General features: G+C 33.8%; 8 protein-coding genes and 1 pseudogene across 9 annotated transcripts in view; 6 read left to right on the top strand and 3 right to left on the bottom strand.

Annotated features, from left to right (window-relative positions):
- LOC122582627 (serine/threonine-protein phosphatase PP1 isozyme 3-like) overlaps window positions 1–4,478 on the bottom strand; it is a 4,539-nt gene extending 61 nt beyond the window's left edge. The window contains exons 1-4 of one of the 2 annotated variants that reach the window (XM_043755056.1): window positions 4,118–4,478; window positions 2,057–2,616; window positions 652–888; window positions 1–179 (exon numbers count right to left, since the gene is read on the bottom strand). The exon at window positions 1–179 is cut by the window's left edge and continues 61 nt beyond it. In XM_043755056.1, the coding sequence (XP_043610991.1) occupies window positions 159–179; window positions 652–888; window positions 2,057–2,616; window positions 4,118–4,292 (993 nt within the window). In that variant the 5' untranslated portion in view covers window positions 4,293–4,478 and the 3' untranslated portion in view covers window positions 1–158. Of the gene's footprint in view, window positions 183–651; window positions 889–2,056; window positions 2,617–4,117 lie in introns of both variants that reach the window. The other variant, XM_043755048.1, reaches the window with a different exon arrangement.
- Window positions 4,479–19,156: 14,678 nt separating this feature from the next.
- On the top strand, window positions 19,157–20,317 carry LOC122587338 (probable receptor-like protein kinase At5g59700). Its single transcript, XM_043759476.1, has one exon. It carries the CDS (start codon window positions 19,157–19,159, stop codon window positions 20,315–20,317), a length of 1,161 nt encoding a protein of 386 aa, XP_043615411.1.
- A 615-nt stretch (window positions 20,318–20,932) lies between these two features.
- Window positions 20,933–21,698, top strand: LOC122587326 (23 kDa jasmonate-induced protein-like). The gene is made up of 2 exons (XM_043759464.1): window positions 20,933–21,331; window positions 21,501–21,698. Exons 1-2 carry the CDS (start codon window positions 20,933–20,935, stop codon window positions 21,696–21,698), a joined length of 597 nt encoding a protein of 198 aa, XP_043615399.1.
- An 8,242-nt stretch (window positions 21,699–29,940) lies between these two features.
- Window positions 29,941–31,177, top strand: LOC122585744 (annotated as a pseudogene).
- A 369-nt stretch (window positions 31,178–31,546) lies between these two features.
- LOC122585745 (23 kDa jasmonate-induced protein-like) lies at window positions 31,547–32,458 on the top strand. The gene is made up of 2 exons (XM_043757874.1): window positions 31,547–32,032; window positions 32,152–32,458. Exons 1-2 carry the CDS (start codon window positions 31,562–31,564, stop codon window positions 32,347–32,349), a joined length of 669 nt encoding a protein of 222 aa, XP_043613809.1. The 5' UTR covers window positions 31,547–31,561; the 3' UTR covers window positions 32,350–32,458.
- A 4,352-nt stretch (window positions 32,459–36,810) lies between these two features.
- Window positions 36,811–44,100, top strand: LOC122580950. Its single transcript, XM_043753101.1, has 5 exons — window positions 36,811–37,057; window positions 37,321–37,610; window positions 37,709–37,798; window positions 42,085–42,464; window positions 43,695–44,100. Exons 1-5 carry the CDS (start codon window positions 36,883–36,885, stop codon window positions 43,954–43,956), a joined length of 1,197 nt encoding a protein of 398 aa, XP_043609036.1. The 5' UTR covers window positions 36,811–36,882; the 3' UTR covers window positions 43,957–44,100.
- Window positions 44,101–50,745: 6,645 nt separating this feature from the next.
- LOC122585540 (AT-hook motif nuclear-localized protein 20-like) lies at window positions 50,746–51,636 on the top strand. Its single transcript, XM_043757669.1, has one exon. It carries the CDS (start codon window positions 50,746–50,748, stop codon window positions 51,610–51,612), a length of 867 nt encoding a protein of 288 aa, XP_043613604.1. The 3' UTR covers window positions 51,613–51,636.
- Window positions 51,637–59,123: 7,487 nt separating this feature from the next.
- LOC122587299 (AT-hook motif nuclear-localized protein 14-like) lies at window positions 59,124–62,778 on the bottom strand. The gene is made up of 6 exons (XM_043759430.1): window positions 62,550–62,778; window positions 61,905–61,957; window positions 61,626–61,757; window positions 61,033–61,185; window positions 59,680–60,114; window positions 59,124–59,503 (listed from the first exon to the last, which is right to left on the bottom strand). The coding sequence occupies exons 1-5, from the start codon at window positions 62,776–62,778 to the stop codon at window positions 59,869–59,871; spliced, it is 813 nt and encodes a 270-aa protein (XP_043615365.1). The 3' UTR covers window positions 59,124–59,503; window positions 59,680–59,868.
- Window positions 62,779–66,847: 4,069 nt separating this feature from the next.
- LOC122586360 (leucine-rich repeat receptor-like protein kinase PXL1) lies at window positions 66,848–70,665 on the bottom strand. The gene is made up of 2 exons (XM_043758385.1): window positions 67,864–70,665; window positions 66,848–67,572 (listed from the first exon to the last, which is right to left on the bottom strand). Exons 1-2 carry the CDS (start codon window positions 70,517–70,519, stop codon window positions 67,175–67,177), a joined length of 3,054 nt encoding a protein of 1,017 aa, XP_043614320.1. The 5' UTR covers window positions 70,520–70,665; the 3' UTR covers window positions 66,848–67,174.
- Window positions 70,666–72,089: the final 1,424 nt, after the last annotated feature.

Genomic DNA, 72,089 nt, shown 5'->3' with positions numbered 1-72,089 from the left:
TGCACATTGTAGAGTGGTTACTCATTACAATTTATCCCGTCTCATTTATAGTACAACGACCAACATTAGAAATTTATACATTCTCCAACAACATCTAATGGTGCACCAAAAACCAATGTCAAGGTTCATTTGTTCATGCCTCAACGTTGCACCATATCTCATGTTCTCCCACCTAGGAACTGCTGCAAAAAAGCAAAAAAATAAACACCTTCAGGGTCATGAAAATATCAAAAATCAATTTCGTTGCGATGTTAAAACCCACTTGAAATCAAATTCGCAGGTCCACAAATACCTAATCAACATAGGTGACAAGAGGAGCAGGCGGGTTAGGAAATTGGTTAAAACGGGTTCAGGTTGAAAGATGTCATTACGAACGCTAATCACCCACTTTTAAGACTAACACTTAGCTTATCAATGATGATAATCGCAAAATGGTTAACTATGAGCAGAAAAAGCAATCTAGTTACAATAAAATCTCGATCTTTAAATATAAATCGGGATAAAATGGGCAAACGGATGAGGTTTTGACTCGGGTGTATACGGTTTAACCGGGTTATGTCATCTTTAAATAAGATTTAGGACATTAGAAAATGTTCGTAAATTAGTTTGATTTGCTGTAGCGAGAGAAATCACATATTTTTGCAACAATACCTTGAATCCACTTGGGGTGTTCCCTGGTTTAGCTGTAGTGGTGCTTCCAAAAAGACTGATACCTGAGTTGAACTTTGACTTCTTTTCTGCAGGTTTTAGTATTTGGAAAGAGCACATTAGAGAGTCATCAACACTCATCATAGCACCCGCATTGTCAAACTCCCCACAATAATTTGGTGCCGAAAACACAGTTACAAGTTGTCTGTCAGCAAAGAACTCATACCCATCTTCCACTACCTGTACCACATTTTGTGAACTATCAATAACCTCATAAACCTTTTGAAAGGTACAGACAAACCATACAATAATTTGGGCTTACTCATTCCCCCAAAACCCACATATATAACACTAAAGTGGTGAGCAGGTAACCAAGGGTTTCCAGATATGTGTTTTCGGACTGGACGTGAAATAATCACAATCAGATAATCTGTTGTACACAATGTATTGCAGGAGAATGCGTTAGAACGTTCTTTTACTGTTTAATATTGTAATAATCAGATGTATTGTTGTTTGAATGTTTAATAGATATAATCTTATAAACCATGAGAAATTTTTAATCAACTAGTTCTTTTATAACTTATTTGTGAGCAATTTTTTAGTTATCATATATATTCCAACAATTTTACATGAATTTAACAATAATGAAGAGGGTAAGAATATGGGAAAACAAATAATGTAATTTTTCTTAAATAAACATTTCTGCTGCAGTAGGTGTTGGTGGAAACCTAGACCAACTTATACATTAATTAGTCGACACAGGTTACATGTTATCTCTAACAGATCAATTAGGGAAAATCAAAACAGTTAGCTAGAAGTAAACTGGCTGAACAGGTCTAATGCTTACAAAGTGCTAAGTTTGGGAAGCCGAACAATCTTAACCATCCATAATATGACCATGTCTCAATTGATCCCAGAACCCAATAACCCACAATCTCTTGGTTGATGGGTTACTTAGATATGGAAAGGCCCTTCAGGTTCACAAAGTGATTATAGTGAACCCAACAAATGGTCCAAAATCATATTACGAAGTAATTAAAAAAATTAAATAATCGCTAATAACAATGGTTATCATATTTAACACGCTAACTATATACAAAAATGGTAACTTTTGGCCAAAAAGTGATTAGGGTGTCCCCAAAACAGGGCCCAACCTGCCCATTTGCCAGCTGCCACCTCTTGCAGCAGTCAGGGGATATAAACTGGTTACCTTAACTAGATAACATACATATAACCACTTATATCCAACCACCAAAAATTAACTATTGCAATTCCAAACCAAAATGATCAAATATGAGTTGACAATCCCCAAATAAAAGTGTTTATCTATTTCTATGTTAGTTGAAATACGTACAGCATTTCACTATTACCCAAACACAATAATAAACGAGAGCATATCGACTCGTACCTGGTGTGCACGGCAAATAAGATCCAGATCATGCTTCTCCAGAAACTGTGACACAATATCAGCGCCAAACGTATACGAAACTCCACGATCATTCATGCCCCAACCCTTAACATCTACAGCGGGATCTGACCAGAGAAGATCACATAACAAACCACTATCAGGTACATCAGTGGGCCTCCGTAAGTTTCGTATCTGATCCAAATTATCAAGGTCAGGTGACAATCCTCCATGCATGCACAGAATCTTTTCATCAATAAGAGCTGCAACAGGCAAGCAATTGAAGCAATCCGAGAAGGTCTTCCATAACTTCACATTAAATCTTCTTTTGCACTCATCATAGAAACCATATATACGGTTTATAGAAGCACATTCGTGGTTACCGCGCAATATAAAGAATTTATTGGGGTATTTTATTTTGTAAGCAAGGAGAAGACATATTGTCTCTAGGCTTTGTTTGCCTCGGTCAACATAATCGCCAAGAAACAAGTAATTGGCTTCAGGGGGTAATCCACCATATTCAAAAAGACGTAACAAATCAGAATATTGACCATGCACGTCACCTGGTAACCATTAAATATGTGGAATATCAGAAATCTAAAAAAACCTCGTGTGATTCTGAAGTATTAAAATCAGATAATCAACTTTAACAATGCGAGACAAATGAGGTATATGCTTATGTTGTTTAAGTGTTTAAGAAAATCTAACTACTCATCATTTATCAATACAGAAACCATCACCTTTTTGTGAAAAACAGAACTCATGAGATAGAAGTCTAGAACAATGAGTAATAAGGTAATATACCATTGAAAACATCAGTTTCTTGGAAGCAGTATGAAACTAGTAATCCAAAACTACCTGTGTGGCCCCTAAATAATATGATACACAATTATTAAAACAGATGATGCGAGCTAACATCAAAATGGAAGACACCATCCTAATCAAAAATATAAACCCTTTATTCTTCCTTTAACCCCTCCTTTTCCCTGCTAATCATAGTAAAGAGAGCTCTAAAAATCTAACTTAATATGTTTGATTCAAACCCACCAATATAGTGTATGCCAAAAATCCCATTAACGATTAAAAATTGACTGGAACACAATTTATAATACAAAACCATCATTCGCCACAGCTGTGAGTGTCTCACAAAATTTATTTACTTCAGCAATCAATACCAAAAGCAACACTCTTGTGAAGAAAAAAAAGGACAGATATACCTCATTAGATGGAAGTAAAGTCACTCAAATTAGACATGACTAACAGATATTAAGGTAAGTTACCTATTGTGATAATCAGTTTTGTTGCAGCTTATGACACTTATCAAAAACTAATAACATCACCACTTACAATGATGATATCCAAACAAATAAATATACGGCGTTAATTTCAAATTGTAAATCCAAATATCACCGTAATCATTATCAAAACTCTTGATTCTAGTTTCCTTTCTAAAAGGTAGATATTACTTATACCATACAATTATTCACATATAAGTCCGCAATGGTACTCAAAACCACAACCTGTTAGCTGTTCGATCACATCCACTACCTACAACCAAAAGTCCTATGGTCATTTTTAACCCTCTTTCTCCCTGCCCTGCTCATCATACTCAAAGTAGCTCTTAAAATCTAATAGGCTCCATTTAATCAACAGCTACCAAAGTAGTGCATCCCTAAAATCATTACTCCTCTTAACCATAGACAAAGGCTATAACATAATTATGGCAAAAGAAAACCATCATTTCCATAGTTTACAACAATTTCGCCTTTCTTTACTTCTTTTCGCTTTCATTTTTAGCATCTTCTAATCACATATCACAATCTCAAAACTACTTACTAACCCAAATACTACACTCATAGTTGACTTACAATAGTTGACCATTTCAACTTAAACCCCTACACTAAATACAAATATCAATATCCAACTATATCTACACAAAAACTCATAAAGTTTAATCATTTCCATATGGATATTTAAAATAAACAAAAACCCAATTCCAAGATTTCAATATATTGTTACATACATGTATATATATAGATACAATAAAAAGAAAAGAAAAGATACCACAAATCTTGATGGGTGCTTCAATTTCAAGCAAATTGGGCTGTTGCAAGAAAATATCTTTGGAAACAACACAAAGTTGTTTGATTTCTTGTTCAGTGAGGTGCACTTGTTTACCAGGTTTGCCTTTAACTGCAACTAACCTCTGAATTATATCATCAAGAACTGTTTGCTCCATGTGTGTGTGTGTGTTTGAGTGTGTGTGTGTGTAAAATTGAGATGGGGTTTAGATATAATGAGAAGCAATCTTGGATACCTAATAAAAGAGGAAGATGGGGGGATTCAATTAATAGTTCCTAAAAATGGTCAATGGGCGGGTGCGCTTTGAGTGATATATTATGGAAAGATATGTATATAATTGTATGTATATGTGAGTGACTGTGTGTATTGGGTTAATATATTGCGTGGCAATATGGGTGTGCAATATGTGGCTCTTATTATAACATTTTCTCTTAATTCTTTTGTTAGATTAAAGACTTTGTTGACGTGGGATTTGTCATTTAACTCCTGTATTAGAGTATAAAACACTATAATTGTTTGTTGTGAAGTTTAGTTGGGACAGTTTTGAAGTTTAATTAATTGGGGCATGGGTTAATTTTATTCCATAATTTCAGGTTATGCCTCTTTTAGCACGAAAGCCGAAACGGTCATCATAAAAGCCTCGATATCTGAGTCATAATCGGTACGTTTGGATCCATTTTAGCTTTAGCGAAAGTATTGTTTGTTTTTGTTGATAGATCAATACCTATGATGATGGTAAATATATTCAATACATTGTCACATCAATTAGTATAATCATCCTATAATATATTTTTTTTCACAATTTACACTCAATACTCAATACATCTAATATACTCCAACATATTTGTTCTAATATTTCTAATCAAATAAAACCACAAATATATTTTATAAAATAAACAAATAATGTTATATTAAATCATGAAAATGAGATTTTATTATAAAAAAAATTACTATCGTTGGAAATTGAAAGACATTACATAATTAAAAAAGAAATACATCATAAAATACTTAGAAATTACAAACTAATTAAAACATCTGATAACGTCGTTGGACTCATTTGTCCAAGTTGTTTTGCATGAAAATCGCACTGCCAAGTTGTTTAATTGCAAGTTCCGTCCTCTTAATCTTTTTTTGCAAATAAGTAATATTATTGACACTCAAGATTAGAATAATTCCTTGTTGGCGCCTGTAAAATAAAAATTTGTTCTAGACACCATTTCATTTTTGCAATTAGTTTTTGCATAACTGTCATAAGTTTTTCCTGAAACAACTAGTGGTCTAGGATATCGGCCATGATACTGTCCTTAACCTCATGGACAGTCATTGTTGGTCTTTGGGATAGTGATATTTGATGAAGAAGCTATTTCGATTGTAAAAATGTTTGTTTTTGAGTCAAGAATATTTGATGAAGAAGTCATTATTTATAGGTAAACTAGAAAACGTTCCTCCAACGTTCAAAATTTAAATTAATTACACAAACATACTGTAACATCCGCAAATTCTGACCCTTTGATTTTTATGTAAAATGCTTAGTAAATTTAAATAAAGAATGATTTAGCTCCTTTGAGATTAAATGATGGGCAAAACGTTTAATAGGTCACTTGACTACTCGTTGGATGGTATGATTTTAGACGACAAAAGGGCAACATTTTATTTGAGCTAGTAATGTGTGAAGCGGGTCAACCCATGACCCATGACCGAACCCCACCCCCTTATCCTCCCTCCCATCCATTCATTCTTCATTTCCTCCCTCTCTCTTGAATTCTTACAAGAACACACACACACACACTTCTCTCTCTCTCTAGATTTCTATCACCTTTAATGAAGCTTAAGCAAGATTAAAAACAAGAATAATAATCCTCATCATCTCTTTATCATCACATCAAAAGTCGGGTTTCGAAGTGTAGGAAATCGCGCACTTTCGGGTCAAATTCGGGTTTGAGCACTTGGTGAAGGTTTAGGTAAGTTAAATTCATCCGATAATTATCATTTCATGTTTATTTACATGTTTCTAGTTGATTTCAAACGAATTTGGGTCACAATTCGAGTTAAAAATCGTTTTTGAGTTTTCTAGGGTTTTAAGGAATTAAATCCAAAAATCAAGCTTGGATAGAGTGTTTGGATTGGATTTGTGAAGTGGGTTATGTTGGTTTATGTTTAGATATGTGTATTTATGCTTAAAAACGAGTTGGAAAGTTCCTTGGGTCGATCACTAAGTCAAAAATGGAGATTTGGGATGTTATAGCTCGAAACCTGATGCTGTTTAGCTGCAGATAAGGCTCACTGTGCCGTAGTGGGGTCTGGCACCTCCCACTGCGCCGCAGTGAAAAACTACTGAACCGAAAATCTTTGTCAACTTCAAACGCTTATAACTTTTGATCCGTAAGTCCAATCGAGTCATATGACCTATCGTTGGAATCGTATAAGAGTCTACTTTCTTGTAGTAACATTCATTTTTCATGAATCTTTCTCCATTTCTAAAAATGTCGAGTTGAATGTGTGTTGTTCTTACGCGGGAAAGCGGTTAGACGTCTAAGAGTTGTGACTCGACCTTAATCTTACTAAACCAAATTGTTTAGGACTATAGAGTTGACTTTGATGATAATATGATATTTATTGCTAGGTTGCGGACTCGTAGCGGTTGTTGAGCGTTTGTAACTTTTCATTAAATCGTTATCGTAGCTTGGAAGCCAAGGTGAGTTTCGTAGTTCCCTACTCGATTGAGATTCGGGCTGGAAAGTGCACCTATACTTGTTTGATTGTTTGATTGACTTATTGATGTGTTGTTGGTTTCTTTGATTCATGATGCATACGTTTATGATTGTATATTGTGTGATTGGATGATGCTTCGAGTTGTGGTTTGATTGATGGTTAGCTTGTAACTGTTGATGGATTGCGCTTTTGATTGTGATATGATGAATATTTAGGATAGATGTACCTACATGGAAGTCGGTTATACCTTCAAGGAGTTTGAGATGTGGAGGGTTAGCCGTTGGTACACCCTGTATACAAACATCGAGAACTCGTTGAAAGTAGAATCCTCTTAAGTGTATGTACGTATAGTTTTGGTTTGTTTGATGATTGACGGATTGTTTGATGAATTGTTTGATGGATTATGCATATGTTTGGAATATTGTGGTTATTTAGGATAGATGTACATACATGGAAGTCGACTTTGCTTTCAAAAGGTTTGAGATGTGGTGGGAAGGCTGCGGGTGACCCTATATACAAGCATCAAGGACTCTTTGAAAGAAAGCCCTCTTAAGTGTATGTATGTATAGTTCGGTTAGATGGTTGGATTGATGGTTGACTATTGATGGAACTGTAATAGAGGCAACACGCTTAGGCAATGATATGGATATTGTTGGTTTAATGGTTGTTGGATTGATGGATTCCTGGGCTTGCATTATGATGGTTGCATTGAGATGATTTAGTTGGCTGTTGAGACAAATGTGTTTATCCAGGTATAGACGTATACACTGGTGTTGGTCATCCGGGTTTATAGACGTATATTCGCCGACGTTTTTGAGATGCCACATTGGTCATGGTGATGACATGTGAGTATCGTTGCATAGATGGCATGATGGCCATACATATCATACGCATCATGACATTGGCTTGCATAGCATACGCATTATGACATTGACATGCATATGATTCCTATTTGGCATTGGCATTATATGTGTTTACCATTACACACTTGTTTATCTTTTTTTTGAAATCTTGATGTTTTGATAGAGTGGCACGTGAAGGCTACTGGTATGCTTGATCTTCCTTAGATGTATTGTGATTATTGACGATGGCTTCATGTGATCCTTCACTACGAACTCACCAACCTAGTTTTGACCTTGTTTAGTGCACTTTTCAAGTATTTATGTGAAGTTGGAGTATTGATTGGCTACTTGGCGTTTCCGCTAGAGCTTGACTTGGGACTCCCATGGATCCGTGATCCGTTGTCCATTTAGGGTTCTTGTTTAGTTACTTATGATCTTAGTTGTAATGTCTTGTTTTTAGACTCATTCATGGTTTCTTGTTTACTTAGTATCTTGTACCTTAAATGTTGGTTTGGATTCTCCGAATCCTTTATTTTCATGTAGTATATATTCTACGATAATTCCACTGTGTGCTATATAATTTCAGTGATATTTCGGGTTCTAGCCCGGGGTGTTACACATACCTTCCAACGTTCAAATTTCAAATTATTTACACATCTAATCCCCCAAACGGCCTAAATAAATTACAACTTAAGCCCGAGAACGGCTAACCTTGATTTTACTATATGGATACGATTCCAGTGACATCCCATTTCACAATTCAATTTCAATTTCCATTTCATTACAACTTCACTCTTCACATCCAAATGGCATCGTCATCAAACATTGTTCACTGACCTCGCATGACCGTGGATGAAAGGAGGACACTAATCATGACTGATATCAAATAAGACACCCTCTTTCAAACAAAAATGGGGTTATGGAATGTCTGTGGGAGAAAAGATGAAATTGTGAGAAAATGGTAAAGGAAATACGGACGTCAAAAAGCGCGAGGTTTCTAAGAATGAAGGCCATTATTCTAATTTTATGCGGGAGGAGATCAACAAGGTTAAGCCCACAATCAAGGATGTTTTTTATGTCGGTCACACGTTGGGGGACCAACACACTTTGGCCGAATTATACGAACATAATTGCGGTAAAAATGTCCCCAACACGACAAGTGGTAGCTCAATGAAAACGTTTAGCATGACATGGGAAGTATGTCACAAAAAGAACACCGTTAATGTGTTTTAGTTATGTATTGTCTTTTTCTAATGCATTGTGTGTTTTTATTATGTATTGTCTTTTTTTAAGTTAATGTATTGTGTATGCTTTTTTAATAAAAGTGTGATTTTGAAATAATGAGAAAAAATGGTAAAGAGGTATAAATTTTAAAAATTTGTTTTTTTTTAATATAACCATTGAACACAAAAGAAAAAAATTTAAAATTAATTACTCGCAAATTCCGTGGCCACCACAATCCAGAACAATATGCTTCGAATACGGCTCACATCCAAAGGTGTAGACTGTATTCGGAGTTCAATACGGTGCAATACACTCTACATTGGTAGTGCTCTTATGAGAGGATGTTGTGATAGGTTGTTGTGACATGTGTTAATATTTATTAAAGAATTGGAAAAAAACAAAACAGAAAAAAAAAACCCATAAATGGTAACATTGATATAGTCATTTACATAAAAAAAATATTTTTTAGGCCAACGAATGAATTTAAATTTTGAAAAAAGAATTACTACTTTATTTTAATCAATGTGATGATCGAATGAAAAAAATAAACTCTTTACCGATATGTCTCGTCTTTACCTCATCACTTTTCTAAAGAATCGCTGATTTAGCCAACAGACTAGTCATTACCTATGGCGTTGGTATTAGGATGCAAACCAACCCACGTCATTGATGAGACACCAATGGCGGTTCCATCATGGCCTTACATAGGTCCATGAACACATATTGATATACTTTAAATAGAACATGTAATAGATTTGGCAAGGAACCGTGTTATAACTAGTCATGAACATATGTTAATTTAAGGATCATTTTATTATTTTGTAAAAAGACTTTCCACAAAGCCTAATTAATCGAATGGGAAAATAACGTAGATAGATAAATTCGGAGAGCCTAGTTCTTAAATTGGACAATTTTTCTAAAAATGTCTAATTTAAGTGATTTAGATACTTTTGAAAAAGTTGTCCAATTAAAACGTCCAAAGTCCAAACCTAAATACAAAATTACAAATTCTACTATGGACTCTGAATGTACATTTTAAGATCATGTTATAAGCTTATCTTCTCTTACATTCAGAGACAGAGAGACTAGGGGGACTGGGGTCTGGGGGTGCCTGGTCCTTGCCAACTAGCCCAATAAATTTGATTTTTTAGTAGCCCAAAATCTTACTTCCAGTAAATAATATATATGGGCCCATATTAATCGTCCATTACTTGTACATAAACCATTTTCATCAGTTAGTGTCAATCTCAATTACAAGAGTAAAATAGAAGAAACGAGAAAACTATGCATTAAAACCTTTTAATGGTATTATATAAAGCTTAGTGAGCAATTATTCATTTATTATGTTTTTTTTTTTATAATGGCACAATTTATTATGTTTACTTTAAAGTTGAACGAATAATGCAAAAGCATAACTTCAGTTCATCAACATTATTTTTGGGTTATAATTAAAATTCTTATTGTTTAATTAATTAAAAAAGTTCTTGATTTAAGTTATTGATCAGTAGTTCAGTACTCTATTATAACATAATGATTTCAGGTTTTGAATAAATAAGTTTACTAAAATTAATATATAATAATATAACTTAATTCTATAATATAAAAGAAAGTCCATGATTCATAATGAAACATGTAGAGTTCTTACTTTCATTCATCCTCTACTTTTCTCATAGATGAAAAATGGTCCAACTATAAACCAAATCTGTTTTCATACTTTAATTTCTTTTTTCTGTTTTCATATCTGGTTTGACCAGTGAACCGGTAAGGAGAATGGTTCAACGTCCGCTTAGATAATATATTTATCGTCGTCAGCCCCGGTTAATTGAAAATCCCAGCTTCGCCCCTGCTTGCATTATAAATTCTTATTCATAGATTGTCTTTATGTTTATCGGTTTATGTTCATATTGTAAGCTGGGGTCACAAGTGAAGCTTCATGTTGGTAGATCAACCCTCCCTAGAGTCTAGACACACTTGATTGTCTAAGGTCAAATAGTAAGATCGATGATCCAACATTCCAACCTATGTCAATGTGGCTAAGTGGTTTGGGTCTTTTGGGTTTCTTGGGAGGGGGACTAGCGCCATGTGGCGTCATGTTGTCCCAAGAAGCCACCCAAAAAAGTAAGAAATGAGACATCTTATTAGCATGGATGACTTGTTGCATTTGACATGTTTTGACTTCTTTTTTTCTTTTTTAATTAAATTATATATAATTACCTATATACTAAAACCTAACTTGAAATTTACAAGTTAGTTTGCATAATGTACAACATAACTAATGCATTCATATTAAACACATCTTTTATTATTTTTCTAAATTCACCCCTATGGTTTTTAGCTTTTAACATTTGGCCTCACAATGTTTTATTTTCATTTTTTTAACAACAAACTTTTATGATCTCATGTTTTTACCACACAAATTTCACATATTTACGGTTTTACTCATGAGAATTTTTTGTTCGTTTGTTTCGCTTTCTTTCCCACTTTTGAACTTTATAACCTTACGATTTTATGAGTATTTTCCCCCCTTTTCTTGCTTTTTTTTCTCACCCCAAATTTTATATCTCGTCACCATTGTAAAAGTGATATTATACGCGTGAATATAGTGTGTTGTTTTATCTTTTTATTCTTTTTTGTTATTCTTATTGTTACATGTTATTTTTATTATTATTACATTAATTTTATGTTGTAATTATATAACACATATATCCTAGGAACCATATAGAATAAAAATTATTTTTAAATAATAATATCATCATTTTTCACCTAGTATCTATAGTTAACTTTACACCGTCAAATCCTACTAATTATCTTTAATAAAAGCATTTTTTTAAATAATTATAACATCGTATTTTCAACATGCCCTTTCACAAATTTAATATATTATATTTATCTCGCGTATTACGCGAGAATATAATCTAGTTATTACATATTCAATTACCTTTTTTTTAGAGTTCGGAGATTTAACAAAAACGTGTTTGTATTACACATATATTAATTTCTATATACAATTAACATAACCCTCTTAAACATGAACCAAGACTTTTGTATAGTTACTTTGAGATGTGTTCTTATTGTATCACTTTGGGACATTATATTATATAGTTATGTATCCATATCTGGTGTGTTTGTTGAAATTGTGTTTATCTTCTTTCAAAATACTGATTACCTATTTTATGAGTATAGCAATGATTACAAGTTATGTTTGTTGATGACTTTATCATTTTTATATCCAACACTTTATCGTTTGAAAAGCATGCCCTGCATCAACATGCGGGAAAATTTACTAGCATAAGACTAAATAAAAATTTCATTACTTAAGAAAAGTACATATATTATAAAAAACAAAAACAAAACACATATCTCATAAAAAAACCTAGGTCCTAAAATCAAAAAAACATCAATCCCAAATAACCAAATTTTTCTTTGATTTCGTTTTGCATTGCTTCCAAGATTGCATTAGGTAGGGGAGGTCACTCTAGTCGGCAGTTAATATCATCATTTCTTCTCGTTTTTCTTTGTTCTGTTTGATTTTGAACTTTTGTTCTTTAAGGTCCAATTTTTATTTGCCCGACTTGCTTTGTGTCGATCAACCTCTCCAACCTTATGCCGAGCATCAGAAACGTGTATGTATAGTCGGCGATGCTGAACGATGAAGCTACCTTTAATCCATTGTTGATAGAAAAAACTTAGAGAAGATAGAAATTGATTTATTATTTCATAACTGCTTTCCAAAAAATACAATATTACAATATAAAGGAAGGAGCGGGCAACGACCCTCGTAACAGACTTTTAAACTAATCATCGTTTTGACATTTTGAGTCCCTCTACTTACTAAAGATGCTAATTCACTCCTAAATCCCATTTTACATGTAACAATTACTCCCCTCTTTAAAAGATTTTTGACCTCAAAAATGGAAATTAGGAAATCTCAGTTGCATATCAGTCAAAAACTCCCATGAAGCTTCTGAAACATCAATCCTTCCCAATGAACAAGGATCTTCATGACTATCTTTCCATTCCTTTTTTCCACCTTCTTATCCAGAACAGCTCTTGGTTGTAGTGTGAATCTGTACCCCATTGAAAATGGCTGAGGAGTAGGAATAGGGCCTATAGCCTTCTTGAGGAGAGATACATGACACGTATGGTGGATTTGGGCTTCAGTGGGCAGATCCAACTGATAATCAACAACTCCAATGCGTTTAATCACTAAAAATGGGCCAAAATACTTAGGACTGAGCTTCCTATTATGATGAGCCTTCAATGACTGTTGATCAAAAGGGTGAAGTTTAACATAAACCCATTCACCCACTGCAAATTCCCTCTGAGATCTGTTGTTGTCTGCAACTACTTCATCTTGTTTCTTGAACATTCCAAATTGCTTTTGAGCTTATTGATCATAGCTTCCCTTTCTCTGTGTAAATCCTCCACTGCTGCAACTGCAGTATCTCCTGGTATAAATGGAATGTGCAATTGTGGTTTAATACCAAATAAGGCTTCAAATGGTGACATTTTAATGCTGGAGTGCCATGATGTATTATACCACCACTAAGCCAGTGGCACCTAATTAACCCAAGATAAAGGAGCATCCAAGCACATGCTTCTCAAGTATGATTCCAGACATCTATTTAACACCTCTGTTTGTCCATCAAACTGAGGGTGATAAGCACTAGACATTGCCAATTGCACTCCTTGTAATCTCGTAAATTCTTGCCAAAATGTACTTAGGAAGATGGGATCTCTATCTGAGACAATGGTAACAGGATTGCCATGAATCTTGAAAATATTGTCTAGAAATATTTTTGCCACAGTCATAGCAGAAAAAGGATAACTTAAAACCAAGAAGTGACCAAATTTTGTTAACCTGTCCACCACTACCAAAATAGTATCTTTTCCATGTACCTTAGGGAGACCATATATGAAATCCATGGAAATATCAGTAAAAACTGATTTAGGAACTGGTAGTGGTTGCAATAAACCAGGATAGGGTACCCTTTCATATTTTGATCTTTGACAAGTTGAACATTCCCTGACAAATTTCTGGACATCTTTATGACATCCTTTCCATAAAACATCTCTTTCAGTCTGACTAAAGTGGGTGTGATCCTTGAATGTCCTCCAGTTACATAAAAGTGTACTAATTGTAAGATTTCTTGTTTGAGAGCTTGATCATTGGGTATAAGTAACTTGGATTTTCCTTTTCAGCAGTTCTCCATCCCAAGATTTGTTAGGAAGTACAACACCACTTTCCAATGATGAAATCAAATCTTTAGTGCCTGAATCATTTTGCCAAGCTTCCTTAATTTTTTTTGCAATAAAACAGAATTAACTGAACTCACTCCCATATGTGGTAATGCCAAACCCTGTACCCTGGATAACGCATCAGTAGCTACATTTTCTTTGCCTTGTTTGTAACAAATCTCATAGCTATACCCCATCAACTTACATAACCACTTTTGTTGCAATGGTGTAACAATTTTCTGGTCTAATAAATACTTTAAACTCCGATGATCTATCTTTATGATAAAATGTTTTGCAGCCAAATAGTGATGCCATTGTTTTACTGCCATTATGATTGCTAACAACTCTTTCTCATAAACAGACAAATTTTGTTGTCTAGTAGATAGTGCTTTACTGATGAAAGCCCATGGATGGTTATCTTGCATTAGAACTGCTCCCATACCTTTTGATGATGCATCAGTTTCAATAACAAAAGTCTTGGAAAAATCAGGAAAACTCAAAACTGGAGGACTGCTCAATGCTTTTTTTAATTGCTCAAAAGCATTTTGTGCCTCTGCAGACCATTTAAATCCTTCCTTATTTAATAATTCATGTAAAGGTTTATAGCTAAAACTCCAAAATGCCTGATGAATCTTCTGTAGTATCTAGCCAATCCCAGAAATCCTCTCAATTGTTTGACATTAGTTGGCATTGGCCAATCTTGTATAGCTGCAATTTTTGATGGATCAGTTGACACTCCTTGTTTGTCAATGACATGACCCAAATACTCCACTTGAGAGCTACCAAAAAAACATTTTGATTTCATGGCTTTCAAAGTATTAAGTCTCATCAATTTCAAAACTCTCTCCAAATCTTGCAAATGTTGATCCCAACTGTTGCTATACACTAGTATATCATCAAAGAATACCAATGCAAATTTTCTTAAGACCTCTCTAAATGTGGTATTCTTGGGTGATTGAAAAGTGGCTGCTGCATTTGTGAGACCAAATGGAAGTACTAAAAATTCATAATGACCCATATGCGTTTTAAATGAGTTTTATGAATATCACTTTCAAACATTCTCACTTGGTGATACCTTGACCTAAGATCCAACTTAGAAAAAACTTCAGCTCCTTGTAATTCATCTAACAACTCCTCAATCAGGGGTATTGGGAAAACATCCTTCTTGGTAGCATCATTCAATTTTCTGTAGTCAACACACATGCACCAAGATCCATTCTTCTTTTTGACCAAAACTACTGGGGCTGCAAATACACTATTCTTATGCCTTATAACTCCTGAATCTAACAACTCTTGTGTCATCTTTTCAATAATATCCTTTTGTGCACTTGGGTATCTATAGGGTTTGAGGTTAAGGTTGACTTTCTCATCTTTCAACTCAATTCTATGATCACATTGTCTCTTTGGTGGTAACCCTGATGGCAGCTCAATGACATCCTTATATTCTTCTAATAATGCCTTTAATTGCTCATTATTGCTCCCATTCTGCAATATTGGTTGATACATAGTGGACTCACTGTCTGCATTTGTCAGAGCACACATATGTCCCTGAACTACATTTCCTCTAATATTCAACATGGTAGAAAGTTTTTCCATAGAACATAAACTGACCATATTTTGGGAAATTCCTTTTAATTCAAAATTTTGACCATTAATGTTGAATTTCATAGTCAAATTCCTGAAATTCCACACATTGTCATTCAGGGTTTCCAACCATTGAACCCGCAAAACTATATCATAATTGGTAAGATCCAATAATAACATGTCAGCTTCAAACCAATTCCCTTGCATCATCCATTTGAAATCTTTGCATAGAGAAGCACTGTTCATATTATTTCCATCTGCAACTGCTACTCTTACATGTGGAATGTCTAACAGTGCACACTTCAGTTTATTTCCTATGTTCTTACTCATGAAATTATGTGTAGACCCACTATCTACCAAAATATGCAACCTCCTAGTTCCTATAGTACCAACAATTTGCATAGTAGAATAAGAAGGTATGCCCATTAATGCATTTAAACTGATTTGTGGTTCCCTCTGCACTACAGATCCACTGCATTGACCCATTGTACTAACATTGTGACCTATTGCTTCCACATTCATGGTACTATCAATCACTGAATTTCCATCAATTTCATCATCCTCTTCTACTTCAATTAAAAATAATTGCTTCCTCCCCTTGCACACCTTAGTGTGACCAGCTGAAAACTTTTCATCACAACAAAAACACCCATTCTTTGCCCTCTTATCCTCCATAAATTTGGTATTACCCTTCCTGTGACCAAAGCATTAGAAGGGAACTATTGATAGGTGTAGCTAATAAGGGTTGTTTAGCAGTGATGATGTACCCTATACGGAGCTCCACCTCCGTATTACAAAGGCTGCTTAAGGATGTTTCTGCCAGAGTTACGGAGCTCACCTCCGTTAGAACGGAGGTCACCTCAAAAGAATGGAGCTCACCTCCGTAAGAACGGAGCTCATCCGTCAAAATGGAGGTCCGCCAAATATGGAGGAAATCTCTTATTTTCTTCCTCCTAAAGAAAATGTATGTTTCCTTATCTTTTATTATTATAATATATCTATAATATGGCATGTAAATCCCATAAACATGTGTACCATATCTTGTACCCACACAACTAGGGTATTCCCCTAAAACCCTAACTTATTCTCCAAGATAAGTTAGTCCTATATAAAGAGGTCATCCCCTCACGAATAAAGGCTTCAAGTTCTTTCTACGGGATACTAAGCCTCGTTCACCTGAACACCTAAGGTGGCCGTCTTCTCTACGGATTCGTATCCACCACCAACACAAACACACCCGATCTTGTGGCGTTAAGTTTCTCAAAGCTTTACAACGATAGGGAATCGTCAACGAATCGGTCAAAACCCTCTGCTTGTTTCGATCGAAGGACCATGCGGTTTTTTGATCAAACAAGCAGCATTGGTATATTGTCCAGTTTTCATCCCAGATCCCTTGTAACTACTACTGCCACTAGTTCCCACCCCCACAGTTGGATGTAACAATTTATTAGATTGATTTTGCAGTTTTGCCAAAGAATAAGTATCTTTCAATGTTTTTGGTTGAAACATTTTAAGTAGACATTTAATCTCAGGTTTTAAACCTTCTATGTACAAACTGATGGTGTACTCCTCACAAAGATTCACCTTATTAAGTAATCTATCAAATTCATCAGAATATACCTCTAATTCTCCTCTTTGTGTCAATGCCTTCAAAGCTCCCATGGCATCTTCCATGGAAGAGTCTGCAAATCTGGCCATGATAGATCTTGAATATTCATCCCACTGGATCTGGTCCATGGTTTTCCCACTTGATTTGATGTAAGCTTGATGCCAAGAAAGAGCCCTTCCATCCATATGGATCGCTGCATATCCCCCTCTCCTATCTGCTGGTGTGTCATCAATGGAGAAAAAATGATCACATTTGTATAACCACCCTTCCACATCATCTCCCTCAAATCTTGGAAAGTCAAGCTTCGCCAATCGGTTGTTACTGAATCTTTCTCCCCCATCTACTCTAACCACCGCTGTTGATCGCTGTTTTTCCTTTTCCGCCATTTGTGCTAACAGAGTTTGAACGGTTGAGCGAAGAGAAATCATCTCATTTTGTGTAGTTGATACCTCTTTGGTTAACTTTTCATTGTCTTTTGCCAGTTTTTCCATTTCTTGTGATTGATTTTGCGTTTGATTTCTTGTTCCCATCTTAATTTCCCTAATTTTGATCAGAAAATTAAACCCTAATTCGCCGGAGAGTAATGACTTGCCGGAGAAGATGATCTGGATCAGAAGCCGACCAAAAAAATCGGTGGCTCTAATACAAAATTGATAGAAGAAAACTTAGAGAAGATAGAAATTGATTTATTATTTCATAGTTGCTTTCCAAAATATACAATATTACAATATAAAGGAAGGAGCGGGCGACGACCCTCGTAAGAGACTTTCAAACTAATCATCTTTTTGACATTTTCAGTCCCTCTACTTACTAAAGATGCTAATTCACTCCTAAATCCCATTTTACATGTAACAATTGTCTCTACCCATTGTCGGACGTACCAAAAAAGCCCTTTCCACATCCTCCTCCGTACTATTAAGGTTGAAGTTGCGAGTTAAAAAAAGACAAAATTTGAAAAGCAGTAAAAATATAGATTTTCTTAAAAACAATTTAAAACAGAAAAATTGAAAAAAATAAAAGAAGTTTGCGGAAAAAAAAGTAAAAATTCATAAAAACGGTAACAAAAAAAATACCTTGATGATGTGGGTCTTCGGTTACTTCAAGCCAAGCTTTGCATAGATTCATTACCTCCTCTGGTGTCCATGAAATTTTGTTGGTTTTCATTCGTGGTTCGTCAACTGGTTTTTTCTTGTGCTGGCGTCTTTTTGGTTGTTGAGAACCGTCGGGATCTTATTTTGTTTGTGTTTCTTGGACAATTTCAACTGGTTTTATCACTCTTACCTCACCAGAACGATCTTGGGAGTGTTTTGGCTTGCAAATATGAAATCAGCCAGAGTTATGGACGGATATGTAATTTGTTTTAGCATGTTTGGTATAGATAGCCATATTTGGGGTAATTTAAGAAGTGAGATCAAATTATTTTAACGAGGTATAAGCATAAGCATATTATACTAAAAGACATTGACATAATCTTTCTTAGACATGGTCATAAAAGTCGACTTTACTCTCCCTACGCATGATGATAGCATTGACATGAGAAATAATTAATCTTTTTAAACATTAGTCTAAAAATCCTTCTAAAATCATATGAGTGTAACAAGTGGATTCCCCTTAGTCTCTTTCTTAATGTTACCCGTTGATTTTTTACATGTGACCATTTTATGAATTTGGAGGATTTTTAGACTTATAAATTAGGAGGATTAATTATTCCCCTAAGTGTATATGTATCATTGTTCTATAAATAATAATTATATATATCTATATATATGGAGCTCCTTGCTAGACAGTAGACATGTCAACAAAAATTTTATGATGTCTCTTATATGGGAAAAAAGGTTCCAACAATTCCCCTTGGATGCCTTACAAACGGCTACCAACTACTTCAACGAGTCGAATATTATTGGACGAGGAGGTTTCGGAAGTGTGTATAAGGGTGTGTTTGATGACGGATCCGCCACAACCCTTGTGGCAGTAAAACGTTTGAACAAATTAGAATCAAAACAAGGTAGTGGCCAGTTTGAAACGGAGATCAAGATGCTTTCCAAGTGTCAACATTGCCACGTTGTCGAACTCATGGGCTATTGCAACACCAATGAAGAGATGATCCTGGTGTATGAATATATGTCTCATGGGTCACTTGCAGATCATCTTTACGAAAGTCAAGATTCCTTGTTGACATGGGAGAGACGCCTCAATATATGCATTGGGGCTGCGCGTGGCTTAGATTACCTCCACACTGGCACGAGCTTATCAGATAGGGTCATCCACCTTGATGTAAAAAGTGCAAACATTTTATTAGATGAAAATTTGCAAGCCAAAATTGCAGATTTTGGATTATCAAAGATAGGACCTGCAAATCAACCATGTTCTGAAGTGATGACAGATCATATCCGTGGTACTCGTGGATATATAGATCCTCAATACCTCAAGTGCCACAAAATCTCTAGAAAATCAGATGTATACGCCTTTGGAGTGGTGCTATTGGAAGTATTGTGTGGGAAACGTCCCATGGATGGTAAGAGGGGGGTCTCTGATTTAGCCAAGTGGATTCAACAGCATATAAGCAATAGAACCCTTCATCAAATCATTGACCGACGGGTATTAGGCACAGTTAAACCAGAATGTCTAGAATACTTTGCAAACACGACAAGTACATGTTTGCAGCAAGAACCTGAAAAACGACCATCGATGTCAAAAGTGGTTGCCCAACTTGAGTCTGCATTGGAATATCAAACAGGTACAAATCCATCAACATCCATAGTGGAGGGTGAGATTTTTCAACATTTTAATGCGATCAGTAACCAGATGCGTTCATATGAAACCTTAGGAAGTGTCTTTGACAAGAAAAATCATGGTGTCACTGCTGTATCGGAAGCAGAAATCTCCATTGACTTGGAGGATTCAGCAATTTGGTCGAGCATGGGATTCATAACAGAATATTTTGGTGATCTAAATTTCATAGTTTGCATTTGATATATAACTTATTATTTACATGTCGATCTATGTATTGGCTTCATGAAAAAGTAAACTTTACATATAATCTCAGATTATTCTCGGCAGGGGTTTGATTTGATCATGTGATGTTTTGGTTTGCAGAAAATGAGAAAATGTTTTGAAAATGGGAAAGGGCAATAACTAGCTTAAGCAAAATCCCACGATTTCAAATTTTTTTCTATTTTCAGTTTTCTATAAACCAAAAACACAGGATCTAAGGTCTAGATATTTGAAATTCACAATCCAAATCTGCCCTTAGGCGAAGTTCAGCCATACCTCTTTTAATTTATTCGAAGTTTCATCTACATATAGAGAAAGATTGGAGTGAGCTTTACTTAATCTCTCTTCTATATCTCTCTATATATAAAGTAATGGAGAGAGGATGTGTTCCTTTCTATTTGTCATAGTTTGTTAGTTGTTTAATTACAAAACAGGAAGTCATATGAAAATCACTTAATTGGACCTACATATATACCTGAATCTATATATACCATTTCTTCCTTCTTTGTTTTAACGCATTTTAGGTTTTTTAAAATAACTACCAAAACAGGTAAGGCGAAAAACATCTTTGGTGAACCAATCAGGAACAAAACGATGTTGGAAAAGGGGCTCAACCCAACTCGTGAAAACAAGGCGCAGTTTTCCTACAAGATGATGAACCATGGTAACAAATATGATAACGCCTTGCGTTTCGTAAAAGACCTTAAGGCACAATGGGGCAAAGGGAATGCAACTCTTTGTCTGCTTTACAACGCAACAGGGGAAACACTAGCATATATGACAAGCCGCAATTGGTGTGGTGATATTGGGCCAAGTCCATACCCGACAATCATTTTGAATGGTCAATGGGGTGCATATTTGCACACAAAAACAGGAAAGACAAGTGGATGTGCAGCTGCAGTAGTGTATCGTGGCAAATACTCTGACAATGCTTTCTGCGACTATATGATTACTTGGTCTCTCCCTTGGCTGAGATTCACCCAAGCCAACGCGGTATATATGAATCTATTGATTTAATTGTACAACTAATTTCAAAGACAGCCAACCCGCCTAAGCAATCAAATAACTAATCGCTTGCGTTTAAGTAGATGGAATATTTTACTTCTAACTTCATCATGCTTCAATAAAAGTGTCTCAATTGAGACATCTATTTGCTTTGCAGGCATACTGCGAGATCAATCAAGTTGGACACTTTGATGGTGTAGTTTGGGATGCAATTTATCGCAAAACACCATTAGCAGGCAGAGAAAGCAGCACGGAATGGAAGGATTGTTATGCAAGGGTCAAGATCGAACGTGCCAGTTCCCCTCTATTTAAAGCCATTCTCACACATGTTAATGTCGAAGTAACATCTGTCTAGACTCATACATATCATTCATAGTTGAACTCATCCTTGAAGGTGAGATTTAAATATTTGACATTGCAACTTTAAGTTATCTTCTTCATAGGTGTCATTTGTATTCCTATGTTTACTATGTGATAAAGCATATTAAGGTTTTTGAGTTGAATGTTCAAACATAAATAATCCCAGTTTTTACTAAAGTATATTCCTATCAATCAAATCAAAATTAAGAAAAAGTAGTTTTTAGTTAATCTAATTAGAAAGTATATATTTATTTCTTTGTAATGAAAAAATTAACTTCACAATATCACCATTTTGGTAGTTTAACACCACCACCCAAAATTGACGTCCGGAGTCAGCAAGTCGGGTCTTATCATCTTTGAACTAGGTTCAGTTGCCTGAAGAAAATGATATTTTGTTTAAACTGAAGAGTCAAATTCAACTTTTGACTAGAATATTGTAGGCATTGAATTTTTCAAATCTTACTTTTAATATCAAAATTTTTGATCTAAGCTAAATTACCACTTAACCAATGTAGTAACTTTGTTAGTTTTTTAAGGAAATTGATAAACAATCTGCTAGGTGTAGTGATAGTAAATTTCCTGAGCTCCGATCCAAGTATTGGGAATGGTTATAGAATTTTAAGCATGACCAAGACCGGTTTTCACTTTTGGTGGTTCTAGAGATTGATATATCTGGAAAATACCGGTATCGATCAATGCATATGAGACCGAGATTCGTTCATCTTTTGATGATTTTTGTGACCAATATCACCTATAGCGGGACGAATGCGAAATAGTATTAGTTTTACACACGCATCTCTAATGTAGATCGAGATTCATATTTAGTTTTACCTTCATACCATTTTTGCAAAATATAAATTTGTTAGAACTAGTTTAGTTTATAATAATGTGATGATATACATATATTGCGTAAGATTAAATTTATTGAACGGACATAAGATAGTGAAAGGATTAGCTAAGGATTATTTAAAACCTGTATATTATATTAAGGGATTTGCTATTAGAGTATTAGATGCCCCTAGCCATTGGCTATTTACATTTAATTAACTTGATAAATTCCATATATATATATAGTGAGTTTAATATTCAATGCATTCAATGTAATTTTATGTACCGAATTTACCTCGACTAAATATTACAACCATGACTGCACTTTTATTTTTTGCAAATATATGAAACAGACAACCGTAAACACTTGTACTTTTGAGACTCCAATGATACATATATACATGTATTATATTTACACGAACAAAGAGATTTTGCAAATTTACCCTTAAATAAAAAACAACTTATTCACTCATATTTTGCAAATATGAAACAGATTACCATAAACAATTGTATTTTTGAAACTCCGATGATACATGTATACATTATATTTTACGAGATGGGTATTCGCGCAATGCGATGGCGGTAACAGCAACGGGTGGTATTGGTGGTGGTAGTAACGATATAGTTATTAATCTAAATATAATTGATGTAAATAGTAATATAGTTATTTTATGATTAAGTAATGTATATTTTGTAAATAATTCCATAGGAGTATTATAAAAATATTTGATGTAAATGTTTAAATTAATGTATAAAGTCGAGATAATTTTGATAAATATGGTTGAAAAATATTTTTAGGATATTTTGGATAGATTTAGTGTGTGAATAGAGAATGTATTGAAAATTAAAGGTATTTTAGATATTTCAAAAGTAGAAAGTTAAAAATAGAAAAATGATATATTATTTTATAATGGAAAATAGATAGATGAACAAAGGGATTTAAAAAGTACAACATATAATGCATCTTATAATAAACTAACACGCTTAAAAAAAACTCAACTTAAAATATTAAATTTAAAAAGTACAACATATTTTATGCTAAAAGATAATCAATAATCATTAAGATTGAGTATCCGATCAAACCAAGTTAAAAATTAAAAATACATAAATAAGATATTTGTTTAGTGTAATATATTGATATCTAAAGGATTATCAAATAAAGGTGGAAATATGGCTATAATATTTAATCATGCGTAAATTCGGTACAAAATATTACATTAAATGTATTGAATAATAAACTCCACAAATATTGAATTTATCAAAGTGAATAAAATATGAATAGCCAATGCCCAGAGACAATCAATAGCAAATCCCTTATATTAATTGAAACTTAGTCAATGATAATTGAAACTTAGTCAATGATAAGTTGGTAGAGTAGTTATAGGTCGCAGGTTTGAATCTCCATTCCACCAACCTTGAGATATAGGTAATCCTTCTATGAGGGCTTGACTTGGGTATACCTAGGTTCAAGTCTGAGGAGATAGAGTTTACCCTTATTAATCGTTGTGCCTTCGGGCGGATTATTAGGGGGTTTTCCCCCATTGGGTATTTGAAATAGGTATTTCTACTTCGAGAGAGCTCTCTAGTGGGGACCCGATTTAAACAACGTATGCTAGACCTCTCGCTATTGAATCACGACACGAAGTTTTCAAGCGAAATTCACCTTTCAAAAAAATAAAAAATTAAAATTGAAACTTATAGATTATGTATAATTGAAACGACACTACTCCATTTAGGAAAAAATTTTATTTATTATATTTTTTTGTGAGGGGCACAAAGATTTTGTGCGGGGCACAGAGATTCTGTGTGGTGCACAGAGATTTTGCGCGGAGCATAAATCAGAAAATTTCTGTCTTCAATCTCATAAAAACATTCGTGTTAATACTTGACATGCCTTCATACAAGAGGTTAGGAATCCTGTTACTGACACGTTTGTGAGATTAAGATCTATTTTCTATACTATTTTTTGTTTGAGAAGAATATATTTGTGGTATCTTTGTGTTTGTGTTATTATTTACTTGTTTGATATAACTGTTTTGATTGATATTATCTACTAAGTGTTCTAATATTGTCTGGTATATTGTTTTTTTTTTTGTGACTAGTTGAATATTATCTCTTTCTTTTGTGTTTGATTAATATTGTTTGCCAAAATGGTGAATACTCCTCCTAGTTCTGTTCATACTGGTAATACTCCACCTCATTCTGTGCATGATGAAGTGTTTGAAAATGAATATGAAATTGAGATTACTAAAATAAGTAAATTGGACTTTGGTGATCCATGGTATATACATTCAAGTGCTACTGTTAGTACACCTTTGATTGGTTTCAAATTGCTAGGAACGGACAATTATAAAGTATGGTCTTATGCTATGGAACTTTCTTTGCAGACTAAAAATAAGATTGGCGTTATTGATGGTACTTGTTTGAAATCTGTGGATAATCCTGTTCTTGCTAGTCAATGGGACAGATGCAATGTTGTTGTGTTAAACTGGATTCTTGGTTGTGTATCTCAAGAACTGTATCTTGGTCAAATTTTTCAAAAAATGCTATTATTGTTTGGCAAGAACTTAAAGATACTTATGATAAAATTGATGGATCTGTTATCTTTAATTTGCATCATAAACAAGGTTGTAAATAACGCTCGGCGGTCACTCGGCGGTCGACTACCTTTAAGGTTAAATCTCATTTCGCGGAGTTAAAACGGCGTTATAACGGAGACTATAAAATATAAAGGAATTTATATAAAAAACAATATATATATATACTAGCAATATCCCAACAAAATTAGTCAAAAAAATGTCTTTTGCCCGTTATTTGACCGTTAAGCTCCGTTAAATCCTGTTATAAAGGCCGTTAAGACCGTTAAATCCGTTATAACGGCCGTTAAATCCTCAGACCTTTAAATTTACCCTCCAACCCTCTTAACGTAACGCTGGACCTCCGTTACCGTTATAACGACCGTTAAGGCCGTTATTTACAACACTGATCATAAATTCAATTCTCTTACTCAAAATGGTGCTTTTTTGTCTGAGTATTATCATAATTTGACATCTTTGTGGAAACAATATGATTCTATGGTAACTCTGCCTGTATGTACTTGTGTTGCTGCTGCTACTGCTAAAAGTCATAATGATTTGTCAAGGATAATGCAACTTTTAATGGGCTTAGATGATGTTTATATGGGTGTAAGGTCTAATATCTTAACTAAAGAACCTCTGTCATCTGTTAAAACTGCATATGCTATCATTTCAAAGGAAGAGTCACATAGAGCAGGTCTTAATGATAAAACAGATATTTTTACCAAGAGTTTAAGTACATCTCAACATCATTATTTATGTTCAAAAATGAAATTGAAAGATATGTTTAAGACTTAACTTAAAGGGGATGTTAAATTATGTCATGTTAAATCTTAAATATCAAATTATAACTTGGTTTGTTTTATCGTTTTGTGTCTGTTTTGTAAGGAAAAAAAGATGAACGACTGAAGCTGCATTTACAAGTTGAGGGACTTAACGTAGAGAAAGCCAAGTTCAAGGTGCAGTGTCAAAGCATAAATGTAGCTGGCTATATAATCTCGCTTATAGAATCAATTAGGGTTATGAAACCCTATTATCTCTCTTTTTCTTATTCATTCTCTGGATATATATATATATTTCTGTAATATTAATCATCCTTGGATGATTATTGTCTATTAATTGTAACTAATAATCTTCATAAATCATATTCATAATAATCTTCTTCAATCTGGTTGTAATAATCGATCTATTAAAGTTTGTTGGGTTTAGAATTGTGGTTTCTTACAGAAAATCATCATTTTTATCACTAATGTTTTGGTAAAATATTTTTCAAGAATAGCGGAATATACATCGTAGATGAATAATTATCCTTTCTAATCCAAGCCCCTTTTATTAATTTAATCAAATAATCAAACCCTACCAACTGTTGACATGCCGTTTCAATCAACAAAGGCAAATACTTAGTCCTCAATTTCAAGATTGTTAATAAAGTTATGATTTTTAATGTTATTAACACCTCTGACATACACTCTCACATTTAATCATTCAATTAAAGAAACAAATTTAAAAAAAAGTAAATTATGAATAAGAATAATACCTTTATAAATTGAGTAGGCATACAAACAACTATTCAGATATTTTAACAATTTCAAAATCAACAAAGATAAAAATTAAATGATCGCATTTATTCGATCAAAAAATAAAAAATTATACCTGGTAAGAAAAGATCATAAAGATCACACATTGTTATTCGATGGAGGTGATGTATTGCAATGGTTTTCGATCGACAAAAACAAACATCGAGATATCTTTACAATTTATATGTAAACCGAAAAGTAGCAATTTAACAAAAAAATCGAATAATTACCAGTTAAATCAAAATTGACTATTATTATGTTTTCCACCATGATGGTGGCGTCGATGGTGTTGGTGGCCAGTGATAAAAACCCCAAATCTAAAAAAAAAAGAAAAAAAAAGTTGAGAAGACAAAAAAAATAGGATATATAAAGATAGTAGGGAATTACCTTGGGTGCCAATGATGTTGGTGGCCGTGGAAAGAGGCGGCGATGATGTTTATACCGGATATGTATAGGGGGCGATGGGTTTGGATAGAGAGCGAGCGGCGATGTGTGTATGTGAGAGAAAGACAATGATACAAAGAAAAGACTGTGCGTTGGTTTTGGTTAGACATGTAGGGGTAGTATGAAAATATGGTAAAAAATGCTTAAATTTTTTAAAATATTTATAAGGATTATAGATATACATTATTTATACTATGTTATAAAGTAGATTTTCTCTAAATTTTCAACATTGAACTTAAATTTTCAATATTGATTTTTAGTACTTTCCCAAAATGTCTCTGCTATCTATTCTATATTTATCTAAAATAACTATAATACTCTTTCTCTTTCCTCAAATCTCAATCAATCATCTTTTTTTTCTCTCCTCCATAAATCATTTATTTCTCCAATTTATTCAAAATCTTTTATCTTAAAAACCGTATATCAATAAATTTTAAAAATTATATTGGTGTTCTTAAAATTTCATGCTCTTTCATTAAAGATGTCATTCGATATACTTTCGACGAATTTTTAAATCCGAGGCGAAGCCCGTACGGCTAAAGTATTTGACTATCATACTCTCTGACATATCAACTCTTATGACTTATCACACTCTATGACCTAGCTATCACCCCCACCATCTCACCGCCGTAAAGCGCGGATGCTTACTCTACAAAAGCGTCTTTGGGTTGAAGATGCCTTAATTTGGACAAATTTACCTTGTTATATACTGTAAAAACACACGGATCCGTTGTAGCCAATAAAATGACACATGCCTTTAATTTGGTCGATCTCTTTCTTCTTTCATCTCCATTAATCCATCCCACCAAAACTAACCTAGCTACCGCTCCTTCATTTTTCTTCCATGTGTAAGATGAACTTCCATTTTCTTGCCTTTTTGTGTCGTTGGACATACAAAGGGCTATGTGCAGGTTCTGGTTGTTGGCTCAGAAAGTTTGCTCGGGTCTTCAGCAAATGTGAAGATTACTTGAGTTAGACGGTGGTCTGTTTTTCTGGGATGCATAATGAGATTCTTGGTCAAAGTATCGTACTATACTCAAATATCGTCTTATGATTCCCTTTGAGTTTTAGAATCATCATCATTTTCTACTACATACTTAGGGTGCGTTTAGTTCAAGAAAACTCCTTTGTTTTTCATTTTCATTTTTCAAGAAAACATGGAAAACAGGAAACGCATTCAAATTGTAATTTTTTAAAAAAGTTTTCCTAGAAAATGAAAAATTCTCTTTTCTAACTTTTGCACTAAAATTATAAATCTGTTTTTTTTCAGTTTTTGTTTTCACTTTTCTATTTTCTAAACCTTTTATAAACCTAAAATTATAAAATAAGTGAATTTGAACATGTTTTCTAGTTTTCTAAAATGGAAAAATAAAAACTCCATCTTTTATTTTGAACGCGTTTTCAAAATTTTCAAGGGTTTTTTAGAAATGAAAAACCTTTTCACTTTCTAGAAAACTAGAAATGAAAAACTTAAAAACATTTTCTCCAACTAAACGCGCCCTTAGCTTTTTCGTGTTTCCAAGAGTTTAAATCTAATAAAGTTCACACTTTAAACATAGTTATCTCAAAGAAATGCGCCGAGTGAGTTGTTATTGTAATCGAACTTACCATGAACGCAGCATTGACTTGGTATACATGTTGTAGCCCAAAACACATTAATTTTATTATGTACGGAGATTTCCTAGCTATTTGTAATTTAACTCAAGAATCACTACTTCCGTCCGCAGCCAATGTTAGATCTGCCTAAGGCCTTGCAAACGTCGTCATCTTTGATGCGGTTTGCCCCCACCATCCTAAACAGATGAGGAGTGGCTTTGATATCATTTTTGTGAAATTATTCCGCCAATCATAAAGAAAATCTCCTCTTTGCCAACAGGATCACAACTTGCATTATATTGTGTCAAGAATAGCTTCTTGCATTATTGCATAACTCATTCATGGTTGAACAAGTCTAGTTTCGTCAACGAGGGGTTAGTTCATAACAATTCACAAGTTGCTAGATAGATTCTTTAATACCGTTGACATTTGAAATCAACTTGTCAAAATTAAATTGTAGTTTCTTGGCAATGACAACTAAAGCTTATGATGATTACTTTAAAAGCGATTTATTTAAGTTACTAAAATAAACATGGCTAGTTTAGATGAAACTAATTAAAATGAAATCATAATGAAAGATGGATTAGGTAATTAATTAGCCTATACTAAAATGCATTGGTATAATATTGTCTCTTTTGAATGGGGTCATAAAAGCTGGCTTACTCTACGCTTAAGTGATAGCGTAAACATATAGTGTTTGATTGATAAATGTGATTAATTTGACATGTTTATAAACATAGTTAAAAAAAATGGTACTTACATATGAATGATCAAAAGAGAAGATTAAGAGAATATGTGAAGAATTCATATCCATTAATTGAACCTTTAATCATGTTTTTAGGCCAACATCTTGGCCATATAAAACATTGTTTTGCAAATGAAGCTAGCTCAACTGGCAGATGCATCCCTGGTTTTTTTTTACAGGTCTTGGGTTCGATTCTTAGGAGTAACAAATATGTGGGTTTTTTCCCTGAATCACCTGTAACGGCTTATGGTATACATCTCTTAGCCTAGCATACGTGCAGGGCTTCACCATTATACGGTGAGATGTTTCATGATGTTGAATTTCGACTAACTGTAAAAAAAAACAAAAACATTGTTCTATAAATAATAAATAATAAATAAGTCACATGCCTCCTTAGTCCTTGACTACCACATCCCTCTTTAAAACGCTGAATTATTATGTCTTATGTATTTTAACACTTTAGCAATCATATTTTAGTTTCATAACATTCACACCAAAATTTAAATGATGTCCCTTATATGGGAAAAAAAGTTCCAACAATTCTCGTTGGATGCATTACAAACGGCTACCAACTACTTCAACGAGTCGAATATTATTGGAAAAGGAGGTTTTGGAAGTGTGTATAAGGGTGAGCTTGATGACGGATCTGCCACAACCCTTGTGGCAGTCTTGTGGCAGTAAAACGTTTGAACGAAGGATCAAAACAAGGTATTGGCGAGTTTGAAACGGAGATCAAGTTGCTTTCTAAGTGTAAACATTGCCACGTTGTCGAACTCATGGGCTATTGCAACACCAATGGAGAAATGATCTTGGTGTACGAATATATGTCCCATGGGTCACTTGCAGATCATCTTTACAAAAGTCAAGATTCATTGTTGACATGGGAGAAACGTCTCAAGATATGCATTGGGGCTGCGCGTGGGTTAGATTATCTCCACACTGGCACGAGCTTATCAGATAGGGTCATTCACCTTGATGTAAAAAGTGCAAACATTTTATTAGACGATAATTTGGAAGCCAAAATTGCAGATTTTGGGTTATCAAAGTTAGGACCTGCAAATCAACCATTTTCCGAAGTGATGACTGATCATATCCGTGGTACTCATGGATACATAGATCCTCAATACCTCAAGTACCGCAAAATTTCTAGAAAATCAGATGTATATGCTTTTGGGGTTGTGTTATTAGAGGTATTATGTGGGAAACGTCCCATGGATGGTGACCGGGAGGTCTCTGATTTAGCCAAGTGGATCCAACAGCATATAAGCAATAGAACCCTGAATCAAATCATTGACCGAAGGATATTAGGCACAATTAAACTAGAATGTCTAGAATACTTTGCAAACACGACAAGTACATCCTTGCAGCAAGAACCTAAGAAACGACCATCAATGTCAGAAGTGGTTGCCCAGCTTGTATCTGCATTGGATTATCAAACAGGCATAAATTCATCAACATCTATAGTCGATGGAGATGTTTATCAGCATTTTAATGCGGTCAGCAACCAGACGCGTTCATATGCAACCTTAGAAAGTGTCATTGACAATAAAGATGTCTTGAAAAATCATGGTGACTCTACTGAATCAGAAACAGAAACCTCCATGGACTTGGAGGATTCAGCAATTTGGCGGAGCATGGAAATTTCCATGGCCGAATATTTAGGTGATGTTAATTTCATATTTTGCATTTAAATTAACTAAGTATATAACTTATTATTGGCTTTCATAAAATATTAAGTTACTTCAAATCTCAAATTAGGTTGATTTGAAATCATGTGATGTCTTGGTTAGCAGAAAATGAAAAAAATGATTTGAAAATGAGAAAGGGTTTCAATTCTTTTCTAATTTCTATAAACCAAAAACATAACAAAACCCGCTATGAGGTTAAATAGTAGTACTCATTGCTCTAAATATTTCTCTAAACATATATAAAAGATGTGATTGGAGTGAGTTTTATATCTGTCATAGTTTGTAATTAGTTATGTAATTTCAAAACAAATCATACGGAAATCTATCAATTTGGCCTACATATATACCTTCAACTATATATACCATTTCTTCCCTGTATGATCTAACGCAGTTTATGTTTTTATATGCTACGGTCAATTACCAAATTAGATAAGGCGAAAAACATATTTGGTGAACCAATCAGGAGCAAAGCAATGTTGGAAAAGGGACTCAACCCAACCCGTGAAAACAAGGCGCAAGTTGCCTATAAGTTGATGAACCAGGGTAACAAATATGATATCGCCTTGCGTTTTGTAAGAGGCCTTAAGGCACAATGGGGCAATGGGATTACAGCTCTTTGTCTGCTTTACAACGCAACAGGTGAAACTCTAACATATACGACAAGCCGCAACTGGTTTGGTGATATTGGGCCATCTCCATACCCTGCAGTCATTCTGAATGGTCAATGGGGGGCATATCTTCACACAAAGACACCAAAGGTGCCAAGTGGATCTGTAGCCGCGGTAGTGTATCGTGGCAAATACTCTGACAATGCTTTCTGCGACTATATGATTACTTGGTCTATCCCTTGGCAAAGATTCACCCAAGACAATGCGGTCGGTATATATGAATATAATCTATTTTGTTTAAGTAGATGGAATGATTTACTTCATTAGTTGGCTTCATACTTTAATAAAAGGGTGTCAGTTGAGAAATCTATTTGCTTAATTTGCAGGCATATTGCGAGATCAATCAAGTTGGACACTTTGATGGTGCGGTTTGGGAGGCAATTTATCGCAAAACACCATTAGCAGGCAGAGAGAGCAGTGCGGAATGGAAGGATTGCTATACAAGAGTCAAGATCGAGAGCGACACTTCCCCTATATTCAAAGCCATTCTTACACATGTTAATGTCGAAGTAACATCTGTTTAGACTCACTTAACATGTAGTGAATGCTCAGTTGCGTATATGCGTTCTTAGTGGAACTCATCCTGGAATGTGACATCTTTGACATTGCAAGTTTAAGTTATTATCTTAATCTGAGTAAATTAGTCATCTTTGTGAGTGGAAATAAGCTGAACTTGAAAGGCTTTATTGTGTTAAAGCGTCAAGGATCAGAATGAGTGCTATTTAAGCTCTATATTAATATTAACTAGTGTTATACCCGGCTGTTGGCCGGGCATAACAATTAAACATATATTTTAATGCAGGTTATAATTTTAATATGTCAACGGTTACTATTGGACAAATAAAACTTATCGGTAAACAATACAACGTAAATCATAAAATACAAAACTTTGGTGGCGAAATAATAATCGCAACCTTTCTTGAAAGATAAAAATAAGAAGATAAAAACTTTGACGGTGAAAAAAAATATAAAACTGTATAACCATGAATTATCAAAAATAAAACTTTAATGGTAAAATTACAAAAGTCTTAAAAAAAAGTTAGCGGTTAAGGATGAAACAAAACTACTCTAAAAGTAATGATATAAATCAAAATAAAAAATAAAAACACAAAGAAGGCAAGTGACATCAATAAAACACAAAAAAGGCAATTGTCATCTACTCATCTACACAACACACTAGCTAAGAAATTGACAAAAAAAAAAACTTTAATGGTAAAAATACAAAAATCTTTAAAAAAAGTTAGCGGTTAAGGGTAAAACAATACTATTCTAAAAGTAATGACATAAATCAAAATAAAAAATAAAAACACAAAGAAGGTAAGTGACATTAATAAAACTAAAAGAAGGCAACTGTCATCTACACAACACACTAGCTAAGAAATGAGAAAAAAAAAAAAACAACTAGGCAGGCAGGCAGGCTAGCTGTTGAGCCAGCAGCCAGCCAAGCTACTTCACTGTTTACGCAAAAATAGTTTAAATAGGTTATAATGTGGCAATTATGTTAACGTTAATGTGTCTGCATATTTGTCACTTTGCCATTGCTGGTAGTATATTTATGATTTACTAGTACGTTGCCCGTGCAATGCGGCGATGGTGCTAGCAGCGACGATGTGGTGGTGAGAGCGACTATTGGTGGTAGATTAGGCGTCGAGTGATGTAGATAGTTGATGTAAGGATTAATGAAGATTTTTTAAAGAATAAAATATTGATGTGTAATTTAATCATTAATGTTAAGAGCTAGTGTAAGTGAAAATATTTTAAGGGGTGCTAAGTGTAAATATTACATATTTTTTAACATTTCCAAAAATAAAATGTTAAATTTCTTATAAGAGAGTATAGATATAGAAAACTAAGATTCTAATTATGATTGATGAAACTTAGATTATTTATTTACGTATGGGTTATTTATTATAAAACAAATAAAATAAAATCTTCAAACTTGAATCATTATAAAATTGATGTACGAATATTCATGAAGCACAAATATATATATACATATATATATATTGATGCACGATGATTTTCATGATTCACTTTAGTTAAGAGAAACTTATTGCTTTATATATATATATATATTATTTTAATAATTGTTTTATTTACATAAAATCTATTTATGTATACATTAATCTTAATCTTTATATATACTATAAGACACTTGAACTAATGACTTATTAACCAATCAAATCGCTCAATTTCATCCAATTGATTTTCGCTTATGTCATCATTTAGATTAACTACAAATTAAAAATACTAATAATCATTATCCAAATATATTATTATAGTAGTATTTATATTAATTTGTCGAAAAGTCTCATTAATTTACATTTTTTTGTTTTCCATCAATAATTTTGTAACACCCCAACAAAGCGAAATCATGAAGGTTACACAAATAGCACAGCACGACATGGAAATTATATAGAGTAAAACTAAATGCATAAAAGGATCAAGTAAATCCATACAAACCATTGAGTAGTGCAAGTAAACGGATCACATCTAAGCATATACCCTAATCAGGAATAATGAATCACGGATCCAATAAATCCAAGTCCAAATCCAATTCTAACATAATCAAGCAATCAGTCATCCAATACATCTTTGAGCTAACCTGTGCACCTGAAAAGTGTACTAAAATGGGTCAACATAAAGTTGGTGAGTTCGTAGGGACAAGTAACAGGAAATAAGTGTGTCGGGATATCAACCGTTAGAGATACACGAGGATTAGAATACCTAATCACGTTCATATAAATCAACACAAGTCAACGTTTACGTTTAACAATAGTTATAACGGCACGACTTACATATTAAATAATGCGCGATAAACCGGCACGACTTACATGATAAGCAATGCGCCATATCACGTTACGACTTACATATATTTCAAATGCGTCATATCACGTTACGACTTACATATATTTCAAATGCGTCGTATCACGTTACGACTTACATATATTTCAAATGCGTCATATCACGTTACGTTTCAACTAAACATTCATATACAACATACACGTTAAACAATATCGTCAACAACAACGTTATACCACAAATCGGGGACTTATCGTTTTGCCATCAAGATGGACTTAATCGTTATCACAAATCGCAAATCTATAATACGTTATAGGGGGAAATATTATCATGCAATGTCCTATGTCTCGTTCCATATCAAAACGCTTTCCATCAACCAACAACACAAGTCAAACCCTAGTTGGAGCTTTAAAAGGGTAACTCAACTATGAATGACAATCGGGACTCGACTTGGTCATGCCACGACACTCAAACGTCTTTATGGTTCAACCGAATAAGGACAAGGACGCTTTAACACTACATTTTTGGAAATGGATATGGATTCACCCCAAATGGATGTTACCATGAGAAAGTGGACTCTCATACGATTCCAACGATAAGTCATATGTCTAAAACGGGCTTACGGTTCAAAAGTTATAAGCGTTTGAAGTTGACAAAGCGTCAATGGTTCAGCAGCTTTTCACTGCGCCGCAGTCAGCCCTATCTGCAGCCAAACAACAGTAGGTTTCGAGCTAAAACACCCCAAAACTCCATTTTTGACCCAATGTTCGACCCAAGGACCTTTCCAACTCGTTTTTAAGCATAAATACACATCATTTGACATGAATAAACAAAACCCATATCTTAGTTTCGATTCATAACATCATACAAACCCGGATTCACCTCAATTTCAACCAAAACCCTAAATGAAACCCTAAATCAATCCAAATCCATTTTTGACCCGAAATCAAGCAAGAACTCATAAGATTTGACTAGGAAACACGTTTAATGACATGAAATGGAGAAGTTAAGTTAGGTTTCACTTACCAAATCTTCCAAAAGCCTTGGAATCCGAATTTGACCCAATAAATGAAGATTTCTTGCACTTGGAGGTTTGATCATTTGATATGATGTTTAGTTGATGTTGATGATGATGATGAAGAATTTATCACTAATCTAGCCCAAACCATAATAGAAAAATCCAAGAATTTAGAGGGAAGGAGAAGGTGTTTTGGTGTTCATCTTTGGAGAGAAAGAGAAAGAAAGAAATGAAAAGGGAAAGGAAGGGGGGGAGTTGCCGAGTTGGGAGCGGGCCTATAGAGGTCCAAAAGTGGCTCCTGCTCCGCTAACTTCGACCAATAGCTAAACGTTAACCATTTAAATGCTATGACAAAACCGTGCAATTAAACAAACTCAACGTTACGTTAAAGCTCGACAAGTCGCCCATAAGTCATATCAACTCACAAAAATCTTTCACATTTAATCACGTTTAATTTACAAGTCAAATGAGTCAAAATTTACGAATGTTACAAATTTACACTTTTTAGCTCTGAATACTTAATTTATATTTATTTTAAGCCATCAACTTAAGAGAACTTTTTAAAATGTACAATCATTCAATTAATTAAAATTTGGGCATGCATCATGATAAAATACATATACTTGAATGTCAAATACAAGATCACAAGTATGTTTATATTTTAATTATTAATTATCTTTCATAATAATATCACATTATGAGTACAACTGGTTTCAAAATATTTTATAATAGAGAAATTATTTGTGGAATGACTACGATAAACAATTCTATCAATATGTCTCAGCTACAACTTGTAAAATATAACACTTAGAAAATGTATCTTCAAAAAGCTTTTATGACATAAATGTATAAAGATCTAATATTGATAATATCGTAAACCCCGTGTCCAGTGTTTAACACGGGTTTAAAATCTTTTTTTTTTTTATTATCATCACATTTTCCTGATTTTTTGCTTCATTGTTTCATTACATACCCCATCGTTTAACAGTCATTTGTTCCACTCCGCTGACCCCGTACACCAGTCTACATAATAAGTTTAATCGGTCTGACCCAACCAGTCACATAATCGGTTCTCGATTCAACGGGTCGTGTTGGTCGGCCCAATCCGGTTTTCATAAAATATCGTATAAAAACCCGAGGAGAAAAAAAGTCTTTCAAAATTCAATCCCTTTCTCCCGACAAAATTTTCAGTTAAACACGCAATCCATCGTCACTCCGAAATCAATACAACCCTCAAATGTCTAATAACTTATTCCAAGGCCTCCCTCCTCCTTCTGCCCCACCGCCACCACCACCTCCGGCCGACCAACCATCATCCAGTGATCCTCCCGCCGCCGATGTTTCTCCAATCCCACCTCCTCTCAAAAGCGCCCTTAAACGCCCTAAACCCTCCCTCGATTCCCAACCTCAAGGTATCATTACTCTTTTTCTTATCATTTATTATATACTAATTTACTTTTAAATCTTGACCACCACCCAATAATTAATTCAGTTTTAATTATTGTTACATTTGTTACCTATATATCTAAGTAGTACATACATGCCCCAATTATATCTATATCTATACTTCTATATCTATATATATATATATACTTGTATATCTATATCTATATTATATATAAAAAAAAGGGAACTATTTTGTTGCGTTTTTAAACCGTTTGGTTTGTTTATTCAGAAACTGCCCCAAAGAAAAGTGCGAGGTTTAAAACGATTGCGGATACGTCGGAAACGAAAGTCATAGATGCAATGAAAAAGATAGGTTCGCATATAAATAACGTTTCGAAGTTCAGTAAGGCGTCAAAGCTTGCTTTACAGCTCATTCAGGCAGGAAGCGTTAAACCGAGTAATAGTGATTATTTTTTTGCTATTCTTGAAGCTGCAATGTTGTCGTTAACCACTTGTAATGATCCTTCGGTTAGGGCGGATTACCATGCGTTGTTCTCCGCTGCACAAGACTTGGGTGAAGTACGCATTCCTTGTTTTTTCTGACTTTTTTTTTTCTTTGAATTTTTAAGAGTCGGTAGATGTGTTTATCTCATGAATTCCATGAATTTATTTTGTAGTGTTTTACGGAGAAGCAAAGGAAGCAATTGGGCGTATGGAATATTAGAGCCGTTTTGGCAAACGATCTATTTACCGATGACAGTTTTGTGGTAAGCCCTTTTCTTCAAATGAATTTGATACACAAATATAACGTGCTTCCGTATTTTAGTCAAGTATTTTGCTGGAAAATATTCACACTCGTAGTCTTGTACACACGTAGCGATCGTTTCTTATGGAAATTAAATGCTTTACCACAATGATTCTTGCTTGCGATTGGTGTCAATTTCTGATGGTCTATTGATGAGTAGATAGATATTGTTATGCATATGTATTAGTCATACCGAAAATATCTTGCTATAAAGTTCAAACTTATTTAAGCAGACTAAATATCCTCCCAATAGATAAACTTTCTGATTAAATATTTTGTTTGTTGTTTACTACTCTAACTGAGTTTTTATAATTAGTAAAAGTCTTTTGACATGAACCTTATAGCAGCTTAGGCAACAACATGTATAATGGGTGATCTATATAAGATCTGTAAGAGTATATATGCAATGGTAAACTTTAATAATCGGCAAGTATTCCCTTAGTCCCTTAAGAAACATTAGCAACTTTAAGTAGGGCACACAAGGTACTTGCTTTCTCAAATTGTGATGTCCAAACATTCACTAACCATGTATTAAATAGCAGTCAAGAATGCACCCATCCTAATTTGTTTGATTAAACTTACATTAACATCGTGAAGATGAGAAAGGCAAATCAGTGATTGCACAACTTTTTATCAATAATCAAGATTTAAAGATAACCTGAAAGCACACTAACGAGATACATATGTGATAAGGGAGATAAACAAATACCTCATGGTCAAGAGATGGTTCTTGTATCTATTTTTGAGCGAGACATAGGATGAAGATTGAAGGTACAGTTGCTTAGTTAGATAGCATCACTGCTCAAATACTTTAGGAATATCAGTCATCACAGCTGTTTTCTCATTGTTCTTCAGTTGTGTCCTTTTTCTATAAGTACTTATTCATCTTCATAATGTAGTCTAAGTTTTGAAGGTTTTGCATAATATATGCTTTCAGAACTACTTTTAATCTTGTTGCCTTGTTAGTATCTAAGGTTATGCATTTTTGGTTTTGTTTGGACACTTGTATCTCTCATGTTCCGCTATTTTCTTTGGCGAAGTCATAATATCAAAGCCAAGAGTTGAGGCCCTTCTATAAAAAAAACCTCAATCCATAATCGTTGTCACTTTGAATCTGTTACAAATAGTAATTAGTAACAGTTTAAAAATTAAAAGTACCAAGCACACCATTGGGATGTACTAGATGTGCTTTGAGACTTGTCTCTTATATTTTGATACAAGTAGCTGAATGGCTTATTTTGTCTCTTATATTTTAATCTCTATCATGATGTTGGCTTTAAAAATAAAGGACTTCTGTCATATATATAGTATATCGAAGGGGTACTGAATCATAGGACTTAATGCTTTGATATGTTAAAGTTTCTTTTTTGAACTATGCTGGATGCCCTTAAGTATGTCCTGTCAAATTCCACTACTACGTTAGGTTGGACTTTGGAGATTAAACAAGATATAACATCTAACACCATGCTATAAGCTACTTAGGAAACAAAGTGCTTCAGCCGCATATACCAAAGATCTTACCGTAATTTGTTATGGACTTTTTGTGGATGAAGTCCTGAAGATTTGGACATAAGCTGTAGTTTAGAAACTTAAACTGAATCTGGGCAGAAGTAATTGTTTGTATCATTTTTTTATTTTATTTTTTGTGATGAGGATGTGGTGACATAAGTTAAAAATAAGTATCGGGTTAGCGGATGAGAAAAAGGACTGCCATGTACAAGTATATTAAGTTGTAGTTAAGCATCAATTTATTTTCATTTATCATGTTTTCTTTAGTAGATGTAGATCCACGGTGTCTTAGATGCCCAATATCTAGTAGTTAAGTAGTGGATTTGCTTTAGGGATCAATTGCTATGCTGAATGTGGGAAATGGCAATAGTAAATGGAAACATGAAAACAATAAGCTATATGTCAATAAACCAACACAGATATCTTGGTTAGCTTGGATTATTGATGGCAAGAAACAACTAACCTCAGAGGTCCTTTTGCAATATGTTTATACTTAGTCTCAATATGACAAAAGAAAAAGGCACTATTCTCATCACCCAATGGAATGGAAGTGCTATTGTCTTGGCAATTTTATTTATCGTGCTATGAAAGAATGGTTTAAGCTAACATCCCTAGTCAATGAAGGGAATAATGTATCAAGTAAACTTAAACAGATGACCAATCTGATGCCCTGTCCAATCATTCTCCTAATACCATGGCCTTAATATAAACTGTTTACAAGTGAATGTTTTCAAGACCTTGGTCCATAAACAAAGATTCAACTGTTGATGCACAATAGTGGGTCTTAAAATCAGTGCTACAGAAGACTAGTAAGATAAAAAGTTGATAGGGTCTGAGAAGGAAGAATGGATTCTTTTTTCTTTGATGAGCTTGATTTGAACACTTGGATGATGATGAGTGTATTAGTAGTCTAGTACACTCGATGCACAACAGCATCTAGCTTCTTCTGGTAATGCAGGGCTTAAAGATTCAAATTGTAAAGCATATTTTCTTCGTCTGCCGATAAGCCATAAACTTTCTTAGTGAACTAAGTCAGCATAGTGGGTATTGACTTTTTTAGGTAGAAACACCGGGGAAGACCTTTTTGCACTCTGCAGTACTATGTATGAGCAATGAATCCAGAAGATTTACAATTCTGACCACCAGTGCCCAAGCATAAAATGTAACTGGAGCTAAAAAGTTAATCATGAGAAGTCTTTCACAGTGTTTTTTGTTGCCTTATGGTTTACCGTGTCTATTGCAAAATGATGTTCAGATTACTTTGCCACTAGATGGACTGACACAAATCTTTTATGTGTAATGTGGTTTTCTTGCGTCTTAAGTAATTATTTAAAAATGTTAAAGCATGGAATGTGAACTTGTTTATCAACTTACAAGAATGAACAATTGAGATTTAATATAAATTTGGCAGTAGGCATTGTCACTTTTAACATGCGTTAAGATTGCACGTGCCAAGAAGCCAAATAAGGAAGCGACACGTAGTTTAACAGTTTTCTTGTATTAATTTTGCGTTTGTGCCAGGCTGAGGAGCTTAAGAGTATCTCTCACCTTTAAGATTCCCTAAGGTAGTGTTTGATAATGTCTTAATTAAAAAGTCATGACTTAATCATGATTGACTTAATTCATTAAGTCAATCAAATATGTATGTTATTGACTTAATAAGTAGAAAAAACAACTATACTGACTTAATCCATACAGACATTATGTTTCTATTCAGTCACTTAATGGATAAATAAACAAACAAGCCCTAAGTCTTGTTTGTTCACGTTATGTGTACTTTGTGCAATACTTCATAGAAAAATTTAAAGACTATATATATTTTTTTTAGAACAGCAAGGGCCGGATCACGGGTATCCGGACTGGATACCGTGGACCTACCCGATCCCCTCCCCCCCGCCCGCCCCACCCGGTAAAAGCTCCACGAAAGCCAGGACAAAATCCTGGCGGGCAATCACAGGCCGTGACTATCGAACCTGTGACCTCTTGGACAAAAGTCCGGGTGTCTAACCACTGCTTCTTTATTCACATATTGTTTGAACTGTAAACAGAATTTGAATCTTATCTGATAAAACCAGATAGATATGTTTGTGGAACATTTACTTCTTTAAAAAAGTTGAAAAGTATTATCTGATTCCAATTACTTTTGAAGCTCAACCTGGTTAAATGTCAAAGTCAGTGCCTGCTCCTTTTGGCAAAACAGTTTTTGAAAACATAAACATTTTCAGAACACCAAGATCTCTTAGCTTATACTTCACTTTAGAGCTCTTTTCTTGAAATTTGGGAACCAGTGAGTGTAGAATGTGGAGAAAGAGTGATGGAGTTCGATATCGAGATGGGTCTGTTACCAGTTTTACTTTTTCTTTTTCTTTTTTACAACTCAGTCTCGCAGACTCCTTACGTATACCTTTGTCCCAAGTAGGACTTGAAACCCCAACCACTTGGGTGAGAGGCACCTTATCGACATCCTATCAGTTTTACTCGGTTATTCCAGTGGCTGACCTATAGGTTTCTCAAACTATTGATTGCTTGTTTTAGTATTGTGAACTGGACAATAATTAATATTCCAAGCTCAAGATAATAAATATTTTTTATTTCTGTAGGTATTGTATTCTGATCACTTTGGACATTTGCAAATAATTCTTATACATATCTGTTATCACCTTGAACATTTTATAGCATTTTCAGTACATAACATCCAAAAGATTGTTTAACGATAATTTCATTTTGTTGTCTCTTTAGTTTTCAAAGGCTTGTGGGAGAATCAAAGAGGCTCTCTCAAATCTTCCTGTAGCAACAAAAGATGATGACATAGAAGAAGCTGCTGCCTTAAATGATGAATCAGAAAAAGTAGATGCTAAATGTCAAACAGAAGAACAGGCTTCCTTGAATCCTATACCTGAATCAAGTGTCAAAGAAGAGTCTGATCCTTTTGGACTAGATGCTCTGATTCCTAATGTTTTAAAAAAAGGTGAAAAAGTAAAAGCAAAATTAGATGCTGAAGCAACAGCGTTGAAAATAAGAAAGGAAGAAGATGAAGAAGCAAAGAGATTCTTGAAATCAGAACGAGAAGCATTGATTCTCTGTTTAGAGATTGCTGCAAAGCGCTATAAAATACCATGGTTAGAGTTACTTCTTAATTAGTTTTCTAATTGAGTTCTGAGGCCAATATATGAACCGACTCCACTATATGCATAGAAACACCAAGATCGTTGTAAATTATTTATAGCCAACACCAAAATGGGTCAGTCTTTTAATGCTACACTAACTATACCATTTTTCACCAAATTTGGTTTAAATAAAGTTACCAGTTTTTCATAAATCACATGTTAGTTAAAAACTTCTGCATAGAAAGTAAAGATTAATTGTTAAACAATTTTCTATTATTAAGACAATCTTCTCAAGACTTTTTAAAGTGATTCCAGTATCAGATATGGTTATTAGTTTTCTTTTACTACCTGTAATAGTTTCATTATTACTTCCTTCTCCCAGAGAGGTGGTCCACCAAAAGCTAAAAACTAAAATAAGTTTGAGATACATACGTAAATGCTTCTTTTAATTCCCAGTATTTACGTATGCAGTTAAGTGGAAACTTAATAACCAGGGTAAAGTGGAAAGTTACTAAGTAAATCTTCCTTAAAGATTTTTTACCAATAATTGACCAATTTTAAAGAGAAAGGAGGGCTATTAGTTTTGTACAGAGGGGGTATTCGGGTAATGCAAGTTTGGCTTAAAGAGTATCCCAAGAATACGTTCTTTTTACGTCAAATGTCTGTAAATGTTTGGTGCAGACATTGGATATGCTCTTAGCTTCGAAAATTTATGCATTTTATAAGCAACTATAAATTATTGCACTATTTTATTGTAAACTACATTCTTATAGAGTCAGCAAATGGGTGGGTCAGGTGGGTTGGGTAACAGTTGAAATGAGTCCCGGTAAAAAATGATTCTTTTTGTTCGTTCGAGTTAGGTCGGCTTCACCCAAAACAAATTATTTTTCAAACACATAATCACCTTTATAAATAGCTACTGGTCAAATATGGTCAGAAAGTTTAGTGTTTCAGTAACGACTACAGCTTTTTACAAAGTTTTAGGCATTAAAATTATGCTGCACACTGGGTGACCAGTGGCCTTCAACTTGCTCGACTCATATGGCCAATTTGCTTTCTTGCTAATGGGTTGAGCTTGCCATCTCTGGCTTTGAAAATGAAAATTAATCTTTCACCTCAGAAGTCTATTCTTCTCTTATATTTGTGTTTCCCTCCTTGTAGGCCATACAGATGTGGTGCTTCCAATTATGTGATTTTACTACCAACATGGTTAATCGTGTTGTTTCTTCTTATTCTTCTCAGGTGCCAAACAGTGATAGACATAACTGTAAAACATGCGTTTGACAATGTTAGAAGATTTACCTCTAAGCAGAGGAATGCTATTGAGAAACTATGGGCTTCTGTTAGAGAGCAACAAACCCGAAGGAAGCAAGGGAAATCGGTATCTGGGAAACTCGATGTGAATGGTTTCGAGTGGCTACAGCAGAAGTACTCAACCGAAAAAATAAGTATACGCCATTCTGTTGGTGGTAATACTCGTCGTGCTGAACAATGGCTTGGCTGATTACATGGTATTTGTTTTTGAGTCTCTGTACTATGTTAAAAATAGATTCAAGTACAAAGAGTTAGAACTAGACAGTTTAAAACAAAACCAACCTAATTGTATGTTTAATTGTGTACATTCAACATGCCCGTGGCTTTTTCTTTTTTGAAAGTGTCCTGATGAATGATGAGTACCAAGTGTTTGGTATCCTTGTGAAAATCTTTGATCTGTTTATTCTTATTCCCACCAATAATATCTTTCAGGTAGATGAATGATTATTGGATTTGCAACAAAAATCTCAGGGATCTGAGGTGTTACTTAGGTGGTTTGACAGTAGTTCACCAACGATGAATGGTTTTGGTCTTTTTGGCAATGACGGGGAGGTACAAGAGGGTGGGTGGGTTTGGGGGATAATAGCTGGTTGGCAGATTTTGAAACAGTGAATAGTTGGGTTCACACCATGGTTGGGTTAATCTTTTTGGTTTGGTTAAACTTGGGTGAATCTAACAGAAGGCAACTCATGATGTAATATCTGAGGAAGACCTCCAAGACATCAACAGGAGACATGGAATGAGGTAGTTTGGAGTTTGGACAGTCATATAAATTCTGAGAGCCTTCACCCTTGAGGTGGAGAGAGCTGATATATGGCTGTTGGACAGTAACTATGATTATGGAGGCCGTCGAAGGAGCTATGATTATAGTGGCGGTGGTGTACATTGGCAGAGCCGCAGAGGCAATGCTGCTTGTGGTACAATGACCGGTTGTGTCATGGGCGATACGGGTGCTTAAGACCGAGAATATATGAAAGTTCAGATATTCAAATTTTTGGATACTTGATTTTGATATATCCATATTCAAAATCTCACTTTGGATACACATACCGATTAAAATCAACAAAATCTATAACTTGTAAAGCTTTAACAAAACAAAACAACATGATTAAATATATAAAGGTAACTCATTTCATAAAGTTGGAGAGAAACATTTTATAAAGGCCATCGAGAAAAACAATAATACGACATTATTTAGGTAAATTTTTGAAGAAAGAATTAATATATTTACTTACATCTATTCCCCCTTATAATATATATTAGAAATCTATTTTAGTAAATTTAAGCAATTTTTCAATATCCAATGTTGTTCCTAATTCACACATTATCTCTAATTTTATATCTTTAAACACAATCAGACAAACACCCTACCAAGATCTAACACAATCACTTCTTTCTCTCCTTTCTAATGACACACACGCATATCAATTTCTTTCCCATTGTTTTGTGTTATCATCACCGTTTTACCGCCGCAGCACGCGGGTACCAACCCTTGTCTGTATTGGTACCTCCAACGAGTCAACTTAGATAAGGTTCTAGCTAGGTATTCTCTCTTTAAAGTTGAAATCAGGAATTAAATTATTTTGATTAAACAATCTGAAACTTTAAATATTTCCAATAATAAAATATTAAAAAACTTAATTCAATAGTTTTTTAAATTAGTACTTTACTATCCAAAATGTTATTAATAGAAGATAACAAATATATAATTTTCTAATTGAGAAACCAGTGGTACGTGTTTACAAAAGAAAATTTTACTTCTTTATCTTTTTTGTCATTTTATAAACTTATGCCCCTTATTTGTTTTAAAAGATTGAATGTTTCCTTGAATAAAAATTTATGTAATACTGTTACAGTTTATTCCACCCTTATAAATGATGTAATCGTTAGACCTCTTGCCAATTGATTCTTAGTCGCTTTATACTTTTATAGTAGTGGTACTAGAATTCAGGATTTGCAAAGTAAAACACATTATAAATGGATCACCGATGTTCACAAAGTGAATTTTAGTTGGGCTCAATTACATGGGGGGTCCTTTTCGTGATCAATCCAAGTTACAAATGCATATAAACTTTAACGTTCATCTTTCAATATTGTCGCAACCTAATAGTTCATTTTTGACTATAACTTAAGTATATTGTTATGCATTCATAATCTCCATGAAGATTAACCACTAACTACCATTGAATATAATCTCATCCAATCATTTAATTGTGATGAGATCATATTCATTATGTTATCCAAATTTTTAACCAATAAGACAAAAAAGAAAAAAAATAAATCATTCAATCAATTATTAACCTTATTCAATCAACCAATCAACCATCACTCAAATGATATCATCACAAGATGAGTTTCATACCCGACGCCTAATTACAAAGTAACAAACACACCAAAGAAACTACTCATTAGACATAATCACAATGTCACATTGAACATCAAGTATCATGCATATAGATGCATTATCATCTGGGTCGGTTTAACATTTTTGATGGCTCTAGAATAAACTAAATTTGGAGGGTTCTTTTTAGAGTTTTATTAATCACAACTCTTAAGTGCATTAAAATTTGTACTTTATCATGTAAAAATTCATAGGGATACTTTTTAATGTATAAAGTTCTAGTTTTATGCGTGTAGTAACTTACTAATGACAACCTTTAGAGTTGTCATTATCATTTTTTTTTTTTATAACCAAACAACTATGAAACACAACTTAGACAAGTTACGTATAGTTGCACTCCTTAAAGAAAGCTCAATTGTTTTTTAAAGAGATATCAATAATTATCTACATAAAAAATAAAAACAGTTTTGTCGATCAAAACTTAATTAGAATGACAAATAAATTTAGAAAATAAATTCAGAGGTGGAATATTAATAATTTGTTTCAATTCTATTTAGCTTGAAAAGGAAAGACAGAAAAAGAATATTTAAACGTCGGAAAATGCTGTGACGAAGTTTTATCATATGTTCAATGGAGGTGAGCAGGCGAACATGACTTTTGGTTTTCTTGAATTTACAAATTGTCCTTAGGAATAGGGTTCCTTGGATATGGATTGAATCATGATCCAACCATCAGCGATCCAATTTAAATAAATCATGATCCAATCTGTGATCCAGCATAATGGATCGTGATCTAATCCATATCTAAATAATTTTAGATAGAAAGATCATTATCTGGATTGATATTTTTTTATTTTATTACATACACATTAGTGCTATGTTTTTTTTTTTTACATTAAAACATACTTAGCTTTAGAGATATTCTTTTGTATGATTAATTATTTAAAGGGTTACGTGCAAACATCGTCTAGTTTGTCTGTTTTGCAGTTTTCATTATTCCATTAACTTTTTGGCAATAACCATTTTAGTAGTTTGCACTTCGTCCCTACTCTTGTTAAGTCTCCCATGTGCAAGTCAGGTGAGGGGTAATTTCAGCATTTCATTCCACTTTTTATATATATATAGTTGTGAATGTTAAGATATTTATAAACAACAAGTCTATAGAAATAGAGTTATAATTTGTTCTGCCCGAAAAAAAGGCTTGATGACATCAAATTTTAAATTTTCATGGGTACTAAAAGTATCTAATGGGTAAACCAGTTAATACTGTAGGACAAATAAAGTATCAAAAATGAGTGGTTGACAATATTTTTTTAACCACTCATTTATGATACTTCATTTGTCTTACAACATCAACCTGTTTATTCATTTGGTTCTTTTAATTTCAATGAGGACTTGAAATTTGATGTTAACAAGCCTCCTTATCTAGAATAACGAACCAAAACTCTGTTTTTCTAAATGAGAATTGTTGTTTATATATATCATAACATTCACAACTATATATGTATACAAATAAAAAATTATATAGGCAACATATTTGATAAAATGTTCAAATTAAAAAAAATTACATAAGAAATTAAGTGAACTTTGCCAAAACAACAAACCATAAAAGGGTGATTTTAAAAAAGTGGGAAGAACTGAAGTGGGAAGAACTGAAGTGAAATGGAAAAAAATGCTCCTCTTGTGATTTGCACGTGAAGGGACTGAACGGAAATAAAGGCGAAGTGCATACGCCATAGATGATTTCGCCAAAAAATTTACTAATTCTCCATTCTTGAGTTTTAAACAAATAGAAAGGAAAGGAGATGATTAGATAGTGATAGAAAAAAAAAATAATAGTAGATAACACGCATTCTTGAGTTTTTGAGGAAGGAAAAAAAAATACTTTTACAAAAGTAACCATTTGATAATATTTATAAGACCTAATTGAATGCTAGAATTGAAGGCTAGTATGGTAATTACACACAAAGGTTTTTTCCTTTCCTTCTAAATCTTGTCAATTTGGTAAGAAAACTTTTAGGGTTAAAACCTTAAAATTATTCTATCTTTTCTTTCCCTTTCTTTGATTAGGAAAACTCAAAAATGAAAAAACAAGAAATTTTCTTATCATTCCCTTTCTTATCCTTTAAAAATAAACCCAAGAATGTAGTGTAATAGATAAAAACTACAAATTGACAAACCACTGGTATAATTTTTACACTTAGCCCCATTTGAAAATTAAAAATAAAGGGAAAAAAACACTAAAAAAATGGCAGCTCCTAACAATCAGAAATTAACTTGCCGAGTATATATATATATATATATATATATCACCGATCTATCTGAGCCCTTTTCATTTCATTTCAAATTCATCGATCACTTTTATAACCATGAAACTGAATATATATAGAGAGATATTAAGCCCACCCAAAAACACCCCCTTTTCATCTTTTTATTATTATTATTATTATTATTATTATTATTATTATATTATTATTATTATTATTATTATTATTATTATTATTATTATTATTATTATTATTTTTTCTGTTTCAGATTTAACAAAATATTTGTATAGACAAACAAAAAGGAGCCTTAACTAAATAATGATTTAACGAAATAACGACCCCAAAGCGTTAGCCTTTTATTCCTATATATCATCATTCCTAGCTACTTACATATATGGTAGATGGCGAATACTACTATTGGCTTCAAAACTTCCAAATATATATATATATATATATATATATATATATGTCGTTCACCAAGCCTACATATAACCTCTATCTTTCTAGTACCAACCTGGACATCAACATCAATGAATTGGATCGATGAAAGCCTTTGAAGCTTATTGACCATGCTATCTAATTACTTTGCATATTGGAAAATTGCAAGTTAACGTGAAATTCGTGTTCTTCATGAACAATTAATTAATTAGTTCCCATTTTGTCAACATAATAATTTGAGATTCCATGCATTTTTACTATTTATTTCTTCCAAAATGTTCAATCCTCTTGCATCTCACTATATAAAAATCTATGGAAGTATATATCATAAACAGCATATATATATGTTAGTTAGCTAGCTACACATATGCATTTTAGTGTATTAGGATGGACGGAGTGGGGCGGGGAGCGAATAGGTACCGGTCCGGTACCTAAGTGAACACCGCCCCGTGGTACCGGTACCGATTGGGTGGGGAGGAGAGTGGGGAGGGCCGTGCCCGGGTCTCTCACCACCTAGCTATTCGTTTTTCGACCGTTACTGGGGTGGGGAGGGGAGGGGTGGCGAGATGTTCCTATCATTAGGAGAGGGGAGGGGAGGAGAAAAAAAATCAAGGAGAAGAGTGGAGGAGTGGGCAAGCCCTCTTCCAACCTTAAATTATTCACCAATATTTAATTGTACACATGTGTTATTTATTATGGAATAATGAGATGTGAATCATGCATGAAAATATATTAATCAATCAAATATATTATAATTGGGAAATAGATTAATGCTGGTCTAACTTGACAACTTATTAACCTAACTGGGTTGGATCAGTGGTTGGAGCTCATGTCTATGGAAATAGAGGTCATAAGTTCGATCTTCATGCCCAGTAAGGCTGGAGGTCCTTTTCTACTTATGATAGAACCTGGAAGCAGTCTCTCTACCTTTGGTAGGGGTAAGGTTGTCTACATATCAACCTCCCCATACACCGTCGAAGACGGTATTAAGACCCAAAACCCGTAGAAGACGGCATTGGGAGTTATTTTTCTTTAACTTTGACAACTTATTCAACATTCAAAGAACTCTCCAAGTTTGTAATTTGGGTAGCAATCAACCAATATATGGGATCCAAGTCAAAACTTCTGTTCGGCTATGCAATTTTTTTATATTATTATTATACATAATAAAGGAATAACAAAAATTGCATTCAAATCCAAACACTAGACAAAACAAAAGAGTGCCTCCCACTACCTAATGTGCACATTATCCCACACCCCTCCAATCCAAACCCTAATTCCAAAGACCCTTTCTCTACTATCTAGTTTTTCTTTTTCTCGATCGATGGAAGATATGGGTGTGAATGAGCCACATGTGACATATTTTATTCACCTTAATTACATGTTACGTTTTATATGTTTTCTTTTAACAACAAATTAATGTTACATGTTTATAGTTAAGTATTTATTCCAAACACTTAAATTAAAGAGTCAAAAGCCACATCTTCCTATTTGGAACATTAGAGCAAGCTAGAGCTAAAATGTTGTGTAACAAATTACCTTTATATCAAAAGTAGTTGTGACAAAAACCAAGTAAAATTAATCCAACAATTTAATTAATTGAAAAAATTAAGAACAAAAAACTAAAAATTGTTGTTAGATACAAACCTCACCAACTAAAACCTATACCCAAGCCAAGTAGCCAACCAAACTTACACATAACTCCAAAAGGTATCCAAGGGGTATTCAGTATTCTCAAGGTTAACTATCAGTTGCTTTCTGTATACCCACACACAAAACTACTATACTATTGTCTCTCTATTGGAATTCACACTTTCCACTAATCATCAAACTTCAATTCACCATAGGCCAGGTTAGGTTAAATTAAAGTTTGACCTAGCTAGCTAGTAAATTTTTCAAGAGTTTATCTATCTATCTATCTTTATATTTTGGTCATGTCGAATCGATGGTGGACTGGTCAAGGTAACCTAGCCGGCATGGATCCATCATCCGGCGGTTCGTTGACTCTAAATAAGAAGCCAGATCTAGGAATATCGATGAACGAAAACAACACAGGAAGTGATCAAGATGATGAGAGAGATAACAACAGCGACGATCCAAGAGAAGGTGCTATTGAAACCTCAAACAGGCGGCCCAGAGGCCGCCCGCCTGGCTCAAAAAACAAACCAAAGCCTCCGATTTTCGTGACTAGGGACAGTCCAAACGCGCTTCGTAGCCACGTCATGGAAGTAGAAAGTGGGACGGATATAGCTGAAAGTATAGCTCAGTTTAGTAGAAAAAGGCAAAGAGGGGTTTCGGTTTTAAGTGCTAGTGGGACAGTTATGAATGTAACCCTAAGACAACCAACTGCACCCGGTTCAGTTATGGCTTTACAAGGCCGGTTCGAGATTTTATCATTAACTGGAGCCTTTTTACCTGGTCCAGCTCCACCAGGATCAACTGGCTTGACTATTTACCTCGCTGGAGGTCAAGGTCAAGTCGTTGGAGGTAGCGTTGTGGGGTCGTTAGTAGCTTCTGGGCCCGTGATGGTGATCGCGGCTACATTTTCTAACGCTACGTATGAAAGATTACCGGTTGATGAAGAAGAGGAAGCAGATAGTGTGGTGCAAGCGACAGGGATGGGTACAGGTGGTGGTGGCGGCGGCGGTGGTGGAGGATCACCGCCAGGACTCGGGATGAGTGATCATCATCCGATGCCTGGCGGATATAATTTGCAGCCAAATTTGATGGCTAATAATGGTGGTGCACCAATGAACCATGAAGCATTTGGTTGGGCTCATAGCCGGCCAGCTCCATATTAATTATTAGAGGTAATGTTAATTTAAAAGAGGAATAATAATGTTAATTATTGTTAGTTTGAATAATTAAGGTCTAGTGTGATGTTAAGAATATATCAAATATATTAATGATCTTCAGGTTGTAATGCAACAAAAAAAATATATATTAATCCTAGCTTTTGAGTCTGTAAAAATATTTTGTTTTTTATTAATTATTATGGGAATGTGTTGATCAACTTTGGAAGATTGAAAGCTATTTACTTAATTACCACTTCGTGTAATTAGTTTGCTAGCTAGCCTGATCATTGTTAAAGTTAAATGTGCGTGTATTTGTTCATTCGAAATTTACATTTTGGTAAAATGGTAATTAACATCAAAAAAGTGATAATTGAATCTTTGCGATATTTTAATTATAATTTTAATAATACATTTTGATGAAAATTATCTAGATCATTATCTTTGACACTGTCATAGTTAACGTTGATTGTGTCTTCATTAGTTTACTAATTACTAATTTTAATCATGAAAACATAGGTTTATGTATTATGATCGGGTTTAAATATGAAAATGTTATGATACTTTTTTCATTTTGTTTAGCACACAACTTTTTTAATTTTTAATTTTTAACTATCATGTGAAGTTGTGAGTTTTTAATTAAATATGTAAAACATTTGGATTATCTATACTTTAATAAGGGTTTAGCTGTTAATTAATATTTTGTTCGAAGTACGCGCATGTAGGGTTAACTAGCCTAGCTAAATGACATAATTTTCCATTTTTGGTGCAATGCACACAAAACATTTTATACATTTTCTTAATATTATATAATATTACAATCATTATTGAAATTATCCAAAAATATTGCTGGATTTCTTGATAGGGTAGTTAAAGTTTCTTCAAATAAATCATTTGTCATGTCAAAATAATTAAGGCTATTTTTTTCAACTTTAATAATGGAACTAGCTATTTGAATTATCGTACTACTATAGTACGATTACTTCATATCAAGTTTTATGGAAAAATTTTCTTATTTTTTCAAGCGTATCAGGCCGGTGCCATGAACACTAGTATGTAACCGGTGACGAAAATAAAATTATTTCGGCAAAACTTGTGTTCCACTCGAGTATAAAACTAGTGGCCGGCTCAAAATTCGACTGAAGTTGGACCAAAACTAAGTTCGAATCCGAGTAGTTAATCAACATTTTTGAGCTCAAACGATTTGATAAAAATATTTAAAATAATCTAAATCAAAGTTAGTACTGTTATAGGGATCGACTTTATAATTTGTAGCTATATAGCTAGCTCATTATACTTGATCCGAATGTCTACTACCTCAATGATTCGAGGAATTAACCAAATCAGTTTTTGCAAGCAAAACTCCAAGCACTCCAATAGCTCAAGAAATGCATGTCTCATGTCTTTTACACCCCTAGTTATTTTTTATTAAAAAAACGGCAAGTATTACATTACAAATAATACTTACATTACATTACAAAAAAAATGTAATTATAAATAAATGTATACAAATAAATTATACTCACACGTATTTACAAATTATACTATATGGATTAGCAATCTATCAAACGCATATTACAAGAGCTAAAGCCTTTAATTGGTAATTTTCTAATGAAACAACATCCTATAGTTCTAAAATAATTTGCTCAAACGCATATTAAAGTATATTTGTATCATTTTTTTTTAAGGTGTGCAGTGGATCATTTGCTCGCAACAAGGGATCTAGCTTATATTGTCTTAACCGGGTCTGCGCCTCTCACCCTCAATACCTAGTAGCAGGAGAAACTCCCAACTAAACTGCTCGAAGGCATGACATTTAATTGGGATAAAACATTGCCCCCTTTACAGGACTAAAACCTGCTTTACTTGAGTACTTTATTTGTGAAATACCTTGAAATATCCTTTTCATGTTTCGAACTCAAGACCTCCATCACGAAAAGCTGATGCTGAACTATTAAGTTATAAAGGAAAGTACTTTGTATCATTTTATTAATTCAACAAATATAAATAAAAGATATTGAAATGAGGTGATGTTGTCATTTTCATAAATCTTTATTTTTTTTATTATTGTAGATACTATATATATATAATAGAAATATATTTCATTTACATATTATAAGATATTAACGATATAAAGTTAAATACTTATAATTATAACCCGTATTTATTACGTTATATGATAAAAATATATATAAAGTTACAATTTAATAACTACAAGTAATTTTTAAAGAATAATATAAAGTTGATAAATTAGTTTTCATAATTATATCATTATATTAAAAACTTTCTATAATTATATAACGTTAAAAATTATTTTCCATAATTAATAATCATATTTAAATTTATTAAATTAAACTTAAATCTAAAAAAGCTATAAAAGATATATGACTCCATCATTTTAATCTAATGCTTCTAATTAAAAGTCGAACTTCATCCAAGGTTCAACTTTTTCATTTTGAAATTAAAGTTTCTTTTTTGTATATATCTAGAGATAATTGATTCGAACTCCAACGGTGACATCTACGGTGGAAGTTATTTAATTAATGACTTGCATTAATTATATCCTTGGTTTAGAAACAAGATAAGGGTCTACACATAAAATTGCTGAAGTTGCTTTCTTATGGAAAATAAGCTAGATAATACTAATTAAAAATCCATCGGTTTACTTGAAATTACTTCGTGTTACTTTGAGTATTCTCGTATAGCAAAGCTCGATCACTAATGACATATACTAGCAACAAATTTACATACATTATACCTAGAGAATATAACTTTGATATTACAACTAATATATTAGTGAGTGTAGACCACTAGACCTCAAACAAAAATATCACTTACAACACTAGCTAGAGAAGTAGAGATAGCAACCTACCTCATTTATCTGTCTTAGCAATTAATATATCCATGTTGATTCTCAAAATAGAACATTCGTTGCTTTTCATTTTTTTGCTTATGATCGATCAGCCACCAAATGCCGACTTTATTTGAACACTCAATCATAATTCATGTATTTTATTATATATAAGCCATTCATTTTAAAAAGATCATGTCAAAAGGAACCTACACTATATATATTGATAATTCATATATGCTAGTATATATATTATAAGAAAGCCATATTTTTGAGTTGACACAAATTATTGACAATATTGTTGAATATATATATAATATTTCAAGAAACCTTAGGCAACCCCAAATTGTTATCTTTATTTTTCAGTTCACATGCAGGATTATATATACATCTGAAACATTTAAAGTTCGCCTTCTATAAGAACTAGTACATTTTCAAAGGGTTAAGGTATGATTTTGTGTCCTATCGTATGGAATGGATATACAAGTAGTTGAGGAACTTGTGCTTATGGATAAAAAAAAAACTTTGACAAGTTATCAAGAAAATTAATATTTGCACCAACATAATATATCTTTTTGTATTAAAAAATCTCGAAGTTAATTAGTCAAGATGATGATGTCACGCAAGATCGATCGTATTAAAATGTATTTCTATGAACCAATTCCTCATTTGTTTTTGAAATTAGATACATGAGTAATCAAAACCATAATTTCTTAATTATATATATATTTCCTAGTTAGCTCAAGTGGTTGAGCACCTGTCTTACAAGCAAAGGGTCTTGGGTTCAAGACTTGGGAAGTACATAGGAAGTCTTTTTATGAAGGCTTGTCTTGGGTATACTCAGGTTACAGTCTGAGGAGGCAGGGTTTACTTCTGTTGATCGTCGTGCCTTCAGGCGGATTAGTAGGAGGTTTTTCCCCCTATCGGGTATTTGAAATAGGCATTTCTACTTCGAGGGAGCTCTCTAACGCGGACCCGATTAAGACAACGTATGTTAAACCTCCCGCTGTCGAATCGCGACACGAAGTTCACAAGCAAAATTCACTTTAAAAAAAAAAAGCTAATCGACTAATCTTGAAATAATTCTTTGTATTTATTTAACGTCAAAGAGACGATGTATTAATTGAAGGTCATAATTACTTTACAGATGATATATATACATATAACGATTAGTTATAACCGAATGATAATTACATACGTATCGATATCTATATTCATATCTATAATACCTTATAAAGCAAACTGGATTCCTCCCTTAACTTAATTAAGAACCTGATAAGACAAAAATGCCCTTAAATAATCTTCCATGCTAAGCACCCTCTCACGTGATATACCAACTATGCCCTTCAACCATTTCGTCTCTAGCAAAGTAAAACCCTATCAATGCCACCACCAGATTGTCTTCCCCACCACCGCCGCATTGCGCGGGTACTATGCTCGTTTTATTATAAAGCAAATCTCTTTTTAAGTTTCAACATTAAATTTAAATTTTAATATTGATTTTACGTTTTAACAATTTATCAAAACTACATTATATCAATAACCTAAACTATCCGTCATCATCGTCATCGTCGTCGTCATACCGCCGTCATCACCTGTCCTCACCACCGCCATCGCCGCCACCGCTACTTCCACGCGCTACCACAACCCGTCACAACAGATGCGGGCATAACTCTAGTGTTACTTAAGACATATTTGTGTGAAATATGTTGTTATTTCATTTTTTATTTTTTTTACAGGTATGGAGCGAATGTCATAACAGATAGTGTAGGCCATATTATTTTAACCGGTTCCACGCTAGAGAGTTTTTCATCTAATAACTAGGAGGAAAAACCCTTATAATGACAAAATATTAGGAAAAAATCTTGTGCCTTTAATCTCAAAGATGAATCTCCTAAAATCCGATCTCTCACTAAGAGACTTTCTTATCACTGGGTTATTAACTTGTGGTTATTTTAGATATGAATCAAAATATTTATACTACCGATAAATTTATTTATTTATTTATTTTTACCGATCTATAAGTTACATTACAAAGTGAATAATACTAATTTTTATTAATTATTATTAATAATATAGAGAAAACTTTTTTTACTTTATCTAAAAGAGAAAATTAAGAAAATAAAATAGAAAGTCGAAAACCAATGAATTATGAGAGTATGTATTAAATCGAATAAATGTCGACATGCGAACGCTTATTGGTGTTGAAGAAAGGGACAAATAAAGAAGATCGATTGTATGGTAAAGAAAGCACATTAATTAAAAATAAAATCCACTAACTATATTTTATTATAAATAAAGAAAACAGTGCGTGAAGCCGGTAATTAGCCTCTCATCATAATGACACAAACTGGGAAGATATAATATTTAATTTTTCCTTTAATTATAAATTATAAAGTAATTATAGGGTGGTAATTATGAAATCCTTTTTAATAATGATATATTAACTTGTGGTCTTTTGACTAATTATTAGTATAAAAAGACCTATTCGTACGTTTATAAAATAAATATTATGAATGGCATGGTCAGAAAAAATAATGTTTTCGAGGTTGGATCAAATGATGCTTTAATTTCTTAAACACGGATATACTTAATAAAGTACATAGAATGTATGTAACCACCTATATATCAATCGACCTTATGATATTATTTAACTTAAAACGTTAAATTATGTAATTTAAAGGGTGAAAACTATCTTATATCATCGAAAATTCGAAATAGTTTCTTAAAATGAAAAGAATACGAAGTTTTTTAAAAACGCGTACATGCTCTAGATACCATAACAGCTCCAACCTTTTTTAACCGAAATTGGGTTATCCACTTGAATGCACCACTCAAAATTGAGACCTTGAAAGTACAAAAAGGCTATAATCTTGAGCCCGAACCATCCATCCGTATATGGGAATACACATATATGCCATATCCAAAAGAAGAATTTTAAGTATTGCCACTTCATATCACTCACTAATTAATAGCCTTTCAGTTCTAATTAAATAATTGACCTTGGTTAGATTACAATTCTTTGATTATAGAAACAAATTATGGCCTAAGTCATCAATCGAATGAAGCATTAAAGCCTCCAAAATGGTAAATCTTATCACACAAAAATTGTCACTCGAGTGTCACACTTAACCTTTTTTTTTTCTACCCGAATCATCACATTGTATACTAGAGTACTAGACCCCACAAGGCCACAATATCACACGTAATACATCATGATAAACGAAAGAAATTAAAACGATAAGACTCGCGGTCCACCAAACTGATTGTCCTCACTTTGTCCCATCACTTCTGCTATCACTTTGTTCCTCCAATGATTCACGACTCACAAAAGTCAAAAGTGATTCGGCCCATTGAGATGGTTTTATTGTATTAGTTCAATGGGCTTGGCCCATTTGTCATGTACATATTGTTAATTAGAAATTAGGACTACGGTAACGGTATTTATGGATTAAAAATTCTTTAGAACCAACTTACTAATCCAAATATAAATCCAAAAACTAAAAACCCAAGTGTTTTGCCAAGCTTATGTGTGTTAAGATTGTCCTTTTTCATTCACGAATAAGCTAAAAATCTTAAGCCAAGAATCTGGGGCATTTTGACAACACATTAACCAATTTGAATAAGCTGGGCCAAACGCATTAGTATATTTATTTTTATAACAACAAAAATCATAGCAACTTTATCAAAAGAATGAAATAAAAGAGAACAGACACAGAGTTACACGTGAGAAAAAGAGAGGCCCAAATGTCATCCTTGAACCCATATATAAGTAGGTTGAACATCCCGTATTCCCGTAGTCTCAAAGGTACACAGTTAGAAAATGCCAATGACAATCTTCTTTGATAAGTGAAAACATCATAGACACGAAGATTCAATGGTGGACAATGGGGGTGTTTGATATGGTGGAAGGCGGGCATTGGGTTCGAATCATGGAACGGAAAGATGATCGATAGTTAAAGGCAGCAGTCACTTTAGTGATTGATGGTTTATATGAGAAATGTTACTCTAAACATGGATAGGAAATAAGTACACTGAAATGGATGTCAACAGATTATGGTATTTTTTTCGGCTAAAGAGCTTAGTCAGTATTGGACGACCTTACTGCCTAGTTCAATCACCCCTGTTTCGGAGTAATGTCCCATCCATCTGGTTCATTTATGGGAACCGAATGGAGGATGGAAAGAAGAATTTTGCCTTACCTTCTACATAAGAATCCTTTTGGTTTCAGACAACACAATTCTGAAGGTCAAGGTGTGTTTAAAAGCTCAGCCAAAGTGGAGTACAATGTCCCATGCCAATGTAACGGCTTCATAATCAAGAATATGCTTCCAAACACACCCTGTTTCTTTTTGTTTCTTCATGAGACCTCCAAGTCATTTTGTCATAAGAAACGTTCGGTAACCTTAACTTCGAGAAGAGCAGGTTCAGTTTCAAGAGCATGATCACAGTTTTACAAGAGTCGAGAGCGGTAATAAATTTGGCAACCATACAGACCGCCATCAATGGGGATGTAAATTAGTCAATATCCACAAAGGACTATGAATGCAAGTATGCAAAAAACTCAAGAAGTACCCATTTGAATGGCACATCAGAAAGACTAAAAAGGATAGTAATTCTAAGGGACTAAAACGTACACACTCCCTATCAAGAAATCACACACTGGATACGAAAACCGCATCATACACTGAATAGAATGAGAAAACAACATCATACAACACAAATCAAGCTCTTTAAACAATGAAGCCTCAAATTACTCGTGTAACTAAACAATTTCTAGTACTCAACTCAAGTGCAATACAAAGAAAATAAAAGAGGAGAAAGAGACTGACAACATGATGTATTTAGTTGAATACTCTGCATCAATTTATATATGTACTGATTTCATCAGGTGAAGACTTCCTCAATTTCTCTTATAAACCATTGTCAATTAAAGAAATTCACTCTACATCAGAAATGCTAATCATAAGATGAAGACTTCCTCAAGTGAGCATATGCTAGTTGGTAGCTATTCTTCGAACATCGACCAAGAACGATCCTCGCACATCCCTACAAGCAAAACGCCATTAAGTACATGTTAAAGCAAAACCAGTTTATAATATCTTAAAGCGAGAAATGATCATGATCCCCAATCATACAATTTACCTACCTACATCTAACTAACAAATGGTCATATTCAGGCGTCTTTATAAGGCAATTTAGCTACAAAGGACAAAAATATATACCCGAAAATGTAAGAATCGGTATGAGCACTCTTAGAAGATCATTCGCAAACCATCCCCATGGAGGGATCGGAGATAGTTGACATCTCTTAGAAGTTCACCAACATTATTATATTGATAATCACTATCGTCGCCCAATACTGAATGTCCTGCGTTAGAATCAGGTACTGATGGGAAGCCTACATGTGGAATTTATGCTCTGACAGAAACATCGTTATCTGTAACTGCATTTGGAACTGATGCTACAACAGAAGCATCATGATCTTTAACAGTATCTGTAACTAGAACTGATGCTACAACGGAAGCATCATTATCTTTAACAGCATCTGTAACTGCATTTGGAACTGATGCTACGACGGAAGCATCATCTTTAACAGCATCCGTAACTGAATCTGCGACTGTTTTCTTACTGCTGATAACAAATGTGCCAACGATTACCTGGAAGACCAATTGTAAGAAGTACCAAATAATATGTTACCATCTGTGAAATGATAAACATCTTGATAAGATAATACTCTACAGCCAAAGCTTTTTACAAAGGGTATTACACACTTTAATTCTTGATTATATATAGAAAACTTGACAAAAATTTGTCGTAATCTCCATGGGGAAAACAGATCCTCAAAACGGAGACTGCAACAGGTTTCTTTGAGCTAAGGTAGAAATATGGGTGGGCCGAGTACCAGATCAAAATGGGCTTTTTTATTGGTACAGGTCAGACTATTGAGAGGTACTAGTCTAAAATACTATTTGTGCAACATAAGCTATGATATGTCAGTAATTATCTAACAATTCATTTGAACTCATTTAGGCCATTGGCATTGGATGGAAGATAGGTGAGTAGTGGGCGTGGTACCACGTTGGAACACCGTCGCCAACCTTCTACCACGAGTGGTGACGTCAAATTGAGTGGTCAGACCACACACCCCATAATCCACTTTCTACCAATCACCGTCATGTGATTTAACTTTTTTGTTTTTGTTTTTAAGTTTACTCTTTTTAAATTGTAGTGAGTGGTGAAGTGAGTGGTCGGATGCCAACAAAATTTGGATGAGTGGTGAGTGAGTGGTGGAATTGAGGTGGCATAATGTGATTGATTAGAAGTGAGTGGTGATAAAGGAAGTGGGAGGTGGGATGCCATCCCTCTTAGGAGTTAGGAGGCTTTATGCATCACAAATGTACGTTAACCGACTTTTGACTTGTTTAACCCTTCAGCACAAATTCCTTTCACGTTATTTTTTATTTGACCCGTGAGTGATAAAACACAATCCATATCAAACCACTCATAAAATCATGGTCTGAACTGTTACATCCCCCCTTTAAACGCCCTATCTCACAAATTAAAGAAAATACTACCTGCACGAGGCCCGCAGCTATCAGTGGTCCGCCAACCCCACCTCCAACAATTTGCCCTTTGTTACCAGACATACAAATACTCAACCCACCAGTCCTGCTTTCACCATCAGCATGTACATAAGATCCACAAAGTGATATAATGTCAAAACTCCCCTGAGAAAATAGATGCAAAGAAACAGTATTAGTTGTGTATTCCTGTATTTCACCTAGATGTGGTAAAATGGATGGATCGGGCAGGTTAGGAAACAGGTCAAACTGGGTCATATTTAATACATGTCGAAACTAGTCCAGTTTTTGGCCACAATTTGTCGATTACCAAATTATTTGATCACCGTATAATATGATTTATTGAACTATTTTTTTTCCTGAAAAATAATGGATTAATTGAATTTAAAGGTAGTCTATGCAACATTTGACCCATGTCATATGTAACAATTGTTTGTTTAACCCTTTAGAGATAATAAATCAACCAATTCCACCTATTCGAATTAATGTGGGTCAAAAGCCTCTAGTTTCACAAGTTTCTATTCGTTCTTATGTAACGTTCTAACAACCATACACGAAATTAAATGTAAAAGTATAGAAAAGTAAACCCTGTATGTAATTTTGCTGCCCCATGCGTCTGGTCGGCCTATTGATGCACTAGAGACCACACCGGATGCAGACATGATACATATCTCTTGTTTGCTTTGTTGCACAAATGACATTATCTTGTGGTTAATATCCTAAAAAAACGAAACAAAACGATATAAATCTATAATGGGTCTGGATAATCAACTTACAAATATACAGAATTACAGAATTGTATAACATATTTAAATAAATTCAAAGTTGCAACTAGAAAATAAGAGATGTAAACCCAAAATGCATACCTCTCCAGTAGTGACATTGATGATATCAAGTGTAAAACCATTGCTATCATTCCCTGAATTAGAAAAATAAAAATTAGGAAAAAGGAAAAAAAGAATCAAAATTATTTTATTAAAAAACTAAACATCAATACATGTTAATTAGTCAAACACAAGCGAACAGACCCACATACAATCTTGACTTTACATGCTTACTTACTTTTTTTCTCTTTTTTTTCTAATCTTATTTTAAGACAATAATAATTAAAAATACCTAAAAATTTTATATAATTGGGAATTTTACAAACCGCAAATTCAAAGAAACAAACTGCATTGAAGAAAAAAGTATAAAACCATTAAGTAACTCCTTTATATATTCAAGAACTATAATAAAAATAATAATATGGTAATGGTATTCATTAAATTCAAAAAAAAAAAAATTTGCATGCAAGATTAATTTTTTATTATAATCTTTTTTCTCAAAAAAAAAAAGAAAGAAAAACAATCTAATGCATACAAACAAGCAAACTAGCCCATATACAATCTATACCAATTTACACATTTCTTGAATCTCTAACAAATTACAATGAATTATATATATACACACACACATGTAATTCTTCTAAAAATAATTTAAAGAAACAGCGGAGAAATGGAAAGAAAAGTAACCAAGAAAAGAATTGTTGGCAGTAGCAGAGGGAGATGGAGAAATGTGTTGTTTTTTAGTGGCTAAAAGCAGTTTCTTGGCAGCCACAGCTTCTTCCGGTGAGTTATACTTTCTGGGTCTTCCTCTTTTCCGTCCGGCCACGGTGGTCGCATCGGTGGTGGTGGTGGTGGTAGTGGAAGGTGGTGCTTGTGGGAAAAGGCTAGGATCACGGTCAATTTCAGTTATTTCCATTTTTTTTTATGGCTGCCTTGAGATATTTTGTAATTATAATTATTTTATGGGATTTTATTTGATTTTTTACGTGACGGTTTTGGAACCCATTTGCGATATTTGTGGACGATATTTACAATTGCATTGCATTCGATATATAAACTTAAAATTGGTAAAAGTAGTTCAAGTAACGTACTAATAAAGTAATAAACTACTAGTAAAATTTTAGTCTTAGTATTAACTAATTTGGCAATGAGTTCGAATTTTCTAAGTCAAGGTAAAAAAAAAATTTTTTTTTTTTTCTTATAATAACGAGTTGAGTTAGCATTCGTGATAGAAAAACCATTTGTGCTTTAAGTTAGGTATGAACATACTTTTATATTCTTTCCAATTTATTAAATATTACATTAGTTTGCAGACTCTTCCGATAAATGATTAGTTTCAAAAATTATAGTTTACGAATTTTGTTTCAGAAATATTATTCATAACATTTAAAAAAAAAGAATTAAAATACAGAGAAAATGGTTATTTATCAAAAATTTAATAGATTGAGTTTTTGTTAATTTGTTATAATAGTATTTATTATAAAAACAAAAGATGAAAATAAAAAAGAAAACAATTAAGAATAAAAGTGAAAAGAAAGAAGGGAGGAAAAATAATTTTAAGAGAACAATGAAGCCAAATTATAACTTATTTAAAGAGTTTTCGCGTGAACAGTATTATTTTTGTCCTTATTTGTCGTGTTAACTTAAATATAATATTTGTCAAATAAGTAACATGTTTGAAACTTGGTGTAGTGGTTTGCGGCTTTACCTGAAGGAAGGGAGTTCGTGGGTTTGATACCTTCCTTTATATTGTTGTTGTTGTTTTTTTAAACATTTTGCCCCCTTCTTTTTTTTCTTTTATCTTTTTTGCCCCTCCTGTTTCTTTTTAATTATGTTCACCTCTTAACTTTATATAATTTGTGTTTTTTTTCCAATCTTTTTTAATATTTGTTTTTTAAAACTTTTTTTTTTCACTTCACATTTTATTCAAATGGTATATATTTTGTTTTTATCTTATTTATTTTGTCTTTTATCTTTTTCATTTAATATTCGTTCTTATTTTTAAATGTTTGGTTTTTATACTTTTTTCACATGTAACATTTGATTTTTTTAATTCACTTTTTCATTTTATTTTCGTATTCCTCTTTGTTTTCTTTTGTTCTCTTTTTTATTTATTTTTTTAACATTTAGTTATCCCCGGCCGTTGGCCGGGTATAACACTAGTTAAGAGTAAACTTTTTTTTACTCTTAAAAGTTTTTTTTAAGAGTACAACGATGCCAAACTCTTGTTGCTTTTGCGGAGGTAACGAAGCAACAAAAGTTATAAAACCATAAACATCTGTACTAGTCAATCTGACTCTTGTTGCTTCGTTACCTCGCCAAGATGGCGATGCAAGCCCACATGGTCAACCGCGACAGACACTGATCTCAAGGGAACACCGTCATTCAGAGTGTATCTGACGTGAAGGTGGCTTACCAAGCCGAAATCAACCGAATATAAGCCCCCGATCGGGCTCAGAACACTGCCGAAACTGAGTATGTAGTATATCTTTGGCATAAGATCGACTGGCTGAACCAAATTATTTTTCATCTTACCGCTGCCTCTTCTATTTTCACAGCCACGCTTGACCACTCATTATTCTCGCAAGACAATGTCGGTGGTGGTCAGCATGTAGATTATCATACTGACCCGAATAAGGAGTACGTATCTCGTCAACCGGAGACGCTATCGGGTCTCCTGAAGCATATCCATACATTCATTGTAACGACAATAATGTGGACTCGGATTATCCCGAGTGTTAGGTTTATGTAATGTTTTTAATAATTTTAGTAATATTATAAAATGTAAGGTGTTTTAATGATGTTAGTAGTATAATGTAATGTAATGATTTTAGTATTATTAGTTTATGGTTTCAGTAATATTTGTTTTAAATTAAAGTTTTTATTTACTTGGTTAAAAGTAAATAGAAAATAAATAAAATAGAAAAGGGCGGGAAGGAGCGGGGAAGCATTCCATACATTTAAGGAATGAGCGAAGAGGAAGAGAAAAAACAAGGAGAGGCGGTGAAGCACTCCTCCAACCTCAGAAAAAACTTATTCTCATAAGTATTTCGCGAACCAAAATACCCACACTGCCTTTGTTACCATGACTTTTATTTGTCAAAAGTGGTTTAGATATAACAAAAAGAAAAGAATTTCATATAGGTATTACATTATTCGATTTATGCATGATCTATATGTACGATTTTCAATTAGAGTTATATAATTTGGTAAATTAATCTAACCTTGCGATAAAGTAAAAGTTGTAAAATGCTGCAAAAGAAAACTAATACGAGTACCTTACTTAACTTGCTTTGAGTTCAAATTATGAATCTTCACATTCACAGAATCACTCAATCACAGTATATAAGTTTTGAACTAGATTTTATAGCCGCGCTTCGTCGCAGGCGTTGATATATTAGCAAATAATGAACGTTGTATACATAGATTTCACGTTTAGAGATAAAATTATATGTTTACTAAGCTACAAAAGAACTTTATTCATTTATTTATTTATTTGACATAACAAAGTGAATATAGAATATATGTGATATTTTATATTAAGAACTTGTATGTGATATATATTTAAAAGGAAAATATATATGCAAAGCATGAGTAAAAAGGAGGTTTATAATAATACATGTGATATTTGTTATAAGATCATCTTTAGTTAATCAATTTTATTGCCCGACTAATTAAAAGAATTAGTTATGTGACTCAATGTTTATTATAACTTGTATTGTATGTATTGTATAGGACTATAGGTTATGCTTCATTGACAGATATATACACCAAAAAGTATAGTGAGTTTTTTTTATCAAAAAAATTGCTAGAGTAAGTTTGAGTAATAATCATTACTTGTATTTATTTATTATTGAAAACCACGTGTAGGTTTTATGAAAACGGTGGATGACACATTACGACCCATCACACATTAACACCTACCCTGATGAACAACTTACCAAATCCCATATTATAATTTAGTCTTTATCTATCCAAACCTCTCCTACTCTCCTCACAAAAAATATCCTTATTTTTGCAACAAAATCAATCACCATATCATTATGTCAATTTCTGTGTTGCTATCTGTGCCAAAACAAAGAAGATGGTTTTTCGTTTTCGATTTTTACGACGGTAAACGAAATTGCCGATGTTGATTTTATCATTATTATTTTTTTGATCTGTCGATGCTCATCCAATTGTGAAGATTTTATTTATTCTGGGATCGTCCTCATTTTGCAGTCGCCACCGTCATCAGTCTATCCGAGCCACCCACGACTTAAATTTGTTTATGAGATTCGAATGATGTTGTATTATATTTAAGATTGTTATTATTGTTGCTTATTATTATTTTTTGTTTTTGCTATTGTTGGAGTTGATTTGGAAGGCTATTGATTGTTTTAGCAAACGACAACATCAGAGTTTAGCTTAGGGTCAGCGGTTTGGGGTTAATCGATCATGTGTGTTGGTTAAGGTAGGTCGTTGGTGATGTTGCTCTCCAAATTTGGACTTGTATATGGTCTTAAGATTGTTGGTAGTGATGTTTCGTCGGCGTTTTTATAGATGCAGTTCAGGTGGTTATCGATGGTGGTGGCCAAAGTTTTTACCGACAGTTTTGGTGGTGGTCAAGGTAGGTGGTCGGTGGTGGTGGCCTAAAAATATGAATTTGGTTGAAGGAGATTGAAGGCTTACAAGTAAAAAATAAAGGGAAAGGTTGTGGCCAAGTATTGACCGTCAAAGAAAAAGTAGGAAGAAAAAAGAATAAAAAAATACCCGTTTGTGAGTTGCACGCAAACTCACGCACGGGTTTTAAATATATATAGGGAATGATCATAAATAATAGTATTTGTGGGCTTGTGGCCATGGGGTTATGGACCAGCCCGTATTGAAGAGTACTGATTAAGCCCACCATAGCCCATCTTAATTAACTACTAACAGTAACACATGTTCAACATTTTTTTATTATACTTTTCTAACTTATATTCTAATACAAATAAAATCGGTCATCAAAAGAAATGTAGTTCTTTAATACATCTGAATAATTAGGTTACACTATAACATATAGACAAATAAACATGAGATTTCTTAAATGGTTATGTAAGTTTTCAGCACTTACACTTTGGCCCAAAATACACAACAAAGGTTTAAGATTTCTTACATAATAACAAATGTACAAAGTATTTTCACTGGATGATCTATAAACTTGCGATTTCAAGGTCAAAATGACAAGAAAAGTACGTATTGGCTTGTTTTTGTACCGATGTTCGACGAGTTTCTTGGTGCGCATACACGGCCAACTGGGCAAGTACTTGTCTAAGCAAGATTTACTAATACTACAGCAGGCCTATGACTGGTGAGTTGTTGAAAATGGGCTTGTCTTTGGCCCCAATATCATCACAAATACTTTTTCTTCTTGGTTTTGCTTCTCCAAGCATTGTGATCACATCCCTCATTGAAGGCCTCTCTTTTGGTAACTTGTTAGTGCATAAAAGTGCAATTCTTAGCACCAACAACATTTCTTCTTGGACAAACTTGCATTCCCCTCCTATATCTATATCAAATGTGCCTTCCAATTCTCTCTTGTTCATCCGATTGCGAACCCATTCTACTATATCGACCGAGTCACCAAACGACGGGTCCAATGGTTGTTTCCCTGTTAATAACTCTAGTAGCACCACCCCGAAACTGTATATGTCGCTTTTCTCGTCTACCTTCAAAGTGTATCCATATTCTGTAACAAAAGAAAAAAGTACTAGTTAGAACTTAGAACATGTCATTTGAGTCCGATTGCAACCATTCATGAATGTATGATTAGATGATTTTCGACCTTTTATTTGACCCATTTCAGTTTTAGCTACTACCATTTCGAGCAAAAATTCAGTATGTACATTTAATAAACTTCAAGCAAAATGGGAAAAAAAATTTAACAAATTGATCATTACCCATTCTATTTAATTATACTTATGCCTTCAATTATATACTCGTATAAATTATAACTCAAACTTAGAACAAAGAAACTAACCTGGTGCTATATATCCGTAAGATCCAGCAACCATGGAAACGGTCTCATTCTTCCTAACCATCGTCCGAGCCAACCCAAAGTCCGCAATCCTAGCCTCAAGATCCGCGTCAAGAAGGATATTATTCGCCTTAACATCACGATGTATGACCGGCGGGTGACAATCGTGGTGAAGGTAAGCCAAACCTTGAGCTACACCAAGCGCAACGTTATATCTCGAGACCCAATCCACCAACATTCGTCCGGATTGCTTCCCGTGCAACGCCTCTCCAAGGTTCCCATTAGGCATATACTCATAAACCATCATAACATCGGTTTCGTTATGAAGGTAACCCAATAATCTCACTATATTTCGATGCCTTAATCGACCTAGAAGATTCACTTCTACAAACAAGTCGTCCCCATTTTCAATATCGGGCTCGGATCTCCACAGTTTCTTGACCGCGACCGACGAACTTGAAGTGTGGTTCGTCGTGGCTTTGTACACAATCCCACTTCCACCCATTCCAATCACATTTGATTCTTTTATACTAGCCATTATATCTGCACTTGTAAAATGAAGTCTTTGAAAAGCTATGAGTCTCCAAGGCCATTCTGTCCTGCTTTTCATGAACCACCCATCTAAGAATCCGTACAAAAACCATCTTTTATAAAGCCATCGCCCGGTGAAAACCGCGAGGCCGACTAGTAAAATCACACAAACCCCAAAAGCAAACCCGAAAATGACATGTTCAACATGAAGTTTCTTACGGGCCGAATTAGTCTTTCGAGTATGTGAACATGGCTTAAGAATGCCACCACAGAGACCCTCATTTCCGACTAGATCATTGGCGTTTATCGTCATTAACATTCCATTATTCGGGACAGGTCCTTCGAGCTTGTTGTAAGAAAGATTTACTGTCTCTAAAGCCGGCGAGCTCCCAAACGACTCTGGAATCCGTCCGACGAACGAATTGTTTGAAAGATCAAGAACGGATAACATCGGCATACTTGCTACCGATGTTGGGATTTCTCCGGTCAATTCGTTGTGACTTAGATTCATATTTACTAACTTCTGACAAGAAGATATGCTCTTTGGGATTTTCCCAGAGAATCTGTTGCTTGATAAATCAAGTACAGATAAAGAGGGGGAATCCTGAAACTGGCTCGGGATTCCCCCATCTAAATAGTTGTCAGAAACAACTAATGTTTGAAGATTAGGCATTGACAAAATACTATAAGGCAAACTCGACACGAGTTTGTTTGAAGACACATCGATGAAAGAAAGTGAACTCGATAGAGTTAGATCATGAGGAATTTGGCCACTTAAATTGTTATGCCCCATTTCCAAACGTTGTAACTCGGGTAACTTACCGAATCCACCAGGAATCATACCCGAAATCAAGTTATTCTGAACACGAACACGAATTAAAGAAGAACAAGTTGAAAGCCCAATTGGGAGAGAGCCCGAAAACCAATTGTTAAACAAAATAAGTTTAGTAAGATTCCCGGAATCACACAAACCAGCCGGAATCTCACCGGATAACGAATTAGAAGAAACATCTAGCCATTGTAAAGGCGAATTCATTCCAAGATTAGAAGGTAATGAACCATTCAAAGAATTCTTCCATAATTCAAGAATTTCTAAATTTGGCAAGTCACCAATTCTACTTGGAATAAAACCTGTAAGCTGATTACACATTAGATTTAATAACTTCAAATTTTTTAAATCAGCTATTTCCTCTGGAATCTGACCCGAAAATTTGTTATCAGACAGATCAAGATAAATCAATGAAGAAAGATTCCCAATTTCGTTAGGAATCTTTTCTTCAAAACTATTTTGATACACATATAATGTAGTAAGATTTTTAAGCTTACCCAATTCTTTTGGAATTGGCCCAGAAAGTGTCCCAACTGCCAAATCCAGATACTGCAAATTTTCAAGATTTCCAATTTCGGCTGGAATTGGACCCTCGAATTCGTTGTATCCGATTATAATAACTTCTAGAGATGAAAGCTGACCGATTTCTGGTGGAATTTGCCCTGTTAGATTATTCCCTGATAATCCAAGAAACTTCAAATTTTTCAAATTTTTGTAACTTTTTGGGATTGTTCCAACGAAAAAACTACCACGAAAATCGATTGTTTCTAGTAAAGTTGCATTGCTAAGATACTCTGGCAGGTACCCTGCAAAATTGTTACTAGAAGCATTGATGGTTTTTAGTAGTGTGGCTCCTTTGCCAAAACCAAAAGGAAACTCGCCAATGAAGTTGTTTTGACTGACGTCGAGTGTCTCGAGTGAACTTAGGTTCGAGAACGAGTCAGGCAGACTCGAATCGAACCCATTTGAAGAAATGTTTAGAAAAGAAAGATGGTTCAAGTTTTGGAAGTCATTGGATATGTTTCCTGTTAGATTCATGTTGGAAAGATCAAGCTTATTTACAAAACCATGTTCATTGCATGTGACACCAGTCCATTTACAATGTGACATATTACTAGGGATCGAAACGTTTACGTTTACGTTCCAATCGCGTAAATAGCCTAAAGAATCGATGAAAGACGATTTGATAGACAAAAGAGATGAAACTTCATCATTTTGTGCAAGAACAAAAGGAATGAAAATGATAAAGATGGTAGTACTAATGAAAGTAGCTAAAAATGTGCTAACATGACTTTCCATTTCTTTTTTGAAATGAAAAGGTAGAATATAATGTTATGATTATATGATGAAAATGTTGTATATATCTATAAGATACTTTAATTGTAAAGTTTCATTATTTCATGGTGGTTTAGATATGATTTTGAGGAGATTAAAGATGAAAGTGATGGTGTTTTTGTTATGAAGTGATGGAGGGGTAGGGAGGGAGTGATGATTGATTAATAAGGGAAAAACAATTATTCAAAATAATGGGACCTATCTCCAGGGTGTTATTGTATTATGCATGATGTTTTTATCTATTTATCTATGCATGTGCAATAACCTTCTTCCCAGTAGCAAAAATACATATAATAAAGGTAAGAAAAACATATAATATTCTTGTAATAATTTAAAGATCATGGATCATTTGGAGGTTGATTGGTGAGAGAAATGGGAATGTAATATAAAGTAATTAAAAAAAATTAAGTAATTAAAAGTTATTAATTCCTTTCTCTGATCTTAGTGGTAATCAAGGTTTATAAAGTTTACATGTTTAATCAATTTTGACTTCTTACAAGTAAATGGGTAGTGATATATCTAACAACACTATTTTTTTAATTCATGATAAATTTATATATTATATTATACAGTGTACAACTATATAAAACAGTAGTAAATGGCTAAAAGCTGTTATAGATATATATCATTCCCTTAAGTAAATTTGCTATACTATTTTTGAACGAATTGCATTTTTGGTCCATGTATTATCACACATTTTGTAAGTTTGATACAAACATGTGCAAAGTCGCGAAACGCATCCCTGTCATATCACACCTGTTGCAATTTTGGTCCAAATAGACGGATTCGTCTATTTTTACCGTTAAAGACATCATGTGCCCCTCACGTGAGGGTAATATTGTCTTTTCATATAAACGGGACTACTTCTACAACTAACCAAAATATATATCATCATCATCATCAAATTACTATTTTATGTATTTTTGTGTATTTCTGTGTTTTTACATAAAACCAAATTCATTTAATTCCAGCCAGATCAAAGATATCTCTCAGATGCTTCAAAAATAATACATCATGCCAAAACCCAAAAAACGAAGTGAAAAAAAATCAATAAATATAGAAGTTGAAGTGGACGGTTTTGAGGGTGAGAGATATAATGATGTTTTTCAACAATTGAAGCTTCGAGATCAATCTTCTTCACAAGATATTGATATTAATCGATCTTATGTTCAATCAAAATACAATCTTAGATCATCATCATCATCAAAAACGGATTCAATTGAGGAGGGTTTTCCTCCTTTGCAGCCGCCACCAAAAACAACCACCACTGTACAACCGCCACCAATTTCGGCCACTATTCAACTAAATTCTGATCAATTGAAGGCAGGGGAGGAGCGATTAGGGCTGGGGAAGTTTCTGGTTTGATGGAAAAGGGTCAGGTCGCGATTCAGGGGGATGGTTCAACCGGAATTTGGGGTAAAAACCCTAATTCTGCCGCCGCTCAGCCCTTTCCAATTCCGGTTAGTTTCAAGCCAAATTCCGATCAATTATTTGATGGGGAGGGGGAGAATTTGGGTGGGGTTGGTTTGGGTTT

The sequence above is a fragment of the Erigeron canadensis genome, chromosome 1 (assembly GCF_010389155.1).
Source record: "Erigeron canadensis isolate Cc75 chromosome 1, C_canadensis_v1, whole genome shotgun sequence".
Classification (NCBI taxonomy): Eukaryota; Viridiplantae; Streptophyta; class Magnoliopsida; order Asterales; family Asteraceae; genus Erigeron; species Erigeron canadensis.
Note: the sequence above shows the minus strand (reverse complement) of the source record. Positions and strands in the feature narration are given on the sequence as shown.

Excerpts from the sequence above, each read along its gene's own strand:
- LOC122587299 (XM_043759430.1), bottom strand. The coding sequence starts at position 62,778 with ATGGAAATAACTGAAATTGACCGTGATCCTAGCCTTTTCCCACAAGCA. Across the intron at positions 61,758-61,904 it reads TCAATGTCACTACTGGAGAG|GATATTAACCACAAGATAAT; the intron begins GTATGCATTTTG and ends TCGTTTTTTTAG. Across the intron at positions 60,115-61,032 it reads TAGCTGCGGGCCTCGTGCAG|GTAATCGTTGGCACATTTGT; the intron begins GTAGTATTTTCT and ends TTGGTCTTCCAG.
- LOC122587338 (XM_043759476.1), top strand. The coding sequence starts at position 19,157 with ATGTCTCTTATATGGGAAAAAAGGTTCCAACAATTCCCCTTGGATGCC.
- LOC122586360 (XM_043758385.1), bottom strand. The coding sequence starts at position 70,519 with ATGGAAAGTCATGTTAGCACATTTTTAGCTACTTTCATTAGTACTACC. Across the intron at positions 67,573-67,863 it reads TTACGGATATATAGCACCAG|AATATGGATACACTTTGAAG; the intron begins GTTAGTTTCTTT and ends CTTTTGTTACAG.
- LOC122580950 (XM_043753101.1), top strand. The coding sequence starts at position 36,883 with ATGTCTAATAACTTATTCCAAGGCCTCCCTCCTCCTTCTGCCCCACCG. Across the intron at positions 37,058-37,320 it reads CCTCGATTCCCAACCTCAAG|AAACTGCCCCAAAGAAAAGT; the intron begins GTATCATTACTC and ends TTGTTTATTCAG. Across the intron at positions 37,799-42,084 it reads TTACCGATGACAGTTTTGTG|TTTTCAAAGGCTTGTGGGAG; the intron begins GTAAGCCCTTTT and ends TTGTCTCTTTAG.
- LOC122585540 (XM_043757669.1), top strand. The coding sequence starts at position 50,746 with ATGTCGAATCGATGGTGGACTGGTCAAGGTAACCTAGCCGGCATGGAT.
- LOC122587326 (XM_043759464.1), top strand. The coding sequence starts at position 20,933 with ATGTTGGAAAAGGGGCTCAACCCAACTCGTGAAAACAAGGCGCAGTTT. Across the intron at positions 21,332-21,500 it reads GATTCACCCAAGCCAACGCG|GCATACTGCGAGATCAATCA; the intron begins GTATATATGAAT and ends TTTGCTTTGCAG.
- LOC122585745 (XM_043757874.1), top strand. The coding sequence starts at position 31,562 with ATGCTACGGTCAATTACCAAATTAGATAAGGCGAAAAACATATTTGGT. Across the intron at positions 32,033-32,151 it reads GATTCACCCAAGACAATGCG|GCATATTGCGAGATCAATCA; the intron begins GTCGGTATATAT and ends CTTAATTTGCAG.